Below are 72,089 nucleotides of genomic sequence, written 5' to 3'. Positions count from 1 at the left end.
CTGTAATACTTCTGTAACATTATTATAAGGGCTTATTGATGTAGGTTTACCTTTTTAAAGGGTTATTTAATCATTCCTAAATCCATTGTAGGGGTCCATATATTGTCGTCTTCATTTTAAGCAACTTTCAGAAGTGGGGAGATTTTAGATTCCAGTTTAACTGATATAAAAATGGTTAAATAAAATGTACATATATATGTTTTTAAATATATTTAACTGATGAGTATCTAAAACATGAACAAGCGTTTTCTCCTAGAAGTAGTATCTTCCACTAGGAGTAGTTGAAGCTGTCATACTGTCTGTTTTTGAGGAAAACCAGGTGAGATGTATTGAATATACACTAAAGAGATTGCCAGCGCAGAGGTTCTTAGCTCATCTTGGAGGTGTTTGTTTGTGTGTATGTGTGAGAGAAACAATTAGGTGGTATTAATGAGAAAATAACGCCAGAGCCAGTGGGACGTTTAATCCATCTAGGCTGATTCTGTTTCCATCACAGTTATTGATCACTAGTCAGGTGACAAATCAAACACGGGCCGCTCTGCTCTCTCTGTTGGGAGGGTATGTGCATGCGAGAGAGAGAGAGAGGGAGAGGGTGTGTGTGTGTTGGGCATGTGTGAAACAGTGTGTTAGCGTGTCTGCGTGCATTACAGCTTCAGCAGTAACAGGAAGAACTGCTGCAAGGAAAAGGATTTTTGATGCTTTGGGTCAATATGAGGTTAGATACAGGGCCTTGGCAAGTGAAGCCCGGTCAGTAACATCTACTTGGTCATACAAGTAGAACTGACCTAAGGTGAACGAGGGCTTTAATATTGTTTTCACAGTCTTTCTCCTTTCAATACCCCCCCTCTATAGTACGCTCTTTTCTCCTTTTTCCTCTCTCATTTACCCACCTCTCCCCTCCCTCACCCTGGCTCTCTACCTCTGTCTCTAAGTGCTATTGGCTTTAAAGGGGCAGCAGATCAGCTGCTGATTAATACTGTATTTTGGGGGCCATTTGTCTGCTCTGCTGCTCCTGTCTCTAACACCCACCCCCTCCAACCCTCGCCCCCCACCTGACCCCCCCCCCCCTTCCCCACCTTCTGTCTGCACCCCCTCCCCCACCCTCTCCACGGTGATGAATGACCCGCTCTGTTGCCGGGGGATTAGAGTCGTCACGGTTACCTGTGCCTTGACAAAGTGGTTGTGATTGGTGACCAGTGCACTTCAGGGCGGGGTCATCTCTCTTTCTCCACGTGTATTTAAAACAGAGCAGGTTATCAGTGTCAGCGTGGGCATCAGAGGTTGCATGTGTCAAAAGGTTCTGTGTGTGTGTGTGTGTGTGTGTGTGTTCGTTCTTCGGGCAGGGTTAGGTACGGCTGTGTGACAGTCATCCAGCCAGACAGAGATGAGCGAGGGCCACACAGTGAAGTGACTGCTGTGACACGGGAGAAACTTTTAAACGTCCACCACTGGACACTGATGAATGGACACAGGCCGTTATGGAACGCTGTCCTAATCAGCCCAAACGATCCCACAGCAACAACATTTTTCAGTTTTGTCCGAGCTCATAAGGGACGGGCCATCAGCCATGTCACGTCCCATTGGTCCAGCTCTCTGTCACTCGGAACAGACCATGATTAGGTGCATTACGAGATTATCAAACACAAGGGGCTCGTCTCGGGGGGTGAAAGAGTGTGTGTGTGGGATCAGGTGCGGAGCATGGGGTGTGTGGGCACAGTAAATGGAGTGAGGGAGGTGCAGGTGTTGTATATTAGTGAGCCTCCATTTCCCATCTCTACAGGGTTTTTGAAAGGTTAGAAATGTTCGAAATTTCTAACCTTTTACAACATCCATAAACATGTGTATCCCCCCCCCCACCCACACACCCATTTATTATTTTTTTCAAATTAAAGAAGAAAATAAGCTGTGGAATATCAACTGTGAAATGTCATAACTTACGTAGAAAGCCAGTCACCTGCCCAGAGTCTTGGATGTTGACTAATGTGACAGAAAATTTACAATTAAAAATAAATATCACACAAGCCTGGAGCGTCGGGCAACACTGCACAATGCGTTCACAATTCACTAGACACACTAATTGCTTTGTAGAACAATTGGGTTGGAGTTTTGTTTTGTGTTTTGGAGGTAAGCAGCGCATCGATGAACACTGGAAATTGAGTTATAAATTACTGCGCTAAAATAGACTCACCATGAATACTCAACTGAACTGTACCCACACACACACACAAACACACACACTCTTCCTCTTAGAATTGGCTGAAGGACCAAGAGGAATCCAAATATTTGTGTGAAGCATGCCTATTTCATATAATGCGTTGTGGCATTCCTGTGGCCTGTTGGGGTAACTGTGAGGTGTGTCTGTAGTTTTCCAGTGGCATGTTATAGCCTGTTTTGGTGTTCCTATGATTTGTGTGGTATTTGCTAATGTCCCAAGGTGATGAATTTGTCTGGGTTCTGGCAGTTATATACTGTATCACTGGAACGTTCAATATATTCATGAATCGTTTAATTAGTAACCATCACCTGTCAAGGGGACAAAAATGCTCTGTGTTCCAAGAAACAAATTCCAAGTTTTAGGATTATATTGAAATAAATCAAGTTGTGCATTTCATTTTCAATGAAAGACCAGATTTGCAACATTGCTGTGTGGTACTGTGGTTCTTTTGCACACGCACCACAGAAAACAATTGAAAACATTAACTCACTGACAATGTTCTCTCTTCAATAACTGCTGTTGCTGGTGATTGTTTCTGTGTCAATGCGGCATGTTTTTAGTCGCTTCCCGAACACTTTGATTCTGTTAATGGAGCTGGAAGCACTTTCAGAATCACACATTCGACCCCAGTACACATTGAGACGTCATCTTTAAGCCACTGTAACCACAGAGAGGTTGAGAAAATGGATCAGAATGCAAAGTTAGAATTTACGTTTTCACCCATGCAGCCCGTAAAATCCCAAAATTATCACTGGTGCAAATTTGGCAACAGGTCTCAGGTGCTTCAGCAGCTGTGAGTGTCAACACCACAAAGCCCAGTCAGCACTCTGCCAACACTCCCTAGGAGCTCACACTCAGGCACGGCATAAAGATGTCCTGCAAAAAGAAATGTAATTCAACCATATAGGTAACATACAGTAAATTACAGATAGGGACCAACATCCTTTGACAAGGGCATTCACGGTACTATACAGCCCACCCCAGCCCTTCCACAGTGGACCCAGTGTCAAACCCACATCACTACTCAGCCAAGAATCCGCAAACAGCAGAGCATTTGACCCACATCTAGGCACCATTTTGATAATGTAGACGAGGAAATTCACATTCCAATAACATTGAAGTAGTAATTTAAATAGCTTACTGAAGTGACTTGCTCTACATATTCATTGATGTTAAAACCCCCTCTACTGGGCTGATACCATAGTGCATCTGGAACAGCATGAAGAGCTTTGAGACCCATACACAACCTTAGAAATAAGTAGAGATTTCCAGCAACACATCAACCCATACAGAGGAATAACAAGCTGCCTAGTCAATAAATTTCTTTAAAAAAAACGATTTATTGATGCTTAGAATATTTTCAGTAGTTCTTTTACAATTATTTTTTTAAGTGAGTCTATACAATAGTCTTCGCATTCCTTGCTAACCATTGAACACAATTTAATAGTGCAAATAGAAATAATTTAAGAATCTCAGGGTCACTGAAGGTTTACAAACAGCTAAAAAGGCACAAAAAGCATTTAAGACAAAGAGCATTAAGACAATCATTTTGGACAACAGTTCAAGTGGCTTGTTCACTAGCAAGTGCTAGTTCGTAATACAGGGAGAAGCAGTATAACAAATCCTTTAAATCATAACTCAGATATTAAAAACAGAATGCCAACAAACAGTACCAAATAGAGGCCCTTCTCTTCAGAGGTTTGAGAAGCACACATGGGAACCGCAGCAAAATAAACTTGAAGGCTGTTTCCTAGACACAGCAAGCTTAGTCCTGGACAAAAGCCCTTAGAGAATCTCTGTTGATCAGGACTCTGGATGTTCCTGGTCACAGGCAGACTCAGAGAGACAGCTGCAGAGGGCCCGGTCGCAGTCCTCACAAGGGCCTCCAAAAAGTAGAGGACTGTCACTCTGGGGGACCCCAGAGTCGTGGCTGTGTCCCAGACCCGATGATGTAGTGCTGTGTGAGCAGAAGGAAGAGTACACAATGAGTCTGAGGTCAGGTTCCCATTCAGGCTTCACTAGAAATTGCGCATTTACATGATTAAAAACAAAGAAAACACCCAGCAGTGCTCAAGAGACTGAAATGTATAGACATAGCTTTGGTTTCTAAGACAGTGACCAGGTACCAACCTTTCACAGTCCGAATCGTAGTGGGCCTTGCATTCCTGTACTGGGTAGCATGTGCTTGGGCAGTCTTTGCATCTATGGATGGCCTGGGCTACAGTATAACGTGTCTGGCCTGAGGCACACCGGTCCATCTTGGCCACGCTGAGGTTAGACTGCAGGAACAGGTGCAATCTGCTGTCAGAAAGCACCAGAGGGTCCTGTAGGACACTGACAAAAAGCAGAAAGGTTAAGCCCAGGGGATTTAGAGGAAACATACAACCATGGAGTACCAAATTGGTGGTGTTCATGTTAAAAAGCAGCACAGCGATAAAGGGGTTATTCCAAGCCATTTTGTTCTCCGCACTGAAGCATGCAATGGCAACCTGAAGCCACTAGATGGCATTCGACTCAATAAAACCCTCAGTGCAACTGAAACAGGGATAGGAATTAGATGACAAATCACACATGTAGTTGCACATCCGTACAGCAACCACTCATGGTTAAGACTTTGGTTGCGTCAGAGCCAGAGCAAGGGTCTCCAACACATTATCTACAGGTAGCTGCCAACCCATTCATGAGTAGATTGGGTCAGACACCATAAAGGCTCCCAGCTGCTATCAACTCCCACTCCAGTTTTATCAATTATTGGTTTAAAGCCACACCTACAAATCCATTCAGTACATAGCACCAATATACACATTTCATCACACCATCAATATAACCACATTTTGGTGGATGACAACTATTAAAGCCTGAACTACACCCAAACACACCACAGAATGTGCGGAGGACACTTACATCTGCAAGAACTCCTGTAGGCCCTTCATCCGCTCATTGACTTGGCAGGAGTTGCGCAGACTGAAGAACGGGTTCCAGGGAGGCAGTTTAGGCAAGTCCCTGAAAACACAAGTTCAGCGATAAAAATACCATTTTAAGGTCTCATTCGGACAGCAGACGTTAGTTTGATTCAGTTGCAATTCTCCAAAATGAAACAGCTTTATCAAAACAGGAAATCAGAGCCCGCTGATTTATGCAGTTTCATGCCATATTGGTTCAGAGGAAACGGTTAGTATGCAACAGAAACCAACTAATGAACACTTCTGAAAAGGCACATTTTACAGCTGTAAACCCTGTGCACAAATCATTGTCGCTTTTTGGCAAAAGGCAAAGTATCCCAGCGTTACCCGTACATTAGCAAAGCGTTGTCCTGCAGACGCTGGCGGAGCCAAACAAATTCACTGTACTGCCTCCGCACACAAGAACGCTTCCTCCTAAAACACATGCTATTGGTCTACAAAGGAAGCAGGAAGAGACAGGGAGAAGGTAAAGACAGGGTTCTAGGGCCATCACTCAACTAATGAGTTAAAGGTCACCCGTAGGCATTTTAGAAGCAGAATATTCTGAAGAAACTGCTAAGCAGCGTGCTATGTAGTTGTACTCACATGCAAACCGATCTCATAGTCGATGTGTGTGTGCCAGAAGCCATCTTTATGGAATTGCGGATCCTGGACCCAGACACTAACAAACTCCTGCAGAAGAAAACAGTTCAGAGGACCCGTGCCCAAAGGAAAAACACTTTTACACCCTGTCTACTCAGCCCTAAAAAAGTATTAAGTTAAGACTTAATATTGGAGTATCGACATTCCTATGACTTGGTCAGAGGAAATTCATGACACAGGATCTCTGGAGGCAGAGAATATTCCAGGCTAGACTAGTTAATGTACACTGCCTTTATCATGGGAGGTAGCACACAAGTCACCACTAGTTGCTAACATTCAAAACATTAAGAGTAAATAGTATTGACCAATGCAGCTACAGTAAACAACCAAGTGATTGGCACTCAGTCACTCCCTAGATTAAATAAAGCTCATGTTAAGACAATTTGTACAGCTTCCACAGATTTTGATTAAGCCCAGCATTGGATTAAACAGCCAGTAGAACATTGGGCAATGCAGGGATGGTGTGAACAGAGACAGACCAAAGGAAAGAAAAGCTGATCTTTACAAACTATGTAGCCCAAAAGAAAGCTTCCAGTCCCACATAATTAGATTTAGACACTTGGCACAATCTAGAATTTTGGCTTGAACCCACAAGGCCTAATGTACCCAAGATGCCAATACATTTACCCATGGCAGACTAACAGGTCATTCACAAGGCTGCAGAGTGACACAAGACAATACATTTTTGGGTAATCACATGAAATATTGATTATATTATCAAGTGTATCTAGGTCAACTGAGAAACCGTTTCAACTATTGTAAATGGCAGCATGCAATGGGTGAATTTTATAAACTTGTTGGTACTGCCGTAAGGTTTGGCAAGTTCAAATTATTGAAATAACAGGTTACACCAAACAAACCCCAGCCATGTGAGAAAACCCAAAATGTATTACTGCAGACATCTGTCCAATCAATACATTAGCAAGAACACCTGGCGTTGGACACCATTTATCAGTTGAGACACCAGGACTAGGTAAAGAAGTGTCTCCACAGTGATTCGCCAAGACAAGGGTTACCTGTTTTAGTCGGCTGTCAGTCATATCCATAGTGGACTGGCCTGTTAAAAAATACAAATAAACAGAGCATCATTGAGTCACACAGTAAACATTGAGGCAAGAACATGCAGCATTTCTACAGCCATGTCATGAGCAGATGTTATGTCATAGCCCCAAACTAAATCTAAATGTTATGTCAGCCAAAGTCCATTATCCTCAAGCCAAGACACCCCACAGTAGACATGGCACATTAGAACAGCACACCTCAACTGCTTAGGGAAGAATAACCTAACAATATCATGAGTGCACGAAGGATCCAAGCCATTGTACACGAGGCCAAACTGCTGGGGAAGTGGATTTGCTCTAAAGGGGGGGGGGGAAATCTGCTTTGTCCATAAACACCTTACCCACTTAATCATATCACATTGTCCTGTAAACAATACAAAGCCGACTCGATGAAGTTAAGCCTTGTGGCACACCAGCATGTAGAGCTACTACAGGGTTTACAGGACTTCATTCCTAAAGCAATGTTTGTTGTACAGGCAAACAAACATCCTACTTAGACAAAAAGTAAAGGAGACATCTGAAAACAAAGGGGCCAATTCCTTTCTTCACATGTCTGTGGGTGTGAGGGTAATGGAACTTTGTTTTGGGATCCTTTTTTGACCAGGGGAGGTGGGTGCTACATGAGACCCATCCATCCCTGCACCAAATGAACCACTGGCATGAGACTCAAGTTTCTTCATTAGTGCCAATTACAGGGCTAATTTCTGATTAGGACTCAAAAAAAGACACAAGGGGGACTGTACATAGAATCCCATGTCAATTCCCCGCACTGGAAAAGGCCATCAACTTAGTCGGACCCCATCACACTAAACATCACATGACAGTCTTGCCACTATTGACAGAAAAACAGATCGTCCAACTTACCCACACACACACACACACAACAAATAAACGGAGCAAATATCGAACGAATCTGAAGTAATACGACGTATTATATAGCCTGAAGATTAAAACGAGTGCCATTCTGGATAGTATTTACAGTAATTATTCACAAGTTTTGGCAATACGAGTGTTTGGTTAAATCAGTCTGGAAAGCTGACAAACATTTAAAAAAGAAAATAATTCACCCTGATTTACTGAAAGAATACTCTCGTTTGACTGGCATTTGAACAGTGACCTATTGACACAAACATTTCAAAAGCAATAGTCTACTGAGCCTGACTGCAACATAGAGTACTTCACAACGTCGTCATAATAGTCATACTACCTTTTATTTCAATTTCTTCCTTCAGCTGGTAGTTCTTTCGATAGGACTTCGCTGTGCCACCCGAGCACTCCTTCGCTGCGTGCACAGTTAGCAGTTCTGTTGACTGTAGCTGTTATCAAGAAGCGCTCTCCCTGTTCGTTCCTTTGGCTCGTGCAAGCGCCTGTTTTGAAGTTGGGTGACAAATTAACCTGTTAAAACTTCCGCGCTAACCACGCATTTAAAAATCACCCGTAACAGCCTAGCCACCGTGTTGCTTTTAAGATCCTTAACCCGAGATTTTCTGCATCCGTCCAGCAGATTTGAGTTTTTATCCCCAGAATGCATCCTCCCCAGATTGCCACCAGCTTGCAAGCTAATTGACAATTGGGTGTTCATGTCAATAGTTTTCTTCCTTCTGCCTTATTTCCCATTACTCAGCTAGCCTGGTAATCATTTGGACAAATTACTATGTATTTCACAATAACAATCTTAATGACGAACGTGGCCATAAGTCTTGTCACCGCCGGTTCTGACTTTAGGGAAAGAAGTTACAGATTACTTACTATAATTAGTGCTGCAGACTAAAAATGCGTCAACAAAGGGAAGCCACTTGTGACTATTGAGACTGAAAGTTTTATCACAGAATTGGATGTATAGTAGACCAGACCATGTTCACTCTTTACTTCATCTATGACTGTCCTTAGAAACCTAAAATAATGTAATGCACAAGGTAGAGCTTAACCTAATGGTTGCACACAAAGCGTTGTTCTCAACGATTGTCACATTGATAAAACTCACATTATATGGGTCCTGAATTCAGTCAATATATCTATTATATCCTTTGAGCAACCAGTTGGTCAAAATAAACTGAACTTGCTAGAATACCCCAAATCAGTGCCAACATTGAACTAAGACCTAATCCTACTGAGCTTTCTCAATCATATTTGCAAATGGTTACCTAGGTCATCATTTCATAACATGCCAAATATTTTTTGTTAATCCTAAAGCCTAAAATGTAAGATATAATTTGGGGATTGACTGGCGACCAAACTTTTTCTGGATCTTTAGTTTGCCAGACACAAGGATCCCGAGATTCCAAAGCACATGGATCCCGTTCTGCGTGTGGGTTCAACCGTGTTCTGCTTGTAGTGAACAGGTTACTCTGGCAAGTGGTGATTGTTCAATAAAGTTCAAACAAGAACCAATTTCTGTAAGACTGCATAATAATCACAATATCAAACACAACATAAAACAAAACACTGCCTTTAATCGTACATGATAATGGTTTACCAGTGAAAGAATACGTCTGCATAGTAACCAATAGATCTCAACCATATCAATGTATTGAGAAATGCATTCAATCTTGTGTTAGATGTTTTTTGACAGATTTTATAGCAGATTGTTGGAACAAACTGTAGCATAGCAGATCTGTATATTTTACCCTTAAATATTTTTGTGGTACACAGTGCATTTTAGCCACAGCAATGTGTTATTTTATTGGGTTTTGTTATGTACTTGCAAAATACTGTGATGACAGTGCATAGAGCATTTCTTTCCCTTGTTTACATTTCAATTTCCAGTGCATTTATACTACTGCAATGTTCTGCTCTTGGCAAAAACACTATCTTTCAGTGAAGTGTAAAATGCCTAAAAATATATCTTAAAAAAATGATATATAAAAATGTTTGCACTCGTTGCACTTCTGGTTAGATGCTAACTGCATTCTGTTGTACTGTACTTGTACATGTTCAATAACAATAAAGTTGAATCTAATCTAAATCATCTATTTTAATATATATCTTTATCTTCATTAAATTCTTGGAGAAAGTGTTGAATAGTCCTGAAACCTTCCAAACGTGTGGTCCATGAGAGAAAAGGACACAGTCCCCAGTTCTTCAGAACTGGGTTCTTGATTCATGAAGCAACTTTGGCTTGACCGTAGGGTGTGAGGAGCTTCATAGGGGAACAGTAGATCAGACAGATGGGCAGGTCTGAATCCATTGAAGTCATGTTAGAATAGGAGGATAGTTTAAAAGTTAATTAGACAGGAAGCCAAAGGTCAGCAAGCTTAAGGGCTGATGTGGGAAGACTTTCAATACAGTTTTGAATGAGCTTTAATTCATTTACTGACTTTACAGGCAGACTCTCAAGTTTTGGAGGGTTGCTTTGGTTAAGAGTGTTTCTTAAATGACAACCGTACAGTATAATAGTATCATGTACTGCGCTGAAAGACGCATTCCAGAAGATCCAGTAGGGTGGGGCATCTGCAACCATGAAATGCACCATATTCCCCATTAGAGCACTCCTTTTTAATGAGCAAATACAGACAACTCTATAATAACTGTCAAGCTTCGTTAAGATTTTTTTTTTTCCAGCAAGACAATGACCCCAAGCACACAAAGCTATTCCACAAAGAAAATAAAAATCATGCATTGCCCATCACAGTTTCCTTAGGTTTGAATTGAAGAGGGCAGTCCATAAACACAGATCGAAAGATCTGGAGGGTCTTGTAAGATTTTGAATGAAGGAATGGGGTAAGATACCTTATTGTAATCTGGACTTATAAAAAAGTATGGGAAAGGACTCAATGTCATTATCCTTACACAGAAATAGTACACAATGTACTAAAACAAGTGGGCCAGTAGTGTTTTACCCTTAAATGTTTTTGTAATTACTTTATCATTAACATTTCGATTGAGTCCCTTGAAATGATTGAACAGGTACAGTAAATTCCACACGTTGGAAAATTACAATACATTTAATTAGCTGTGTTGTTTATTCTATACAGCCTTTATTTCATGTCATGAAGTGTGCCAAACATTTTGAAGTTGAATGTATAATTGTCTAACTCTCAGCTGCCTGGGAGGCTGGATGTCTGGATACCATTGTGACACAACAGAATGTCAACATTCCATTTCCAATCCAGAGGGAATGCACAGGGCTATCCTATCTAATCATCTGCTTACGGTGAAATGGCTAATATAGATGTACAGCTAAATTGTCTGTTTCCTTATGGAATGCCCTCACATACCTATGAAAAATATATAGGCTGTGCAATATGTCTCAAAGGAAAATGTTGCATTCAGTAAGTATCTCTCAGTAGAATTTCTGGTAGGATTTCAGAGTGAGTATAGATAATGTGGGGAATGTTTCGTAATAGGCTGCAGAAGTATATATTGAATTCAGTGTGAAAATGTGTTCTTGCACTTGTTTTCGCTGTCTATTGACTCATTGTTCACAGCTCTGTTTGTCTGCTTGTGTGGGTCAACTATGTTGTAGTTAGCAGTTCAGGAGTTACAGTGGGGAGAACAAGTATTTGATACACTGCCAATTTTGCAGGTTTTCCTACTTACAAAGCATGCAAAGGTCTGTCATTTTTATTATAGGCACACTTCAACTGTGTTGTTTTTAGGTACACTTCACATTGTATGATTTTTAAATAATTATTTAGCATTTATTGCATGTCATAAGTATTTGATCACCTACAACCATTAAGAATTCCGGCTCTCACAGACCTGTTAGTTTTTCTTTAAGAAGCCCCCCTGTTCTCCACTTATTACCTGTATTAACTGCACCTGTTTGAACTCGTTACCTGTATAAACGACACTTGTTGCAAGGTCCCCCTGCTCAAGCCAGCGCATGGCCAGGCCTGTCTGAAGTTTGCCAATGACCATCTGGATGATGCAGATGAGGAATGGGAGAAAGTCATGTGGTCTGATGAGACAAAAATAGAGCTTTTTGGTCTAAACTCCACTCGCCATGTTTGGAGGAAGAAGAAGGATGAGTACAACCCCAAGAACACCATCCCAACCGTGAAGCATGGAGGTGGAAAAAATATTCTGCAAATGGGACAGGACGACTGCACCGTATTGAGGGGAGGATGGATGGGGCCATGTATCGCAAGATCTTGGCCAACAACCTCCTTCCCTCAGTAATAGCATTGAAGATGGGTGGTGACTGGGTCTTCCAGCATGTCAATGATCTGAAACACACAACCAGGGCAACTAAGGAGTGGCTCCGTAAGAAGCATCTCAAGGTCCTGGAGTGACCTAGCCAGTCTCCAGACCTGAACCCAATAGAACATCTTTGGAGGGAGCTGAAAGTCCGTATTGCCCAGCGACAGCCCCAAAACCTGAAGGATCTGGAGAAGGTCTGTATGGAGGAGTGGGCCAAAATCCCTGCTGCAGTGTGAGCAAACCTGGTCAAGAACTACAGGAAATGTATGATCTCTGTAATTGCAAACAAAGGTTTCTGTACCAAATATTAAGTGCTTTTCTGATGAATCAAATACTTGTCATGCAATAAAATGCAAATTAATTACTTAAAAACCATACAATGTGATTTTCTGGATGTTTGTTTTAGATTCCGTCACTTACAGTTGAAGAGTACCTATGATAAAAATTATAGACTTCTACATGCTTTGTAAGTGGGAAAACCTGCAAAATCAGCAGTGTATCAAATACTTGTTCTCCCCACTATATATAGCAGACACAACGGCTCTCCTTATACATGCTTGACTTTCCCTGGTTGATTTACCTAAAGCTCTACATGAGAGAGGTCAATATGTTTCATGTAAATAGTAGGTACTATGCAATATATTTACCTGTCTTAAACTGTTAAAAGTGTGGGTTAAGGTGTGCCAAGATAGTGGGTTTAATTCCCAACAAGTTCACAAAAAACTATCAATTGTTTGCGTATCTCAAACAAGACTATGTTGTTTATTAATAAATTGTTCTTAACCTCTGTCATTTCGGTCCACTTACACAACCAGGGAACACGTACAACACCATGGTGGTGACACCCCCTCGAGGTAAGCTCTGCTTGTAAGCACATCGTACACATTTGCCACAAGGGAAGATTCAATTATTTGCTCTTCACTCTCAATAAAATGATCTTAATGTCCATGGACAGTTTTTAAATCATCCAAGATTAAAGTAATTGAAATTGGGTAAATATTAAAGAAGTTCACATTCCAGTCAACCACTTATCTGTTTATTTCATTCTAGTCCTATGCATTTAATCCTATCCAATGGAAAAAAGAAACACTGACTGTCGTCAGTGATTAGGTGAAAGGGCAGATCAATTATGCCTAAGTACAGTGATCTGAGACTTCAACACAATCTGTTCACAATGTGATCAACAATTTGTGTGCTGTGAAAGCTTGTCCTAACATGTACATTTCCCCATGAAATGTTCCTTTAATGCTGTGTAAGTGCATGTTGTTGTGTAACTGCAGGGGTCAGTATGTACGTTTTGAGAAAGGTTGTATGTTTTCACTTTAGGTTTGAAACTATATGGTTGTAAATTTACTACCATTTCCAAAAAAGTTGGGATGCTGTGTAAATTAAAACAGAATGCAAGGATATGCAAATCATTTGAATAACTTTTATTAAAAGTGCTGCTGGCATCAAATAAAAAATGGGAATGTCTTTTTCCAAAAACAATAACACTTCTCAGTTTCAACATTTGATATGTTGTCTTTGTACTATTTTCATTTAAAATAGGGATAAATGATTTGCACATCATTGCATTCTGTATTTATTTGCATTCTATACAGTGTCCCAACTTAAATGGAAACTGGGTTGTAAGTGAATTGTAATCTCTGGTATCTTTCTGGGAATCACTCAATGAAGACCCATGCGAAGGTCAGTCCAGAGGCTATCTTCCAGTATACAGTATATAAAACACAGGTAGACTACAGACACAGGTTTCAAACATTATATATATAATATTTCCAGTGAAGTACAGGTTTCTTGTAAGATACAGGACTGGATAACTTATGTCTCTGTAGGGTCAAGTAACAGCTTGGCAACCACGTCATTGGCTGCTGTGGCTTCAATCAAACACACCCAGGAATTTAGCTGTTACACACTAGGTTGGCATCGGGATAAGTCACTATCCCACGTAGCGTCCCAGCCCTTTCGGCATTCTGCACTGTTTTGAGAGAAAGACGTGCACGCTTCACACAGACACTTCATATTCCTTACAGTAAACACTCAGCTAATTAACGTTGTCCTATGGCAAAGCTGCTCAATCCTGTTCCTGGAGAGCTGTCATCCTGCACGTTCTCTCCAACCCTAATTTTGCACACCTGACTCTAATGAGCTGAATGGATAAGCTAAGTCAGGTTAGTCACAACTGTGGTTAGAGAGAAAAGCCTACTGGATGGTAGATTTCCAAAAGATCTGTCCTATAGCCAGACAGCATATATTGCTAAATTGTTTTCTGCATTTCAGTAAGGATTGTCAACTGCCATAATCAATTGACGCCCCTGGATTAGCTTTGAATAGTCTGAGCAAATCCATCCTAAACACTGGTGCATAGCTTTAGCCCCCAAAAGCCATCTATATGCAACTCTTTAAGGAATCAATGAATTAGTGCACCCAGGCAACTAGAAATCCATAATCTCTGTTACCCACAGCACTCAAATATGAGAATGTAGTATCTACTGAGGAATCTAGAGTTGTTGAGAGTTTAATGCTTGTCATGCATATTGATCTGCTCTACTGTCTGGCTGCCCCCACCCTGGGTAAAGTTGTCCCTCAGAGCCCACACCCACCCTAACCCTGGGTTAAGTTGTCCCTCAGAGCCCACACCCACCCTAACCCTGGGTTAAGTTGTCCCTCAGAGCCCACACCCACCCTAACCCTGGGTTAAGTTGTCCCTCAGAGCCCACACCCACCCTAACCCAGGGTAAAGTTGTCCTTCAGAGCCCACACCCACCCTAACCCTGGGTTAAGTTGTCCCTCAGAGCCCACACCCACCCTAACCCTGGGTTAAGTTGTCCCTCAGAGCCCACACCCACCCTAACCCTGGGTTAAGTTGTCCCTCAGAGCCCACACCCACCCTAACCCTGGGTTAAGTTGTCCCTCAGAGCCCACACCCACCCTAACCCTGGGTTAAGTTGTCCCTCAGAGCCCACACCCACCCTAACCCTGGGTTAAGTTGTCCCTCAGAGCCCACACCCACCCTAACCCAGGGTAAAGTTGTCCCTCAGAGCCCACACCCACCCTAACCCAGGGTAAAGTTGTCCTTCAGAGCCCACACCCACCCTAACCCTGGGTTAAGTTGTCCCTCAGAGCCCACACCCACCCTAACCCTGGGTTAAGTTGTCCCTCAGAGCCCACACCCACCCTAACCCTAGGCTCAATTATATAGACCCATTTTCCCAGAGGTCGTCTTCCTATATTATTTCTGTCCCCATCATCTTGCCTGTTAAATCTTTCATTACAAACTAAGTTAAAGGGCTTGAACAGGTTTGAGCTGGAATTTGTCAAAACCTATAAACGCCTTAGTGTATGGCTCGACTGTTCAGTCTCATTCAATACATCACTACGTTTAGGCTGGAGTTAAATCCAGAATTGGTTTGTTTTGCCACAAGGCCTCCTTCACTCAAACTACCAAGTGTATTCGTGTAAAAAAAAACACATCAACATCAGTGTCCATAGGTTTGCCATTAAAAAGCTATACAAGAATTCAGGTGAAACTTCTTACTTACGACAGCAGTGTGGCCTGAAGAAGACAGTGGGAGAACGTGACCAGCGTCGGCCTGACGAAAATCGTTTCACGCGATTGATGTGCAACACTGCCTCAAATAACATCTGCATTCAGTGCTGGGCCCCCAACAAACATCAGTGTGAGGTCTGTGCAACGTTCCCCCCTGGGATATGGGCTTTAGGAGCCAACGTCCAACTCGAGAACCCCCTGATGGATACTCGACACACAGCTACAAACCTCGCCTGGGCTCGTGAACACCGCCACTGGACACTTGATGACTGGAAACGAGTAGCCTGGTCTGACGAGTCGCGTTTCCAACTGTTTCGGGCAGATGGACGGATCCGTGTGTGGAGAAAACCCCATGAAGCCATGGATCCCGCATGTCAACAGGGCATTGTACAGGCTGGTGGTGGCTCCGTAATGGCATGGGGTTGGTTTAGCTGGCATTCAATGGGACCCCTGGTACGTCTACATACGTCTCTGACAGGTGAACGCTGTGTGCCGCCTTTCTGACGAGCTACACCCGTTCATGTCCTGCATTCATTCTGATGGGTTTGGCCTCTACCAACAGGACAAGTCTAGACACGCCAAATTATGGTTAGAGGAACACTCATCCGAGTTTGTGGTCTTGCCATTCCCACCTAAGTCACCGGATTTCAACATTATCGAACACATCTGGAATGCCATGCAATGCGCTGTGGAACACAGAAATCCTACAACCGAATTGTGTCCCGCTCTGCAGGAAGTATGGTGTTCATTGCCTACAGAATACTTCCGCAAGCTCGTGGAGTCCATGACCCATCGTATTTCTGCAGTTCTTCATTCCTGCGGGAGGCCTACCAAGTATTAGACTGGTGTACCAGTTTTTCTTACACTTCAGTGTACTCTTCACAGTATAACACCAAGTCAATTAAACTTCAGGGATATCAATCTGTCCAGTTAGGAAGCATAAGTGATTGTGAATCAATGTCACCTGCTTTGGAGCAAATGAAAGTGACAGCAGCAAGACAACCCCCAAAAAGGTAATGGTTTTGCAGGTAGTCGCCACAGACGATTCCGCTCTAGTTTTGCGTTTTGCTAGTCACTACTGGTAGCATGAGGCAGTACCAGCAGCCCATTCAGTTTGCATGGGCAATCCAGCTCCTCCAGGACGGCACATCCATATGTGCTTGCCAACGGTACCCTGATTGCTGTTAGGTACCAGGATGAAATCCTCAGACCCATTGTCAGACCTTATGCTGGCCATGGGTTCCTCCTGGTGCATGACAATGCCCGGCCTCATATGACCAGAGTATGTAGGCAGTTCCTGGATGACGAAGGCATTGATGCCATTGACTGGCCCTAACATTAATCCAATTGAGAACCTCTGGGACGTTATGTATCGGTGCATCTGACGCTGCCAAGTAGCACCACAAACTGTCCAGAAACTCACTAATGCCCTAATCCAGGTGTGGGAGGAGATCCCCCAGGACACCATCGCTGTCTCATCAGGAGCATGCCCAGACATTGTCGGGAGTGCATACAGGCACGTGGGGGCCATACACACTACAAATTATGAGTCACCGTGATGAAATTCACAAGTTGGAGCCGCCGGTGATTTCAATGGTTTACTGTTAGTTTAAATCCAGCCCTCAATGAGTTGATTTGTTTCCATTGACAGTTATGTCATTTGGTTCTTAAATGACACAATGTAAAGATTTCGAACTTTAATATATTTCGTTCATCAAGACCAAATAGCTGTTTTAAGTGTTCCCTTTTTTTGAGCAGTGTAGTTGAGATGTTTTTTTTTTTTTAATGCATTACGCACATTTTCCAGTCTTTTGTTGCCTATCCTGACTTTTTTTGGAACATGTTGCCGGCATCAAATTCAAAGTGGGCATATATTTTTTAAGAAACATTAAATGTCCCAGTTTGAACATTTGATATGTTGTCTTTGAACTATTTCCTTTCGAATATAGGGTTTAAATGATTTTCACACCATTGCTTTCCGTATTTATTTACATTTTATGCAACATTCCAACTTTTTTGGAAACAGGGTTGTAAATGAAGTCTGTGCATTGCAGTGCCCAATTAATCAAATGCATTATAATATGCAGAACAGAGTATACAACAGCACAAAGCAGTTATACCATTTAGTGAACCCGCTACACATGGCAGATTAACATTGTAGCGACCAGACTCATGACGTTCATATTTAAGTATACATAGTTCTAAGACTGAGAGGCAAAGACTAAATCACAGAATGGACAAAGTCTACATCGTTACTCATAAGGCTCTGCATGGTGTGTAACATCTCTGGAACCTGCCTCAGGGTCACTTTGTCAGACATTTAAAGCCTGGGGTACAGTCAAGTTCAGGAATGTAAAGCAGGTAAAGGCCAGGTGTTCCATTTCAGGTAACCGTTGACATTATTCCAGTAGGTGGCCATCTCAGAAAAATGCATATTTTCATTGCAATGCCCTTCAGAAACCATTTTCAAGAGTCAGTTTTAGGCTGGACTGTATATGTACAATAATCTATTTAGCAGAAAGTATGAATTGTTTTGCTTGGGGCTACTTCATTAGCATTATTTTAGCAGCAGGATATTATGCTGGCAGCACTCAAGATTCTTTATCAAAATAAAAGCCATAATTCACAATCTAGTTTGTAAAAAAAGACAAGAATAACATTGGAACAGACATTAAACATAAAACAGACTAGATTGGTAAATATGTTGCCTTTTATTTCAATGCTGGCTTTTATTTTGAAAAAGGAAAATCAGAGTTAGAGCTGCTAGCATAATATCTTGCTGCTAGAAGAATGGCAATGAAGCCGCAAAAGGCCTTCACTACCGGGGGCTACTCCTAAACAGTAAATGAGATTATTATTGGTTAAGAAATGCATCAATGATTTGCAATCTGTTTCTTTTAGGGTATACAAAAGTAACCTGGCAGAAAACTCTGCAGTCATTGTAGCTGGAGGCTAAGGACTGAGTTTTATGCTGCATGTGTTTTGAATGCAATAGCAGTCACTACTAGACTGTGAGCAAATTGTACCTCTTCACAGAATCTTAATCCATAATCCCCATTTGCATGTCTACACCCTCAGTCAGCCAACAGCATTTTGACACTTCATAATTTAAAAAATTCCAGAGGAATACAAAATAGGATCTTCTAGTCGGCCAGTTAACCTAGTCAACCATCAGTTGGTTTCTAGGGCGTACCAAAAAAACCATGTGATTATATTTTAGGTATTCATAACCTGCTTACATACATTGTGTTTTAAAACTTGAGTTGGCACAATTGCCTTTAAAGGCTTGTGAATTTCAGTTGACCAAAGTTCTATCCACATGTCAACAGTTTATCATTTCAGGTCTTCTACCATTTTCAAATTCAGACGTTTATTTTCATGGGAACACCATTCAACAGTAAACACCTGGTCACCAGTATCAATGTCAGCTTCCCTAGAGATAATGACTGACTGCTGTCACCTACTGGTAAAAGCTCCACTGCTTCCTTCCATGGGTCAGGATCAACGGGCCAAAAAAAATCTGGCAGCGTTGCAGACTGGTTACCAGTACCTGGAGTATTGAGGTCAGGGTCCATTACAGTTAGAAAATGTTTTGTGCCATGCAACAAATCTCAGGCCAGGCAGAAGGGAGGTAAAATGAAACATATAAACCTTTACTGAACAGCTTTTAGAAAAAAATATTTACAAAGTGACTTTCCTAATCTTCCTCTGTCCCTTTCCCAGTAAATAACATCATCCTATCACTAAAATATGTACAAAAGCACAGGGTTCCTCCTGAATGCTCTGCACTAACACTATGGCTAAACATACTGTAAATGTTAAAAAAAAAAAAAAAATAGTATGCGGGCAAGAGGAGACATGGAAAAAAAGTCCTGAGAGGCAGGATAGGGACGGGTTGGAGGTCGAGGAGGGGGTACAGGGATATCAGTTGGACAAGGAAGGTGGTGCTATTGTGCCTCATCCTCAGGACAGGAGTGCCAGGTGAGTCTCTCCTCGTAGAAGGAGATGACTACCTGGGGGCATCGGGTGTTTGCCTCGCGGGCTGGGACAAGGTCTGCCTCGTCCGAGTCTTTCCTGTAGAGCAGAGGGACAGGGTTTGTCAGTTACCAAATCACTTATTCAGGATAATCTCAAAACTAGGCCAGGGACATAATTTTACAAGGGGAACGTTACGAGTAAAGATACATCAAAGAATTGTCTTTTGTGCTGAAACACTAGAGAATAAAAGGTATGGCCTGGCAATTTTAGACTCACCACTTCATCAAGAACATAAGTTCTCCGCTGCTGTCTGTTGCACCAATGATCCTCTCTGGAGCCAGGTTCCTGGCAAAGCCCCGTGGCTTGTCACTCTGACACATACAGGGAATAGAAAAAACTATTAAAAACAGATTCTCAAACTGGTGTCCGTTGGGAACTCACAGGGTACTTTGGAGGAATGAAACTATAGCCAGCCCTCCTGGCATAACATGAAAATGAGGTCAATTGTGGAAATTGTGAGAAACAACAAGACCTGCATTGACATTAAAATGTTCAAAATCTGAGTAAAAACAGCTTCCACACAACACATTTGGCAAACCAAGACATCCTAAAACACATTTGAATAACTAACGCAAGAAAAGAAAAAAGACTCACCACATCCTTTTTCTTCTTGGCTTTATTTTCCTCTGTCTCTGGCTCATCTGTTGAAGACTTCCTTTTATTAGAGTCTGGTTTCTCCACTACGCTCTTCTGGGCTTCCAGGAAAGCAGAGATCAACTCTGGACAATCCAGGTTCTCCTCAGGCTCCCAAGTGTTATCCGCTCTGAATGAAAAGGATTTGTATGTGCCAAAAATATATAAAATTAGCATAAAACACATCAGAAACGCTGCATTAAAAATCACTCCTTTATTAGAACTAGCTCACTCAACACACAAATCACAACCCAATACCAAGAAAACACCTTCAGGGCAACAACAAGCCATCATCGGCTGCAAACGGCACTCACTCTGTAAAACCTTTCCACTTGAGGAAGAATTCCACCTTCCCGTTGACAATGCGCTGGTCCATCACCTTCTCCACAACATACTCCTCTGGTGGATCTGCTTCCAAAACCTCCTTCTTTCCTTTGCCATTCTGTTTTTTACCCATGTTAGGCTGCAAAAAATTAGGGGAGGAGGTTTTCATCTTTTAAAGAGACGAATTTTGGTTTTAATAACATGAGACCACTTGACACAATGCTTACATAGACCATCTTTCAAAAGTAGCAATACAGTATCATTAACGCCGTTTTTAAAGAGATGTTTTAGAAACACCTAACATTTGCACTATGCCCATGATTTAAAGTGAACATTGCTGATACCAATCTTAGTGTTTCCGGTAGTTTCGGTTTTATAACTATACCTCAATAACAAAATTCAATGAAACGGTTTGATCAAAATGGTTAAGATGAGGGTAATCGTATTGGACCAGGGACCAACAAAACAATGCTGAAAAAAAAATAAAAAAAATCAGCATCATTACTAATATAGGCTATGTTAATTGTCCCAGTTAAGATGTATAAAAGTCTGAAGATGAACAAAACTTTTTGGAAAAGGTCAGTGGAACTCACAGACTAGCTGTAATTCACAGCTGGAGATACACAATTCGTGTTTTACCAGAAAAGGTTGTCACAAACTAAAACCAAATGGTTGGAGCAACATATACCCCCTCTGAAACACATGGACAGTTTTGCTGTACCACATCCAAAAGTCTATGGATTGTTAAGGTGAGAACTAGCTGTTCAGCAAAGTTATCTTTAAAAGACTGCATGCTAGCCAAAGCAAAATGTGCATTTGCATTTCTCTTCATTCTTAAAATGATTCTCTTCATTGCTCAGGAACTCATTAACCAACAGTCCCCAATTGATCAGGTGAAATATGTTGCAGCAACGATTAAGCAGAATGCATTTAAGCACCCGTAGCATTTTAACAGATGTTAAAAATCATAGATCAGGATTTTGTCAAGCAAGCCATCCATTTACTTCCCCACAACCAGATTCACTTGTTGGTACAAATGAAAGGCTGGTAGATTTTGCTTTAAGCAAACACTTATGGAATCCTTATACACCATCCCAAAATGTATTTACAAAATGATTCATTTGTATGTGTGCAGTCTTTTAGTGACATTTTGTCACATGAAAGACCTGTTCTCCATTCTCCTGAACTATTTATGAGGCGACATTCAATCGGTTCAGCTCGCATTCATTTGTCACCCACACAAGCGTTATTCAAGTACTATACACTGTGTGCGACACAGACAGGCTGGCAGCTTAACAGTCGCTTATGAGATATATACACAATGGCATATTTCTCTAGTTCTTTGATTATTAAAAAGAGTTACGCCCAACAGTAATTCAGCCCACACACCCTTTATTCAAACAATATTCTATGATCCTTAATCCAGAGAGTTATGATATAAATTAACCAGCACATCACTACTATGCAGGTAGACCTGCTGGCGCGAGCTCTTGTTTTCTGGCATTGCGCTCCTGTACCTGGAGTTCACGGGCATTTCTGTGTGGGATGAGCCTCAGCACACACCGCAACACTGTCATAAATGTAAAACTCTGCAATTAATGTAGATTTAGTAGATCAACATTTTCACAACGGTATCATTTCTGTTGCGATGGGTGAATTTCCACACAAACACTGAGCAATAAGAACTTCTTCTAGATCCATGGCACTGCATAAACAAAATGCATGGGTAATTAATAGTATTAGAATTTTTTTTATAAAATTAAGACTTTCACTTTGTTGAACTTCAGGTTTGTCTTAATTCCATCCACAATCCCTGCACAGATTTTCAAGAAGCTAGGTTTTAGTTTAGCATTTTCGTGTAATTTTAGCACCACTGAAACAGTTTTCCAGTGGAGTTTTAGAGTCTAACAGAATGTTTTGTCGACAATTGATCATGCCATATCAAATTTGGCCAATTCTTTATTTCGCCATAATATAAAGTTAAGCAAACTACACCTCAGTCAACTTCGGCCCAGCAAAATGAAGTGATCTAGTGTAGACCTTGTATTAACTTTTTTTGTTTTGATTTTTAAACTTGCCCAGTAAAAGACTTTACACCATATTTAACCATTCCCTATTATGGTCAGAAAATTGCATGGTAAAATGCCTAGCTGAATAGAAATGACTATTTTAGATCTTAAGGAAACAAGACGGCAAACTAATTTGAGAACAGTGTTTTCTTGCTTATTGTTAATCAAAACAAACCTTTCAAACTGAGAAGCACATGTATGGAGATGTAGCAGTAGCTATATGCGCTTTAAAAAACACTTTGCAGATACATTTTCTATTTATTTTATAACTACCATCAAGTCATCGTTCTTTTATGAAAACACTTGCCTTTTAATTGCTTGAGACTTGATACCCATTTTCTTATGCAGATACATGGATTTCTTAGACAAGGCGCACAACCTCCATAAGATACCAAAGAAATTGTAAAGGAAGGAGTTCCCCAATAATAAATCTTGCACGCAGACTGATTTTGCCCCCATGGGCCATAGGTTATCAACAGCTGAAAGCCATTAAATAAATACCTTATGGTGTTTAAGGAACCAAAAGATGCTGCCTCATGATGATAGTTTAAATTACTCAAACAATTGCCAGCATCAAATGACTGTTAACATTCCTAAATGCTACAATCTACAAAATGTGTGAAACGTTTCGGTCCCTCTTTCTGGGTCACGGAATGCTTTATTGATGGGAGGCGCCAGAACTATGCAGGTCGTGCGCCTCGTACCTTAAGGATAATAATTCCTCTAGCTTCACCCGCAATGTAAGTTCAACTAAGTGTTTTCTAGTTATGCAAAGACCACACGAATTATTCGATTACGTTAACACTTGCACTTTATCGATCCATTTCAACACAATGCGGTATGGGTTGGTTATAGAAACTGTTTGGCCCCTCTAAACCGGCTCATCCCTCTAACGTTAGCCATTTTACCAGGCCTATGCTACGAGGTAGCTTACTGTAATCCAAGCTAGCTACGTAAATACGGTTAACAAAGATGTTTAACATATTGCATTATTTTATAATTAGTATAAACTACAGACGGAAGCGACCTAAAGCAAACGTAATTTAGTTGTTTGTGCTAACGTTAGGGGGGAGATAATTTTGTGAGCAAACGTTCGATTCTTATCAGAAGTCTTAGAACAACGCCAACAAAGGCCGGTCGTATAGAATGATTGTAGTGGGCAAATGCTGCAAACTGAACATACCTAGCAAGTTAACTGATTGGGCAGTGATAATCAGAACGTACTTGGCTAAAATGGCAAGTAATTAGTAAACTACTAAACGAAGTTCCATACAGTGGCTAACGTTTATTAAGTAGCGAACACAATGGATTTACTTGTCAGCGTTACTAGCCAGCTAGCTTTGGTAGCGAACGTTAGCTAAACGAGATGTGGCAAGCTGGTTACCGGTGGTGGTTAGCATGGTCGTGTGGTAAGCCAAAAATAAAAACAACATAAATACGCAGAACATATGTTACCAGTTTACAGAAGATTATTTGCTAAATTGTTCAACTCCACACCTCGGGAGACTCACCTTCTATATCAAGTAAAAAGCTGTAGAATGGACGACTGAAAAGGAACAAGCGTCTTCGTTCTCAACTCCGCGTGTGATGCAGAGAATATCGCTGCGCGCGCGCCAAAAAATCTCTTGATTCTTGGTCGTCACCAGCTCATAAACCCCGCCCCTTTTTTCAATGTTTTCCAAAATAATTTTTTCCAAAATAAAATGTTGTCCTCCTGTTACCCGCAAAATAATATTAAAATGTAATATACAATGTTTTACTTTGTGGCAATAGAATATCAGTTTGTGACAACAGAAACTAGTCGTCACTACGACACGGCTTCGTTCTGTCCACTCTCTACGGGTGCCGCTAGGCCAATACACGCACATACAAAAGCATTGTGAATGCACTTTGACGTAATTGTTATGAATACATGCGTTTTTTTAATCAATACTAATATGTAGGTTTTATCTAGATATCATTTTTTATAGTTGGCGGTTCGTTCCATAACGTTTCACTGAGTAAAATGAGAGGTTCGTTACGTAAACAGAGATGCTAGATGATGCAGGTTACATAACGTGATCAGTTAAAAATACCTGCTATAGAGCTTTCCATTCTTTGAATTCTCATTTTAGGTTTATATTATCTTTTGGCATGTCAGCCATTTTTGGTTGTATCATGTGTAATCAGTAACCTGCCCTCTGTTGCTTGGCTACAGCCATACAGTAGTAGATGGGCTACAACACATTGGAAATTGTGAGATAGGGAAGGATCTACTCTAGACCAGTACTTGACTTGGGCTCAAGTAAGTGCAGGAACTGCCAAATGTTCATCAAAATGTATGTTAATAAGGCTTGTTCTTTTGCCACTAGTCTAGTTCATGTGTGCACAGTGATTGCAGACTTCAACTTTATGCACATTTGCATAATGTGAGTAATCCAACAATGTAGAGAATCTCACAGCTGTATAATGTACATCTTAAAAGGAAATTGTACATTGATGTTTCAGTGACAATCAGTACAGTAGCAAATGAGGAAAATCACATTTCTGACTGTAGTGGTTGTTGCACTGACTGTACTGACCCTTTAATGGAAACCCAGCTGTGTAATTTTAGAAAATTAAATAGGTTTAGCCTTAAAAGATGTGACTTAAAAGCAATGTGGGAATAGTTAGGGCAAACCTGGTCCAGGGTTACAACACCTCTGAAAATCTTAATCAAAGGTCAAAAGATAAATTCAAGTTACAATATTTTTCCACAAGGTGCAGCCCCACCAAATGATATTAATGCAAAGCTTCCCTTGTAGATTATACCAAGGTTTCGTGATTCTTCTGTTCATTTTACCATGTTATATGGATCCTCAACCTTGAAGAAGTCTATGGACTAAGAAACATGGCTGTTCAAAAAAACTGAAGCATATAAACTTCAGCTAACTTTAACCTTTAATACATTTGAATGTTCTCCAGGCATTTAGAAATATCACAAAATAATTTGGTTTGTACCCAGAATTAGTTTGTACCATGGATAACAGTTTCTCTGGCCTCATAGACAATTTTCAATTTGAGGACGTGTCAAACATAAAAATAACAAATTCTTCAAGTTGATCTGGAAAACAGCATCTGCTAGATTACTACAATTAAAAACCAATTGTTCAACAGACTCAGAACTTCTTCACATCGGTGATTTAGTCTGGACCTGGTGATGCAAAAGGCTCAACTGAATCCAACACAAATTCTGGAGAGTATAAACATGCAGTAAGAAAGAATTCCACATTTAAGTGCTAGCACATAGACAAAGACAACCCAGTTTTGTATTTTTAATTTTTCTTAGGAAAGAACCATGTCAACAAGAGCATCATCAGTGGACTTAGGAGATTTAGGAATCACTCAGTTCAACATCCTTCCCAATGCAGCTTTAACACAACCATTCCCAGCTAAACAACAAAACCATTTGAAAAGCTAAAAGTAATTTAAAAAGAAAAAGGTATACATTTTATGGTAAAAAAAATTTAAATTAAGGATTTGTTAGATCATTCAGTCTCTCATTTATACTAACACACACAGCAATCAGAAATTCACAGGCAAAGAAACAAACCAAACAAAAAGTGCCTAAAAAGAAAAAAGTCTATAGAAATACAGTTCAGTGTTTCTGATAATGCAATTGGTTTTGGGAAAGGCAGAACTGATTTCTGGGAAACAGAATTTATGTAATACAATGGCATAGGCTATTTCACTTGCTTGAATTAGTTAGTCTATAGCCCTCCATTCACATCTGAGAGAAACAGAAAGGGTACAGTTACCTCCCAATACATATTTTCTTCAATCTGTCTGTACGATTATACATAGCAACAAAACACATACTATTCTTCTGAATACAAAAGTGGGAGAATGTATAATTTCAATAAGTTTAGGGGAGTGAGGCACCATTGACCTATTGTGAAGAGGCAGCGAGTCAAAGATTATTTACATCTATGGTTCTGAAATCTATTGTCTTTGTCCCCCAGCCATTCCACATATTTGAACTTTTTCAGAATGAGCACACCTAATTCAACTTGTCTACTCATAATCAAGGCCACACTTAGGTAATCATGCATGCCAACTCAGGGCTACAACTAAATTGTGGGATGTCTGGGGTCCCCGGAACAGTTTGAGAACCATTGATGTATATACTGAAGATGCTGGACTGATCGCTTTATACGTGGGAGAAGACCGTAACAAAGGCAGATGGCATGTGGATGTAGGCTGGCATATTCTAACCAATGAGGGCAGATATGCATGTTAACAACATACACGTACAACATTAAAGAATTGACAGAATACCGTGTTCACTCACAGCTGCAACCCAAACATTTCAAAACTTCTATTTAATCAAACATACCTCAAGTAGCAAAAAATCTATTTCATTTTTAGGGAAATTTCACACCCATCAAACTAAAATAAATGGTCCAATTCATACGGTCATTTCAGATGGAAACACTCAATGCCTCTTCTGTGCTTGAGTGCCCCTGGTGTTCCCAAACCACCCCGTAGCCATTTAATAGAAATGGTATGTCCCGAAATCCATCCACATTGTCCATATAAATCCGTTGTCATTAGAGGTAGAATGTAAACAACTTAAATCAAAGCCTTGTTAAAAACACAAAACAAAAAAGACAGGAAAGGATACAGTGCTTGAAAAAAAACAATATATTTTATAAAATTAATCTAAAAAAGGATCACACAAAAAGAAATATGTACATATGCGTATCACTGATACACAACTAAACATTTTTTTTTATTTATTAAATTAAGGCCTTTCAGATGACACGTCACACAAGTCACCCGATATGTAGATTTGAAATAGTTTAGCTATAGAATTAGAGTTCAATTTCCTTTAAGCTAACCTACAATTTTTTGGGCTTTCACAAAATACTGTAGCCTGACATCTCCAGGACATTGTATTGTATTGTATTGTATTGTATTTGTGAATGCTTTAATGATAATACAACTTTTACTTATATAAGGAGCAAAAAAACATTACAGTCCAGTGTTTTAGCTATGTTTCTTATTCCCCAAAAATCTCCATCATACACACATACTGATTTCTGTAATATTTGTATTTACATTTGAGGTGTGCATTTACACATACACACATTTATGCCCTTTTAGGCTCTCAAGGACAGAGAGTCCAGACAAGTAGGAAGATCCAGAAACATAACCAGGATATGGAGCCTAACTTCCAGGATACTGACACCTAAAATCATCAAGTCCCAGCAGCCTGTGCTGCATCAAGGCTTCTTCTCCTTCTTCCTCTTGTCTGTTTTACCTACAGCTGTCGTCGTGGCAACAACAGGCCGCCTGATCTGCTGCACCACAACCCTCCCATTGGCCCCGCACTGCAGGCTGTACCTGCCTGGGTTCAGGGGTCGTCCTGAGTCATCCCTCAGTCTGGAGAGGACATCCCTGGAGAGCTGCTCCATGCGCTGGCCTGCCGCGCCCAGAGCCTTGGCTGTGTGCTGTCTCTCCCTGAGCAGCCTGTCCCGCTGGGCCTGCAGCCTTTCCACTTCCTCCTGGAGCCCCGTGATGGCATCCAGCTTGCGCTTGCGGCAGTTCTGTGCCGCCAGCTTGTTCTTCCCACGCCTCCGGATGTCCCTCAGGAGGGTGACCTGGGCTGGGGATAGGTCATGGCCCTCCAGCAGCTCCAGGAACACCTCAACAGGCATGCTAACGATCTCTGTCGCCGAAAACGGGACGTGCAATGCCCGGGCGCGGAGTTCATCACGGCTAAGCTCTCGGTCGCCGTACTCTTCCTGGTCGTCGTCTTCGTCGCTGAGAGGCTCCTGTTTGATGGCTTTGCGGGGGAATGTGGTGGTTGACATGTGGGACAAGGCTGGGGAGGAATAGCTGTGGTCGTGCCACACGCTCTCGCTGAGGTCCACGGGCGACCATGTGTCGTAGTCAGCGATGCCCTTGGAGGGGAGGGAGTCTGCCTCACTGCTGTAGCCTGTAGCCCCGCCCTCGTCCTCACAGAACGAACTGGAAGACGATGATGACACTTCAGAAACACCTGGGGAGTCAAGTGTATAATATTTATAGTATGCTAGCTACTTCGTTATTCGGAAGAGGGCAAAAATAAGAATGGGGGAGGATCGTGTTCTCTCTACACAGCAATTGAGAATCATTAGTGCAAGGGGTCTTACAACTCACCTGGGGAGACTGGGCCTCGAGAGCTGCTCTCCAGAGAAAGGCCAGAGTCAGAGTCCAGGTCTTCCAGGACCCGAGGGTCGATGCCCTGTAGACCCGCCAGCAGCTGGCCGTCGATGTTGTCCAGACAGCCCTCCAGCCCTAGCAGGTTGATCTGATCAAACACTGCCTCATCAAGACAGCCTCCCAGAGCACCATGGGATGACGTTCCATTAAGTGTTCCATTAACTGTCGTGGCAAAAGGTACTGTGGCCAGCTCGGTAGTCGTCCCTGGCGACGAGTCAGAAAGGGAGGAGTTTGTGGACTCTAGTCGGAAAAGGGGTCCACGTGGTTGCCGGGCGACCAGGGTCCGCACTCCACTCCTCTGTGGAATCATGTCGTAGATAGAACCTGTCACCATGGCGTCACGGAGACTTACATCCTGGCTGATGGCACTGGAGATGTCAGCATCAAGGTCAGAGAGTTGCTGAGGAACCAGTGGGTCTAAATCCTTGAGGACAAACAAACACACACACGTGTGTCATAGACACAAGGACGCACATAGCACACAGGCCTGAGATATAAAGAGCAGAACACTAACCCACTAGCCCTTGGGGTATAGAACAATATCACCGAATCAAGATTAATAAACTCCTCTATTGCCAAATATTCCCATGACATCACCAACATGGGTAACTGCTTACATCAAATTCTGAGACAGGTAGAGACAGGAAGTGGCTCCAGTGCGGGTCGATGTCGATGGTAGGTAGAGGAGGGTCCTCTGGGCCAGAAAGAGGAGCACCACTACTGAACAAACCCTGGAATCGACAACAGTGTCAACAACCCTTCACTATGTAAAATCTGTGATTTGAACCATTTTCAAAAATAATTACATTATTTTACCATTACTCTAAACACAATACCCTGTAATGAGAAACTGAAAACAAGTACGAATTTGTGTTAATTTATTGACAGGACCTGCCCAGATCCAGGTGTGAAAAACTGGAAACATACCTAACAAAACCTAATGCTGTGATCATTCACTGCAAAGTGAAAAGGGTCTGAATACTTAGGTATACCAGATATTAACTTAAAAAATAAATAAATAATACTTTCAATCAATTGGCACACATTTTTGGCACTGGCTAATTCAAGCATAGTTATAGAACAAAAGTGTGTAAATATATGCATTCACGTTGTCATTATACAATATTGAATAAAAATATGGAATATAAAGAACAACTCCATCAATTTCCACAATGATACACAACTGCATACTAAACAAACAATATTTTTTTGGCCTAGATTCTAAAACATTCTGACAGTGTTTGCGTACCTCATGTTCTAGTGCAGAACTGAGAACCAACTGGTTTAAGGAAACTGCTTCCTCCCTGTCGCCACTATTATCACTGTCCTCGTTGATTTGACACTTCAGTGCCTCAACGTCCTGGTAAAGAATGGACAATCAGAATGAATTGAGGATGTAAGGTAGAGAGAGAAGGCAAAGTAGACAGGGAATAATGAGTCCAGAGAACATAAGGTGACAGAAGATGAGTGTGGGCCAGAAGACAAAGGGGCAGTGAGAGATGTTAGCGATAGTAGTCATTAAAATGTAATCAACTTGCAGAGCCAATTAAAGGTTAAGTGGGAGAATGATTTGTGCATTTGGTTTCAGCTACAACCCTGTTTCCCAAAAAAGTTGGCAACAGGTCAGTAAAAGGATTGGGTGTAAAGAGAGCATCACAGAGAGGATGAGTCTTTCAGATGTAAAGATGGTCCCCGTCTTCCAGACTAGAGGAGAGGGATCATCTGGATAATCAGCGCACAGTGCAAAAGCCAGCATCCGTGATGGTGTGGGGGTGCATTAGTGCACATGGCATGGGTGACTTGCACATCTGTGAAATTAATGTTGAAAAATATGTACAGGTTTTAGAGCAATATACGCTGCCATCCAGACAATGTCTGTTTCAGGGAAGACCTTGCTAATTTCAGGAAGACAATGTCAAACCACATTCTGCATGTATTACAACAGCCCAGCTCCGTAGTATGAGTCCTGGTGCTAAACTGGCCTACCTGCAGTCCAGACCTGTCAGCCACTGAAAACAATTGGCACTTTATGAAATGAAAAATACAACAAAGGCGACCCTGAATTGTTGAGCATCTGAAATCCTGTATCAAGCAAGATTTTATGCCCAAAGATTTTTTGCAGCTAGATTATTGTGCCGGGGGAGTAGGGTCAGTTCTCTTTCTCCGTTGTAGACCTTGGTTAATGTAAGGAATGCAATCTCAAAATGTTTCTTGTATCCTAATAATTCCAAAATTAAGAGAACATGAGGTCTTGGACCCCACCTCAGGAGTACCAGGGTTGAAAGACTCATAGCCTTCCCTGTCCAAAGTCCTCCTGGTTGTGTTGCAGATCAAGATGATACCCGATGATTCCAGCTGCCATTCCGCTGACCATTTCTCCCTCCCAGATTGTCCCTGTCCATGTGGTCATGAGCTTCTGACCTAGATTGTTTAATAGACTCTAGACACCACATGCATTTATTATTTGCAACAATTTGTATTCTTAAAATGTTCACCCGGCACAACCAGAAGAGGACTGGTCACCCCTCTGAGCCTGGTTCCTCTCTAGGTTTCTTCCTTAGTTGTGGCTCCTTATAGGGAGTTTTTCCAAGCCACTGTGCATCAACACTGTTGTTGCTTGCTCCTTGGGGTTTCAGTATGGGTGTTTTGTAAAAGCACTTGGTGACAACTGCTGAAGTAAAGGATTTTATAAATAAATTTGATTTATGATGATTATTGAATGGGAAAACATTTAACTTTCAAAACTACAGCAATTGATCTCAGTTCCCAAATGCTTACAGAGTATTGTTAGAGAAAGAAGTGATGCAACACAGTGGTAAACACAACCCTGTCCTTTTTTTTTTTAAACGGGTTGCTAGCATCAAATTCAAAATGGGCGTATGTTTTTCCAAAAACAATAACATTTCTCAGTTTCAACATTTGATATGTTGTCTTTGTACTATTTTGAATTAAATATAGGGATAAATGATTTGCACATCCCTGCATTCTTTTTCTGTTTGCATTTTACACAGCATCTCAACTCAGTTGTGACATAAATAGCTAAAGCTATAACTGTTCCTGGCCTGCTCTGTTATCAAATGAATTTGTGACTGTTCACAAGGTTGATTCAGCAACTTGAGTTTAATCTGTCTACCTGCCAGTGTGTGAGTCTGTCTGTAGCAACAAGATGTTTTAGTCCAGGAAATGTGCGTGAAAAAGGGGTGTGCACGCACATATTTGTATCCTATAATATAGAGATTCCACCAGATACTCCCCAATGGCTTTACGTTAAATGGTGAAAGATGTCTAGCCTGGACCCTCCCATGCTACAAGGAGCCGCTAGCTCAGAATGATCCTCTTCAATGTAGTGCCTGTGGGCTGTTGTCCCACAATGACGTTTCACCATTCGGGCAGTCCATCCATCTTCTTCCGCTTATCCGGGGCCGGGTCGCGGGGGCAGCAGTCTAAGCAGAGATGCCCAGACTTCCCTCTCCCTAAACACTTCCTCTAACTCTTCCGGGGGGACACCAAGGCGTTCCCAGGCCAGCCAGGAGACATAGTCCCTCCAGCGTGTCCTAGGTCTTCCCCGGGATCTTCTCTGGAAGGCGTCCAGGAGGCATCCGAAACAGATGCCCAAGCCACCTCAGCTGACCCCTCTCGATGTGGAGGAGCAGCGGCTCTACTCTGAGCTCCTCCCGGGTGACCAAGCTTCTCACCCTAAGGGATTGCCCAGCCACCCTGCGGAGAAAGCTCATTTTGGCCGCCTGTATCCGGGACCTTGTCCTTTCGGTCATGACCCAAAGCTCATGACCATAGGTGAGATTAGGGATGTAGATTGACCGGTAAATTGAGAGCTTCGCCTTGCGGCTCAGCTCTTTCTTCACCACGACAGACCGATACATCGACCGCATTACTGCAGAAGCTGCACCGATCCGTCTGTCAATCTTCCGTTCCATCCTTCCCCCGCTCGTGAACAAGACCCCTAGATACTTAAACTCCTCCACTTGAGGCAGGAACTCTCCACCAACCTGAAGTGGGCAAGCCACCCTTTTCCGACTGAGGACCACGCCCTCGGATTTGGAGGTACTGATTTTCATCCCAACCGCTTCACACTCGGCTGCAAACCGTCCCAGTGCATGCTGAAGGTCCTGGTTTGAAGGTGCCAACACAACAACATCATCCGCAAAGAGGAGAGACGAAATCGTGTGGTCCCCAAACCTGACACCCTCCGGCCCCTGGCTGCGCCTAAAAATTCTGTCCATAAAATTTACGAACAGAACCGGCGACAAAGAGCAGCCCTGCCGGAGTCCAACACGCACTGGAAACAAGTCTGACTTACTGCCGGCAATGTGAAAACGAAAACCACACTGTTCCCCCTGAATCCGAGGTTCTACTATCGGCCATATTCTCCTCTCCAGTACCCTGGCATAGACTTTCCTGGGGAGGCTGAGAAGTGTGATCCCCCTGTAGTTGGAACACACCCTCCAGTCCCCCTTCTTAAAGAGGGACCACCACCCCGGTCTGCCATCCCAGAGGCACTGTCCCCGACCACCACGCGATGCTGCAGAGGCGTGTCAACCAAGACAGCCCCACAACATCCAGAGACTTGAGGTACTCAGGGCGGATCTCATCCACCCCCGGTGCCTTGCCAACGAGGAGTTTCTTGACTACCTCAGTGACTTCAGCCCGGGTGATGGACGAGTCCACCTCTGAGCCCTCAGCCTCTGCTTCCTCAATGGAAGACGTGACGGTGGGATTGGGGAGATCCTTGAAGTACTCCTTCCACCGCCCGACGACATCCCCAGTTGAGGTCAACAGCTGCCCACCTCCAATGAAACGACAACAAATTCGATCATCCACCTACGGCCTAGGTTGTCCTGGTGCCACGTGCACTGATGGACACCCTTATGCTTGAACATGGTGTTCGTTATGGACAAACTGTGACTAGCACAGAAGTCCAATAACTGAACACCGCTCCGGTTCAGATCAGGGGGGCCGTTCCTCCCAATCACGGCCCTCCAGGTGTCACTGTCGTTGCCCACTTGGGCGTTGAAGTCCCCCAGTAGAATGATGGAGTCCCCAGTTGGAGCACTTTCCAGCACCCCTCCCAGAGACTCCAAGAAGGTCGGGTACTCTGCACTGCCGTTCGGCCCGTAGGCACAAACAACAGTGAGAGACCTATCCCCGACCCGTAGGCGCAGGGAAACGACCCCCCTGGCTGCGCCATACCGGGCGACGTCACGGTCCTCAAAATGTTTTCCATCATTAAAGGGTTTTTGAACCGCTCTTAGTCTGACACGTCGTCCAGGACCTGTTTGCCTTGGGAGACAACATAGCTCTTAGGGTCACTCGGGTACTCAAACCCCTCCACCACGTTAAGGTGGCAGTTAATGGAGAGGCATATGGGTAGTGGAGACGGCAAAACATTCTAACCCCTGATTTAGCCATGTAACCAGAGTTTGGTTGTGCTTACTTCTGGGGTTAAAACATGATGAGAGGGTAAAGCATTTGCATATACGTTTGCCTCATACTAGAGGCCAAAGGGGATTACTAATATTTAAATAAATCCCAGTGTTCTGTCTGACTACCTTTGTCTGGACTTGTATATTTTTCCTTACAGTGGATGTTTCAGCACCACATAGTCGCTTAAATCCAACTGTCATTGCTGTAAGATTGTGGAATTTCCTAATGAGTGATCTTCTGAAAAAAAAAAATCTGAAAAATAAGGCTAATGGTAAGAAGCATGAATAAACCTCTGGACATGACAAATAAAGCGTGCTGTAAATTGGATTAAATGAATCAATCCAAATCCACCTAGAGTACACTTGCCTAGGTACTGCTGCGTTTCAGCAAGTCAGCAAAGACAAGGAAGGAAGTGGCACAAGGATCTACTTTTCCTGGTCAACTATGTACTATTAGTCCATACAAGATGCCAGTGAATTGTCTGCTTCAACTCTGAGCCATTTAGAATGTGAACCGAATGAGAACAGGTTGAATTCTGGTCTAGGGGAGTGCTGCTCTTCTATAATTGGCCTTCAACAGTCTGTTCAAAGTTACACCAATTGTTACTTTCAATATGTGAGAACAAAAATAATTTTTTGGATTATGATGCATCGACACCATTGGCCAACAAGATACAGCTCCCACTGAATAAACAGAGTTATGTGTTAAAATCAATTCCTGGCAGTGGCCATACTCACAACTAAAACTTAGGATGTAGTGGCTGGAGCAGAGGGCAGCTGCAGTACCCAATGAGCAGTTAAGAGGTAAGGAGTAAGGTTACAGATTCAGCAACAGAATCACATCCATCTATAGAGCAGCTGCTATTTCACAAAGACAAACTGTATGCCTTGGAGATCCATTACTGCCTTGGTTTAAGACAATGATAGCCATAACCATGAATTTTTAATATGTCACATTGGGGACCATCAGCCAAAACCTCTGAAGAAAGCACCAAGAAGGACCCAGAAACCTGATCAATATGGTAGGTAACAGTTCTGATTGGGTCAGGGTTGTAATGCAATGTGTTTGTATCACTGACAATAATTGTACCATGTTTGATTTTTGGCATCTAAATGATAAACCTCATGCAGTTTTAAAAAAATGCTGTATTGTGTACTTAAGTGACACTTTTCCAAAACAATGTTAATAATTGTTTTCACATGATAAAACACTGAAGCCAGTGACTAATTATAACAGGGCTTTTTGAGAGACATGTTGCCAAGGATACAACAGGTTAGGCAACAGTTCCTGATCTGATTACAGGTGAACTGGTGACTTGTTTGGTAAGCGTGACAACTTTAACTGTCCATCACAACCAAAACATTGAACCAATTATTTGAGTAGGGGGAAAGAGCCCATGTTATAACCCATACATGCCATGGTTGTGGTGGAATGTTGGAGGCCAAACACCTGTAATCCAACCTAGTAAACCGATAAATTACTTCGGTAAGAACTACTAATCAATTCAAATGTTGTCAACCAGCTTAATCCCAGATTGAAAGTGAAAGTAAATGCAGAATCAAGCGCAGCATGCGTGTACAACTGCTATGGAACTTAATCAGTTTGTTTCATAATTAGAAGTTTAAGAGATCAGTTATTGTACGAGCCAACCAACTACCTAACAAACAGCCAGCGAACATAACATAGCCAGCGACCTAGTATTATAATGTCATGGGCCTAATACACTTGTCATTCCCACTGTCAGCTATACTTGTAGAATATCTGGCTAATGGCCCAGCGTTAGCTACTGTAGCTATTAAACATTCCATAGGACTACTGGCGCCAGCAGCTTAAGTTGAAAACAGATAAAAAGTAAGTCAGCTAGCTAATGAAGCTGGTTAGCTACAATACTCACCTCTTTGGGTATCTCGCAGGCCCCATTGCTGAGATAAGGCCCCGATTCACTGCTTAACTGGACTACAGTCTGGTACTCCTCGTGCCGACCTCGCAACCTAGGGCCCCCGGTAGAACTGTCGTCGCAGACGAGAAGTTCAGTATCGTTGGCCTCTTCCCCTGTACTCTCTGACGACAGCACAGCGCTAACATTACTGTTGCTCGTGCTGTTGGGTGGCTCTCCGAACTCTGAGCCGTCAGGTACCTGGTGCACGAGCCACGCGCTCAACTGCGTAGGAAACCGTGCAGGCGACCCAAGTGCCCTCACCTCATCCAGGAGCCGACGGCTGGCAAAGAAGTAGTCCAACTCAGGACATTTGGGGTGCACGCTGTACCCGTCCCAAGTGTCCCGTAAACTGTGAAACGGTGTCTGGATGTAGGCTGAGCTAGGGCCGTCGTTAATTTCAAGCGGTGAGTAGTAGCCGTTTAAGTAGCTGTCGACATCCACGCGAACTCCGATCAAACTGAGTAAGATCGTAAACTGTATCAGCCCTTCTGTAAAGTATTTCTTCACGTTTTGCATCTTTTAAACACTTATGGAAGGACGTGAATTGAGAAACGTTGGTTCCAGAGTTCCGTTTGTCCCACTTAACAAAGAAAATGCCAAACAAAAGAGCACGCGTTCCCCTTCTCTGCCCTGTCAGACAAAGAGGTCCGCCCGTCCCCGGTGAAAACAGCTAATAGCTAATGTTAGCTAACATTACTGCACTACCGGCTTCTGACTAAGAACTTCCTGACAGAAACATGCCATCAATCAAATAACTGTACCATAATTACATAGAGTGAACAACTTAATCATGGATACAACGGGAATATCTTGTTTATGCCGGGTTTACAAGAGAATTACCACATAAAGTAAATATACCGTATAGGTTTTCTGAGCTCCCTATACGCTGCGAGGAGGAGACTTGATGGAATTTGCATTATTCACGCAAAACTAGGTCTAAAGCTTCCTTCACTACAGGTTCCGATTGGCTGAAAACACATTATTTTATCTAGTGAGCCAATCGTAGCATCCCATTGGTGGTGAATGGACGCAGCATATCGTTCCATTCACTGTACTGATGGGAATTCCGAGTCTTTTTGGTGAACCGACTCTTCTGGTTCAGCTCAACTGAAAGAGTAGGCTCATATGTCGCCAGACCGGCTTATAGTTTAAACTGCTTAAAATAACCATGAACATTTTTATATGTTAAAAAGTAAGCTGGAATTATGTTATGTGAAATGAACGGTCAAACAGGTTATCTTTCCTCTTCCATCTTACTTGTCTAAATGATAAGATTGCCTTTTTTCACTTACTTTACTTTGAATAAAATACATGTGAAATACAGAGTCTGACCAGTATTTATTGATTTTGGTGTGCAGATATACAATTGTAAGTTACTACTTTTTCACCATTTCAAATAATGGTTGTTTGAATTTTAATATTAAGGATAAAAGGAGTCAAATGAACGACTCCTTTTTCCAATTCAATTCGGTTTGCATTGTTCACCAAAAAGAGCTGTTCATTTGTGAATGACCCGTCACCAATTCACTGTTTTTATTTTCAACCCCTAACATTGACTCACATCGTATTTGACATATGTTCACATTTAGGAATGGTGTTTGAAATGTAAGAAATGTATCCGAAGAAGATACTGTAACCTTTTTACACCTTTTTTGGTGCAAGAGTTCACTTGCATGTTGAGAAATAAATAACAATTGTGATGTTGAAAAGATCGACCGTCACATTCTAATGGTACACCCGAAAGTAACCATCTTGTATAGTGAATGCAGGGAGTCTTGTCATGAAAGTGCTTCTGTGAGAGCTGAACTGTTGTAGATTTTTACATTAAGGCTCAGGTGAACATGCCAGTGTTTCTATAGTTAATAAACATTTTTCTTTGTAATTTTGAAATTAACATCTGTCTCAATCCCATATTAGACATTAAACCATGACTATGTGTGAAATCAGTGGCGCAAGAGAGGCCTCAGATATCACTGTTAACATGAATCACTGAAGTTGGTTCCTATTTCAGTCACATCTTTGACCGCATTCCAATGAGTCAACTAAAAACTCATGCTCAGGGATAGATTGATAGGGTTTATCACTACATAGGCATGGATTAGAACCAGTAACCATTCTTGAGTGCTAGGCTACCCTGTGGCCCCAAATGTGGGAGATTCCTTTGTGTGGTTATTTACATATAATCTGTTTGATTCTACTGAAGAAATTATTGGCAACTAAAAAAATTATTTAGTGGCATGAATATACTCCAGTAGTGCTAGCTATAGAATAGTTCAAATACACCTATCAGCCATAACATTATGACCACTGACAAGTGAAATGAATGACACTGATAATGTTGTTATCATGTCATCTGTCAATGGGTGGGATATATTAGGCAACAAGTGAACATTCTGTCCTCAAAGTTGATTTGTTAGAAGCAGGATATATGGGCAAGCATACGGATCTAAGCAACTTTGACAAGGGCTAAATTGTGATGGCTAGACAAATGGGTCAGAGAATTTCCAAAACTGCAAAGCATTTGTGGGGTGTTCCTCGCCTGCAGTGGTCAGTACCTATCAAAAGTGGTGCAAGGAAGGAAAAGCGGAGAACCGGCTACAGGGCCATGGGCGGCCAAAGCTCATTGATGGACGTGAGGAGCGAAGGCTGGCCTGTGTGGTCCGATCCAACAGACCCAGATCTACTGTTGCTCAAATTGATGAAAAAGTTAATGCTGGTACTGATAGAAAGTTGTCAGAACACAAACTGCATTGCAATTTGTTGTGTATGAGGCTGCATAGCTGAAGATAAGTCTGGGTGCCCATGCTGACCCCTGTCCACTGCAAAAAGCACCTACAATGCTTTTGTGAGCATCAGAACTGAACCACGGAGCAAAGAAGGTGGCCTGGTCTGATGAATCACGTTTTCTTTTACATCACGTGGATGGCTGGGTCCGATCCATAGAGGCCCCACCTGGCAACTTACAGGACTTGAAGGATCTGCTGCTAACATCTTGGTGCTAGATACCACAGCACACCTTCAGAGGTCTAGGCTGTTTTGGCGGCAAAAGGGGGACCTATACAATATTAGGCAGGTGGTCATGATGTTATGGCTGATCAGTGTATTACATTGAAGGGCTGCAAGTCCCAGAGGAAACATTTTTGAGAACACCTTCCTTAGCCTTAAGTCTGGCCTACACTAGCTACTACACTCTTCTTGTTACAGTATCATTCCACCCAAAAAAACATTTAAGTTGCAATATTGTTTAGTCAGTTTTATCCAGCAAATGTAGGTAGGTCCCTCTCTGTTTTTCTCTGTTTGGCAAAACAAGTAGGGAGGGACATACCTGAATTTGTCCAAAAAAAATTTTTAACCAAATGTTTTGCAACTAAAATGTTCTGTTTAGCGGATACAAATTATAGCTCATGCTGGTGTGGGTGTAGTATTATTATGTCAACATGTGAAAATCGGAATGATTTCTGGTTACCTTTTGAGCTCATGTGCAACCTACATGCAAGAGATGCCCCAGCCTCAGTGACTGCCATGGAATACATTGCAGCACTCTTATATTTACGTGAATTTAAGAAATACTGCTTATTGGAGCACAAAATACCATAGCTAGATAGAAATGATGCCCTTTCTCCAGCACCGTTTTGCAAAGTTGCCCTGGAGTGTATTCAGTAAGCCCAAGATCATGCATTGGGCCAAACTTATCATCCACGAAGCACCATACGATTGAGGGCTCACAGGAGGGTGATGCTGCCTGAAAGTATTCTATTGATGGTACATCAGTAATTTGTGAGGGTCTTCTGAAATGACAAATTTCATTAGCAGCCTGATATTGAAAAGCTTCTGTTGCTGTTAATATGTACACAGAGGAATTTGAAGCTTTCCAACATCTCTACAGGGCTGCATGCTCTACCGTCTACTGAAATATCCCTCAAGGGGTCTTTAAACGTTGCCTGGACCCTCTTTCGCCTGGTCATGGACCTTATCCCTGTAGACCATATAACCCTCTGTGGAAATACGACCTACTGCTGTTGTTGTCAAAATACATAATGTGTTAAAGTGATATGTGGCCATACAGTCATATCACTTGAACAGGGAGTACATGGGAGGACTATGAATCCACCTTTGAAAGCCATCATGTTGAAAATCAGCCTGATGGGGATCTATCAGTAAGTCAAGGGGCCAGTTCTGCAGGGCTTGTTTCAGCCCCAGATCTTCCAACTTCCTGACAGGCTTTATGCTTTGTTTGGATAGTATGGAATGTGATTAAGTGCTGATGCCTGCTTAGGATTAGGTGTTGAGTGCTGATGCATTCTTATGGTTTAATGACTGACTTTTTGATAGAACTGTATGAAATGTTTACATTCATTTTGATGCTTAAGAAACAGTACTGTATTCTGCTGCACCTTCCATGAACCAAACGTTTACCTGATTACACAGTTTGATCTCTCAGTATTACAGAATAGTTCTTAAATTAGCATTATATGCAACAATAAAACAAATAAGAAATACTTTATATTTTCATAGGTCAATTTCAGAAAAAACATATATGGCTAGTCCTGGACTAAAAAAATCTAACTTAATGAAAATGTATATTGAGCTTGATTTTTATAGTTTAGGACTAGGCAAAACAGATCGCTTACTAAGTTTAGCCTAGCAGCTACCTAAACAACGGGTAGCTTGCTTGACTTCTAGCTAAAGTTATGCAGTGTGTGGTTTGGAAATCATATTTTAGTAGCCTATCCAGTCTATTATTTTACTATAACAATGCAAACAAACACTTTCGGTTGATCTACTAAACTAGTGGTGCCAGACAGAGAGATGGCTTACTCGGTTTAGCGACCAGCTTGCTACTTAGATGGTTGTACAGCATACCTGTCAAGGAGACACTCCATTGTTGGAATGCAATGCATATTCATTAGAATTTTGTCCTGAACTTTATCACAGGTAATTTGGGAATGGTAATGCCGCATAAAACCAGGACCAAAATAAACAAGAGAAAATCATTGGGGACTCACAGAATCTACTGAGTAAGAATACACAGACAATAACAAACTCTTTGTGAAATACTACATTTTTCCCCCAATAACACCTTTCCCCAATACCTTTTGAAATATAATTAAATATCATTTTTGTCCTATAGTGGGAATCTTACAAAAGGCTCCTTCAAACCATTAGATGTTGACTTTCAATGTGCCCTTCGATTTATATCTGATGAAGGTTTAGGACTTATTATTTTATTTTGTATGAAAAGGTGAGATTGCCATGGGGAGAGTTTTAGGACTTATTGCATTTGATATGAAAAAGTGGGATTGGCCTTTCTAATGTAAGACAAGAGCAGTATTTTACTTCATTTATTTACAGGGGAACATTTCAGAAACGTCCAGCATATCTCACATAGCTCACATTAAAATTAAAACAATTTATTATAGCATAAAAACACATTATTGTTTAGTACTTGTTATGCAATGGATTCTGTCTGAAACAGGTTAAATAGGTATGAATCAGAGAACGGGAGCCTCTTGTTCAGCAGGATCTCTCACAGGAGGCAGTTATTATTTTTTAAACATGCAAATAAACGTGCAAATAATTTTTTTTAAACGTGTGTCAGCTTGTCTGAGAGTGAGGTGTATTTGTCTCTAATGCAGCTGGTTTTTCCTTTATAATCACTTGTTGTCTGAAGCACCTGACACACTCTTCCCATTCACACCAATACAACCCTAAAACACTTTTAATTAACATAACACTGCATCTTGCCATTCGCAAATTGGCATGTCATGGATGGTAACATGGAAACTACTACCCAATCAGCTCTCCCTGTGCAACGTGTCTCATCAATTTGTTGGCAAGGCATGTCCGTATTACCTCATCCTTTGTTCAAGTGCATTTGAAGTCAGAACAATTGTTCAACCAATTTGGTTTAAGCTAGCTTGATACATTTTATAACATTGCTAATAAAAAAATGTAGCTAGCTTGCTTAAACTTACAATGGTAAGGCTATCTACGATATTCCTTTTGATAGCTTACAATTGCAATTGTCAAACAGATAGAACAGACAATGTCAGAAGTTGTAATTTTGAAAGATGCAGTTATTTTGGTTAAAAGGTGAGATAATTTGGCACTGTGCTGTGCACTGGCATAGCATGGCGACGCCGGGCCAAGGTTCAAGGTGTCCTTATGCCCCTCCCCCCGGAACAAAACTTATGGAGTGATGTATGTGCATGTCAAGCCGATCCTGCCGTAGATTATGTTACCATCTGCCATCTGATTGTGATAACAGAAAAGAAACACACAATGTAAAATACAAATACAAAATATTCTCATTACCGGGGCCAAGCACGGCCCCCCACCCACTGCGGGCCCTGGTGTAACCACGCCTCCTAACACCCCCGATAGTTATGCCACTGGCACTGTGTTTGTGTTTGGTGTGTTTATCACTGTTTTATGTGCTTGTTTAAGCTTGATGTCTTATCAACTTCAGATGATAAGTATCTCTTCATGGCAACAAAGTTGTTGGAGCTATGGAGTGATCGCAATATTTCTTAGCATTTGTACGAATCCAGTTAGCTTTTCTAGTTTAACAGAGAATTCATGCTGCAATTTGACACCATGCTCTGAAAAGCCCATTGGTGGATTTAATTCTGGAATTTTTCCAACTTTAAAATGCAAGTGTGGAAAATGAAGAGGGATTTGTCAGTTCTTAGAGACCAGTGACACACAAAAACCCACTGAGAGGCCACAAGACAGCCGCAATAATTACAAGATATAACCAACGCAACAAAAACCCTAAATATTGTCTACCACTAGCACCACCATTGCAAGTTAACTTCAGTGTAGGTGTACATTTGCTTGCTGATTAAATGTGATTCTTACTGAACCCAGGAGATTGTGATCCATTTAATTCCACCTGATACATATTGATACATAAACTTATGTAGTAGCTTTTGTGATAATCGAAATCATGCGTAAGACTACTTCTGTTCTTAAATAGCTCATACACACCACCTGCTGGTGACAAATAAACATGTGGCGATTTGATTGTGGAATAATCTTGCACTGGGTTTTCCCATCACATTCAATGAGGACCACCTTACCATGCAGACAAAGGTCACGTCCTAGCTGCTGTTGTTCCTGACCCAGAGTGGAAATAACAGATAAATTGCAATACATTATTATACAGCATTATTTCCTAATTACGACACCAGTTTTCCATTCCGAACAACAAATGTGATTACAGGCATACTCAGTCTATCTTACTGTTTTCTTTACTGATTTAATGGCGTGTTGATTAATGTTGCTATTTACTAATTGTTCCAATGTATTAAAATTATTTCAACCATAGTAATAATTTTTTCTATGTAGACATCTGTTTCTCCCTTTAGCCATTTAGCTTTAGCTCCCCAGTTTGGGCCCTCTTAAACTACTCTACTTTTTTACCTATATTACGGGCTAAATCCTTTTTTCTTTAAAGATTTCATAATATATTTCCAATCATGTGGTTAATGTTATTATTATGTTTTATATATATATATATATATATATATATATATATATATATATAATACATATAAATACCATTATTTATATCTCTAAAACATGCATAGAATTCTACACGCATAACATAACATCATACTAACGTAACATAATTTAAAAAAAATTTATAATAGAATTTTTACAATATCGCTTATGTGGAAAGATGAGTCCTGTTGTTATGAAGGCCAGTTGCCCCTAGGATTGCTTCTTCGATTTTTCATAGGCTCAATTTAGTTCTGACCTCACCCAGCGGTTGGAATATATTAGAAAAACCACTCCCACATCAAGTTCTGATTGGTTTAACTATGTGCTTGGAACGCCAACCTCTTGAATATTATGTGACCTACTTAACCACTTCGATGCTGGCGTCATCCAAGGAATTCATAAAGCATTTTCTAACTTGTCTTTTCGTTTTCTTAACAAAAATGTATGTATTGCAAAATGTCTAACCTCATGTTTTAATAACCTGCATAGGCAAATATTAAGGCCTATGTTGTTAAAACATTTGGGGTGCAGAACAATTTAGCAACAGTATTCACGTAAAATACTAAATGCATAAAACACTTTTAAACTCAGCAATACCTTAATATGAAATACTAAACATTATTGGAATTACTTAATATACAATAACAATACATTAAACACAATATAACATAAAAAATTATAGTAACATGGTATACGTAATTCCATAATTTCTACATAAATACGTTCTTGACATTACTCATAATTGATGCAATAATTAGGAACATAGGATGTAGAAAGATAAGCCTACTACCATTTTTAAATAGATTGACCTGGAATTAAATTACACTTAGGATATTAAATAAATCGAATAAAAAACTGTTAAACCTTTTTTATTAACAGTTTAATTTCATTAGTCCGCCTAGTCCACTATATTATAATTGAATAATCAACAAACAAGCATTATGGACTAGAAGTGTGATCATAAAAAAAACGAATACTTTTTTTTTTTAATAAAAAAAAACTCAACCAACTTCAGTGAGTTCCCTTGTGCAAAAAAATTAAATAAAAATGATTCCAGCAGTTTGGCAAATCAGAATTACATTTAAGAACAGTCAATAGAGTTCATGCCAGTTATACAAATCGACCGGATGATGCGGGCGCGACAAATCCCAAAAGGCACGATCAAGTTTGAAGTCCTCAAGTTTTAGCCTTTCGCTTTGATATCCACTGAAGAATGATCCGAGCTAGTTGATCTAACGCCAACGCCCGCAGCCCACAAGTATTTTAATAACGAGGCGAAACACATTTAAATCATTTTTGAGACAGTGGACAGATTTATTGGTGAAAGCTCTTAAATCACAGCGGGAGCTGCTAGTTGAGAAGCGGATTGGTCCGCAACGCGAGTGACGTCTGAAGGACCGACCCAATACTAGAGAGCATGCGCATAACATGTACATTACCGCAAGGAATCATGGGATCTCAAGAGTAACAAATTGTAAAGAGGAAGTAGAATTCAGTGTGCCATTGGACTTCTCTTCGAGTATTCAATCGTTTTCTAATGTCTACATAGAAAGCTGTAAGAACATGTGATCTAAAACAAACAAGCAAAAAAAAAATAATCCTGAATGATAAACCTATGAAAAATAAAAGTCGGGTGTTTTGATATACATATTGTGTGCCATATATAATTCGGTAATATAAAATTGTTTGTCTAATGTCAGTTGAACACATTCCCATAGAACTGACTCAGAAACAGTAAAATTAAAGACTATAAACAATTCGAAGTGTATAGAAAGTCAAAGAAAAAGTAAGAAACAAAAAAGCAAATGTAAGTTATTTTACCATATTTTCACTTAGGATAATACCTAGGTCTATGGATTATTTAAACTAATTGCCCAAATAAAATGCAACCTGTATGTAACCTATGAGGAATTTAGGACGTTTATTTGATGATAATGTAATAATGTAATTATAACATCAAAATAGCTATGCCATTTCATATATTTGCCTTAATTTAAATAAATATGAATTCATAACCTAACTAATTAATTTGTTTCATTGGATTTCAAAATCTATTTTAGGGAGCATCCTAATAGGTGTATAGCCCAATTACTACTAACCATAGGTAGGATTTTATTAATTTGGATAAATGTAGTTTTCATTAACCAGTGGGTATGATTTTACTTATTTGGATAAATGTAGTTTGAATAATCCAGTGGAAAATATTCATAATATAAAAACGTTCTTGACATTTATTAAATAAAATTAGATGTTTTCAAACCATAATAATTGGCAACAATTGCAAGGAAATATAAGTAGCATGTCTATGCAGGTTAAAATTTAGTGCATTAACAAAACTGAAACATTTATTTATTATAGACTTGGTTGTATTCCATGCAAGAGCGGTTCTGCCACAGTTTTCAAGGGCTCGGAGCTCCTTCATCCAAAGCTTCAAACATCAAACTGGCAGCTCTCTCCCTCGAGAACCACAACTGCAGCTTGATTGACAGCTGGCACCATCCAATAAAACGACTGTGATTTAAATACAGTTTTTCAATTGGACAAGTATTGCTTACGTCAGAAGTAAAAAAGCCAATCAAAGAGCGGTTATTACCATAGTTCAAGGCAAAATATCTGGCAAGCTCCGTGGCGCCGCGCCGTGGACACATGGAGACAATTTAAAAACGGTGTTCGTTTTTTAGGACTGAGTAATAACAATGAAGAATGTGTAACACTTTTTGTTAAAACTCAGTTTATTAAAACGTGTCTTTGTTTTATATTGATTGAATAAGCTTTAGATTACTTTGGCTAGGATTCAAAGGAGAACTAGAGTGATTTTGCAAAGAAAGCTAATATTTTTTTATCATTGCGGCAAACATATTTTTTGTAATTAGCATATCTTAATGTTGTAAAAATAGAAAATAGAAAATTGTATTAACCAAACATTTATATTGTTTTATACAGGTAGCTAATATGAAGCACCTAAAAAAAATTCAACATCATATGTTTTTCTACCACAAGATGCCGCTCTCTGGCTCTTGTTCTCTCTCTCCCTGTACCTCACTCTCCCCTCCTCTTTTCTGTTTGCACTCGGGCAAGGCGTTGACAGAAGGTTTCTCAGCCTGGGCAGCAACTGTAGATTTGAAGTGGGACCCTGAGATGGCTGCCTTGATAAAGTTTGTCTGGCTCACAGAGATTGGCAGCTTTCTCCCTGGAAAAGAAAACAAAAATGTCTTATGTAAACAGCAGAAAAAGGCCCCAGCCGTGCAGGAAAACGGCCTTATTTGATATGACCTGCGGTCCTGTGGAATTATATCAACTATATATATATATACAACGTGCGTACACACACACACACACACACTGTTCATGGAGTGTAATCTGATTTCAGTGCTGTCTAAATTTAGGGGAAGGGTCAGCAAAACAGATGCCAGCTGTATCACTATAGTTTGCTTCTATAACATCTGAAATGAACATCCTTCACATCTGAGTGTTCTAGGAGCTCAAGGAGCCTTTCTTCACCAGAGCTGGAATGGTGTGTGATGTATTTCTGTAATAAAATGTGTGTTTATTTACACTGCCTATGTGTAATCAATGTATATGTCTGTGTGTGTGTGTGTGTCTGTTCCACTAATGGACACTCCTAACCCTGTCTCCTCCAGCCCTCCTTCTTCCTCCTTCACCCCATATCATATCCATGTACTCCCATGGGATCTGATTAAAAGGGTTTCCAGCCAGAGAGAGGGGAGGGGCCGTATGAGACAGTGGGAGAGTGGTCCTCATTATCCCCAGGCTGCATAACAAATGGCACCCTATTTACTTCATAGGGCACTACCTTTAACTAGAGCCCTATGGCCCCAGTTCAATAGTAGTGCACTACATAGGGAATATGTTGCAGTTTGGGCAGTGCTCCCTATGTCAGGGATGAAGGTAGCAGGAGAGGAGTGGGTACTCTCCTTCTTCCTAATCAATACAGATACCCCACCTCCTAGGTCTGCTCTGTGTCTCCCCTCCTCACCAGACTAATGTGTCTGGTATTGACAGAGCAGTACAGTATTACACAGTCAATCCATATCAATACAAACACAATGGTCCCATTTCCCAGATACAGATGAACTCCTTTCCTGGACTAAAGCCGGTTTGAATAGAGAACCTCTGGGTTAAAACTGTTAAGAGAATGGCTTGCCACATGAATATTGCCACCGCAGTTTGACAGCATGCAATCCTCTGAAGAGCTCCCTAGGAAATGACTAATTCCTAATTCTACGATCGCTGACCTGTAGGAACGTTGCCACCAACTTCCCTGCCCAAGGGGCTGCCCAAGCGAAATCACCCAAGAGGTGAAATCTTTGGAGGGATGACTGGAGTGTCTGTGGAGGATGACCTTTAACCTCTGTGACCTCCTGATCTCATGACCCGGAGAGAGTGGGAGTGGCGTCAGGGATGGGAAGCGCGGGGGGGGGGGGGGGGGGGGGTGATGCTTGGGGTAATTGATAGGTTGATGTAGTGAGGCCTCGGGGTATGGAGAGTGTGTGTGTGTGTGTGTGTGTGTGTCTGTATCTGTGTGTCTGTGTGTGTGATACTAATATAACCTGCACAACATCCGTTGTAACCTATGTTGTTGCTGCAGGAAAGGTCTGATTATGTTTTGCTTTCAGATTGCAGGCATAGAGAAGATGAAGGCCAAACAGTTTGCAAGGTACTGCTCTATGTCAGCAGTCAAAATGTATACAATGCGCTTGACTCACCATTTTGTTTTGTTTGCATGTGAACTTAATGAATCAGTAGGACGAGCAGCGATAGGACAGTGCTACGGTCATGTTTCTGTTGCTGCGGTCGATGGTATTGAAAAGAGCCTGTCCTGAAATGTTTTTCAATGTTTGTGTGTGTGTTGAAGTGTCTCAATCCGAAGAAGGTCCAGTTTGACGGCCTGTGTAGACATGTGACATAAGGATGCGTCTACCTGGATAAAATGTATACAATATTTGTGTTTACTTTTACAAATCAAGGAATGTTCCACTTCTTGATTAACCTGTTCGAATTATGAGAGTCACTCAGTGTAGCTCTTACAAATATTCAGAGTTACTTTTCTTTCTGTTTGAGGTTAAAGGGCAGACTGAATTACTGGAGTCATGGAGGAGAAAGGGGAGAGGAGGGTGGGGGGGCATGGGCAGTCTGTAATAGCTGACAGATGGTTACAGGGGCCTGACTGCACCTCTGTGATTAGGGGAAGGGGTGAGGTAGGATGTGTGTTTGTGTGTATGAGAAGTAATCACTAACCCCTCAGCCCACGAAAATAACGCCACCCCCGCCCACTCCTGTCAGCCATTGGGACGCGCCGTGAATGCCCTTCTGTTCTTAAGCCTAAACATTAAAAAAAAAATCAAACACTAGCCTCCCTGTCAGTTTCTCTTGCCCAACTTTGTCCAGATGGCCCTGGTCCCGGGGTCCAGGGCCCTATGGTACTGTGTGGGGCCTCCTGTCCCCCACGCTCCGGTCAGAACCGTCCCTTACTGGCCTCCTTTCAGACAGACAGGATTTCAGGATTCCTCTGCGCTCCATTTTCTCCCCGGCGTTCTCAGGTTACCAGCAACCCAGTGTGAATCGTGCCAAACCTGTTATTTTAGACAGTTGGACCCAGAGAGACTGGCCTGACTGTGTGTGTGTGTGCATGTGTGTGCGTGTGTGTTTGTGAGAGAGTGTGTTTGACCATAAAGTGCCTCATTCTCGTCTGTCCACATCATGATAAACCACAAGGTTCTGACAGCCACATAAAGGGTTTGTCACATTTTAGTACATATGTACATAATAAGGAAAATAAGAACATAGAACATTTATATTCCATGTTTTTAAGTGAAAAATCTGTGTGTCACTGTTCGTTGTAGTGTGCAATTCTGTCTGTAATGGAAAGTATCTATGTGTGAATAAAAAAAGAAAACCAAAGTTGAGCAGTAATGATGAAGAATGATAAACAAGTTAACAACAAAATTATTTAGAAACTATTGAGTCAAAATTATCAATACAATACAATAATTGTGTATTTAATGGCCGGTAAAACAAATGTTGCAATCATCTTAAAAATAGGATATTTCAGTACTTTGATAGATACAATAATCACCACAAAAGGGTTATCTTAAACATGCATTGCTATTTTAATAAATGTTTCTCCAAGCATTTCCCCCCTTTTTAATTTCTTGGATTCTCTAGGTGAGATCCTAAAATGCACCTACTGTACCTAGGTAGATTGGTTTTGCTCACCAATTAAAATATTTTCTCATTGAATTCTCTTTCCAGTGCAAATTATTTCACTGTGCATCATTCCTCACATTAAGTTGACATCCTTATCTTACAAGTGTTTTCACATTTGGCATATAGCCTATAGCAACGTAACATATTTAAACTTTGTAAAAACCCCTGTAGTGAAGCAGAAAGGGATTACATTTTAAAGAGCCATTGGAAGCTTACAAAAATGTTGTACAGCGAGGAGCCATGCGTGTAGTGACCATTTCTGTCCTGACAGTTTTGTACACTTCCACCAGGTAGCCATTGGATTAGCCAGATTCACCGAGGTGTTTGAGCTGTAGAGCGTCTCTGTCTGACTACCTTAGCGACAAGATCCACTGATCTGCAGAGTAGTCATGAGTCATGAATCATCTCAAAGCTAGTTCAGTAAATGTATCTGTCTTTTTGTTTAACTGACTAGTTAGTAACATGAACTGAAGCTGATAAGCGCTAGCTAGTTGAAGTTAATGCTATTACCCAATACATCAGAAGTTGGTGAAATGCTAGTTTGCATTAGTTACAAATGTAGCTACATTTACAATTGTGTACAACATTGGTTGAAAATAAGCTACAATCTGGGGGAAATGCTACTTAACTTCTCATCTAATTTTTGCACTGTGCTTGCAGTTTTTATGTGTGAAATCGAAGTTTTACACTAATTAATGAGGATAAAGTGCACACCCGTGGCATCCATGGAACTGTCTGAAGAGGTATTAAAACCTTTATTGGGGTTATTGGCCTATATTGGGTTTCATATTTTGATGGGTGATTAGGATGTTGTTTGACAAACATATCATGTGAGCATTACTGGGTGTGTGTGAGAGAGAGATCTCAGTTGGTTCATCTGTTCTCCCTGAAGACGCCAGTGTGTACTCAATTATTGGTCACATCCATTAACATTGGGAGCATATGTGGACTTTCACAATAAAAAGCAATACATTCCACATCCCTCAATGTTTGTCTTTGGTGGTGTTTGACGTTACCAGTCAACGCTATGTGTTTCACCCAAATCAACCAGTGGATTGACATATACGTGACTGGTTTCATCAAGGGGTTAGGCACCAATACCCCTTTAAATGAAGTTCAACCTGATGAAATATCATCACAACGACAAGCTGAGACTTCTGCATAGTTCTGTGTCACTGATGGAGAACTGGATTTCGCAAATAGGTGCAGTATATTAATACGGTTCATGCTAGATTTGCCACGCTTGGCTTATGGAACACAGACAGTGTCATGAGAGAAACAGCCTGGCAACAGATCTGTTCCTGCCTCCAGAATGGGAATTTAAGTTTACACGCCTTCTGATCTCTGAACTTCTGTGTCAGTCATAAACACAAACAAACAGGGTCTGAATCATAAATAGCACCCTATTCCATTTGTAGTGTAGTGTGCTACTTTTGATAAGAGCACATAGGAGTACTACAAAAATGAATGGTTTGCCATTTGGGACACAATGTTCCCTGACCAGCATTTTCCATTTACAGAATTAATGCAGTATTGAGTAACTTTGCCTACAAAAACTGTTTCTAATTTGTCTGCAAGAAGGGTGGAGAGACATAAGCAAGCCATAACCCGAATATTAGTCTGTTAGACCAATCATTTATAACAGAGTAATTTCTGCCCCCAGCATATTTTAATAAAAAACTAATAAAAACGGTAATATTCAGTCTATTTCTATCACACTTCTAAGTTAGAAGTGTGTGTCAGTATGGATGCTTTCCATACTGTCAAAGGGATTCAACAAATGAAGATACACTGAACATTTCTATAATATTGACATGGAATTTAGCCGATGCCCTCATCCAGAACAACACACAGTAATGAGTGCTACCTGGTGGAATGTGACCAGGAGAATGGTGTCTGAGTAGAAAAATACTTATATTTTATTTTGTATTTAATTTATTTGCATATTAATAGTGGAAAAATACTTAAGTATCACCATGTATGTAATGAAATACACTTTTACATCGTTTATTTGCCTTTTTTTATTCAGTCACAGTACTCATATGGAGCTATTTAGCCGATTTTGTAATCAAACCAATGAGCAACATTTTTATAAAGAATATGAGCAATATGACATTTTGTCCATTAAAATGTAATTATTATATATTTTTTTTATATGATTGTTACATTTACTGTCAATACGTTGTACTTCTCCACCTTCTAGGTAGCATTTGGGCAACAAAAAGAAGTTTAAATATTGGAATACAACTGACACATCCTTGTTCAATTCGGTTCCAGGAATAAAAACTCCAACACCTGTGTTTTTGAAGGCGACCAATGAGGGGGACCCACGCCACTTACGTCTCTATTTTGCCGCCAAATATTTGACTGTCTAAAAAAGTAATTTCCAAACACATTTTCTGTTTGTGTCACTTGGTCTGCTTGAATTTGAGCAGTGTGAAACCTTATCAGACTAAACAGGAATGGACACAGACTCAAAATAAGCAAACAGCCTAATAGGTGAGAACCCACCCTTAATCATGCCATTTGATGAGACGGGCTGGAAAAGACGGACCCCATCCTTTGTCAACCATGTGTATCTCAAATTTTCTCTTTCCATTGCTTTAATTCTTTCTTTCTCTGCTTGCCAGTTATACGCACACGAACACACACCAGAGTAAAATGCTTTGTTTCTGAGTGACGGTGCAGTTTTCCTAAAGTGAGCGAATAGACTTCTGGCCTTGTTAACCTTAAACGGTGCTTTAGGAATGGTTTGTGACTGGGAGTTGGGGCAATAAAAGCTAACAGCAAGGCTGCACTCATGTTTTAGTTCCTTGACTCAGAGGCAAACAACACAGCCTAGTGTGTGTGTGTGTGTGTTAAGGACATGATCTACAGTGTTTGTTCAACCTTAGGCCCCTTCAGGACAATGAATAAGGTGATTTAGACAGAGGTGTATACACACTCATCGACACCTCTTTGTATTTCTTCGCTCACTAAAACAATAGAAAACAGTATAATGGATTGATCTCCATACATCAGAGCATAGAAATTGAATGGCTAGATTTCTATAGATCAGACCATAAAAATAACATGCACGGATTAGTGTAGTTGCTGTCATCGGAGATCAGTTTGTGATTTGCTGAATTGTTCTATTTGAGAACTTAGGTGAGATTATGTGAGATTTCTCATGTGCATAACGCATTGCAGAACATTGTACATGTACTCAGTTTTCAGTTTAGATCAGGACTCAACTCTTGCCACCCAAAACAACCTCCTCCATGCTTGACGGTGGGGAAACAGTTTTTGGCTTTGTTTTGTTTTCTGTAAGCAAAGAGTGGGTGTGCTTCGCTAAAAAGCTCAAATTTGGTCATCTGTCCATGGAACATTCTCCCAGAAGGATTGTGGCATGTTCAGTTGGTTTCTGCAGTCGATCTTTCTCATATATCTCTCAGCTGTACGTTTAATATCAAAAGCTCAAATCTGGTCATCTGTCCATCTGACATTCTCCCAGAAGGATTGTTCAGTTGGTTTTGCAATTGCAGTCGATCATTCTCATATCTCTCAGCTGTGAGTTTTATATCATACAACCCCCTTTCATTGAGTTGGCAACTGTCCTATCCTTTGTTTGAAGGTCAGCTTGAATCTGTGCGGCGGTTGATTGAAGTGCTTTCTCCACCATTCAAGATTGTCTATGTTTGGCTACGTTCTTGTATCTGTCAGCTTCAGAGAATTCTCTGGTTGTCTTTTCTCCATGTCATTGCTGTACAAACTATGACACAAAAATGTAGAATTAATTCTTGTCTGCATTCAAACTGGTTAAATAAAGTTTTGTTTTTATATTGCAGGCACATGCTTCTCACCACAAGTGAGTTCAATTTCACAGTAAAGCAGAATAACCTGGTGGAAATTAAATTATTTTTAACTGCTAGAAAGGGCCATTCATAATTTCTGTCCATTTTAGGATTCCTTTGTGAGATAAGTAGAGACTTAGAAAAAAAAAAGATGTACATATGTTGATACCAAAAGATTTGTGTATTTCAACAGTTTTCCAGGAACAAATGGTGCATTATTGACCTAAAGTACCATACTTTGGGCCACCATTTCATATATGGATGGAGCTTGACCCCAACCAAAACAGCAGGTCAGTGAGCCGGGGGCCAATCTGGAGAGATGGAGGGTGAGAGGTGAGGAGAAAAGAGGGTGGTTGGTCGTGGGGGGGGGGGGGGTGGAGTGGAATGGAGGGATCAGACGAAGTGAGAGGGACCTCTCTCTCTGTCTCCGAGCTGATACAGTCACATGTCATCGCAGTTATCAAATCAGAGTCGATCAATGGTCCCCATTTCCTCTGCTCTGTTGGCGTGTATGTTTGCGCACGGTTGTGTGGGCATGTGAGATAAGTCTTATGGGAGATAACATACACACCCCCAGAGCAGAGTATATGTGTTTGTGTCTCATTTCAAGTATGTACATGTCACTGAACCAAGACATTTACACCACAACTAGTCTGCCGAACTAAATTGAGATTTGCCATGACCAAACAAACAAACAGACTTATTTTCCCTTTTCATATCAGTTGTCTGATATATAGTGAAGCCACATGATGATTTATAAACACACAGGGCATGTACATTTCCTCCAGCGGAGAGTGGCTAGCTTCATCATTATTATTCACTCTGGGATTTTGTCCTCTTTGTTTTACAGACTGGGCTGAATCAGCCAACCAGATGGAAGCTGTCCTCCATCCAACCACGCTGAAGAAGACGGGTGACTTCTCCCATTCCTTCATGTGTGTGTGTGTGTGCGTGTGTGTGTAGGGGGCATGCATGCAGTGTGCGCTGTTAGTAAAGGTGTTTGTGGATGTTACATTGAAGTGCTTATGTGTTCTGCTGCTTTGTACAGTACATAATGCAATATATTAGTCTTCAATATATGAAGCTGACTTCACTCTTTGGCTTGCTTATTATCCAGCTGCTGTGTCGTGGTTTGATTTCCCTGCTGCCCAGATGTCCTGCATGTCCTGCCAGTAACCAAGGCTTTTGTGTGTGTGTGTGTGTGTGTGTGCGAGCGCATCTGTCTATGAGCAGTACCAGGCGAGGTGCTGACAGGATCTATAGGGAAGCCCTGAGGTTCTGTGGCTCAGCCAAATTTCAAACTCAGTGATCCGATGCGTGTGTTACTTTGTGTGTGTGTCTGTGTGTTCCTACCCCTATCACTAGGTGATGTCATCACAGCTGCCAGCCGCTGACAGAGAGTTTCCGCACCGCAACATGGGGCCCTTTGGTTTGCCTGTCAGCCTGATTGACCGTTGAATGACACCAATGAGGGCCGGCTGTCCCTCCCCCTGAGAGACTGGGGCTGAGTGACAGCCAGTGAGCGGCCAGAAGAAGCTTTCCTGAACCTTAAAGTCATCTCTTCAACTTTCTCTTTGTTTGTGTCTGCTTTGCACCTTTTTTTTCAAGCATCTCTCCCTTCTTTCTCTCCTGGACTTTTCTGTCTTTTTCAATAATTTCTTCTCCACCACACTGGCATCATTTCTTTTCCCCGTCTCTCGCTCCCTGCAGTGGGCCTGTCACTGCCCTGTGTTCTGGGGTCCGATGATGCAGCTTGACTTGACGAAACACACTCCGCTGTGTGTTATTAGGCATGGGGATGGCTTAGTTACTGGGGTAGCATCCCCTACTCAGACCTACCACAGAGGTGAGTGTGTGGGAAGGAGGTTGTGATTCTATATGTGAGTGTGTGGGATGGAGGTTGTGACTGTGTGTGTGTGTGTGTGTGTATGGGGGGGAGGGGGGGTGGTGGTCGTGAGAGCGTGGGAGTGGAAGGGGTGGGGGACGGGTGGTAGGATTTCTGTCGCTGTGAAAATCAAAACATTCTATTTACATGACATTCTCCTGGTTTTCCTCTCTCTTCTTCTCTTTCTCTCTCTCTCTCTCTTTCTGACAATTTCTCCTCCCCCTGAACCATATCTCTCCTCCACTCCTCTAAAATCAGTTATACTGTCTGCTTTGTCCATCCGTATCTTTCAGCCTCTTCAGCCTGAGCTCACTCTGTGTTCATCATGGAAACACAGTGCCTGTAGAAAGTCTATACCCCCTTATACATTTTCTTCTATCTGCATGTCAGAGTTTCGTACATTTTCATCAGGTTTCCTACTTACCTATTATTGTAAAATGAAATTATACATGTACTACAAATACTTCACTTAAATATCTTAACTGCATACGTCTTTGGGCTGCTGACATGCAGTGAAGTAAACTTCCATTCTGGTTTCTTCTTCCCTGCAGTGTGCAGCACGTGTTCCTCAAGAACCTTTCAGTACATTTCTTCATTCACTTTCCCTTCTATCCTGACAAGTGGTGCCCTTTGGGTGAAGTGCCGCTCCGGGTTTGTGCCAAACATAACGCTTTACATAGAGACCAAAAGTGACCAGTCTTGGCACTCAAACCCTGTAACTCTGTAAATGTCAAAGTTCCCATTAGCCTCTTGGTAGCCTCTCTGGTCTCTCTGTTTCTCGGTCATCCAGTTTGGAGGCAAGGTCTTGGTGGTTTCATACACCTTCCACTTGTTAACAATCATCTTGACCATGCGGCAAGGGATATTCAAGGCCTTTGAAACCTCAAATTTTTAAAACACTTTTTTGCCTAATTTTTCGGCCCCTGCTTCGTCACAGCAACTCTCACGGTAGGGTCGGACATATGTGACTTCCCAAGCACATCTGAACGCCGTTCCTGTTCTTATCACACTGCTTGGTCAACATGGAAGTTTAGAGAGGAATCCTCATGTACTCACTCTCTGACCCACAACCTCATTTAAGGTCATAGGCCCTCGAGACTTACGCGATTATGATATCTCAGGTTTGTATTTCTTTATGTACCGTATTGTCACAATAACAAAAACAATCCTAAATGTAAAGCAAAAACCTGTTGACGACAAAATCTGAAACAACGTTTTAGGGGGTGTAGACTTTCTAAAGCTTCCTGACTTTATAAGGACCTCCTAATGATGTTTCACAGAACTACAATCACTTCCATGGAAACCTTGTGATTGAGCCTCCATGTGTGTTCATGTGCATGTCTTTGCTCATGTCTGCAGGTGTGCCTTTCTGTGTGTGTGTGTGGGTGTGTATGCGTGCATAATACACATGCAAAGGACTACTTGTGTATGTGCATGCGCGCGCACGTGTGTTCTCCAGTGGATTAATTTCCCTTGTGCGAATGTGTGTGTGGTGGGGGGGCATAGATAAATAAACCACAGCAGGCCCAATCTAAACGGAGCAATCAGGGCCCAGCCTTTTACGGTCCTGTGGGACTGCTTGTTTACGCTGGTCTTTCCTTTGAATCTCTCCATGTTTTTTAAAAGAGAAAGAGGTGGAGAAGAAACAGAGAGATAAAGAATTGGTGGTGTGGGAAATAAAGGGAGGTGGAGACAGAGTGGTGGGGAGTGGAAGAAAGAGTAGGAGGGAAGAGGGAGAAAAAGAGCGGTGAGCTGTCTGCAGACAATGATCCGCTAAGGGGAAATCTGATTTTTAACAATTTCAAGTAATATTTCTTATAATTTATATAATCAAGGAGACAGGTCAACGGTTAAGCCGTGTTACTCCGAACTGTCCTTAACAATATACGCTATCTAGTGGAGCTATTTGAGTTCCTTGTATGAAGTCTTCACAGTACTTTCCCGCGCAAAGACATACCTAGCCTGTCTGCTTAGCTGGTGTGATCATGCTTGTAGATTAGCGTTGAAGTAGAATGATTTTAGATCTGGTAAACAATCATATGAAACAGTTATGTATTCAAAGTTGCTAAATGATGTAAAACTGAGAAGGAAATCTATGAAATAAATAGATAAAATTCACAAAGCACTCCCTTATGCCAAAAAAAGAACGTTTGACAACAGTCCACCACTTTGGACTAGCCCAATGCATTTTGAACGGCACCTAAGTAGTGGTCAGACCCGTCATTCTCCTGCCAAAACAGAGAAATCTGCATCTGAGTTCTAGGAAAATTTGAAACAGAAGGAAACTTTTATGCAAGTATTTTGTTGCAATTATTTCAATCTTGTATCTAAAAAAAAACTCCAAAAGACTGCACCGCTCTTTATTTTGGCCTAACTTCTTGAACATATATCATATTTTTTTTCTGTCATCCATAAAATAGCTGACTTTTTGAGCACAGATTTCAATCGAAACAATAACAAGTTTATATCTCACAATGGAATGGAAAATATAATTGCTACAATAAGCGGCTACGCTAACAACCCATCATGGAGGGTTGCATGGCGACGGGGGTGGGTGGGGTTTAAATGGTTTGCTCAGAGTGTGACCTTTTGATTGACAGGAGTCATGCGTTTTGTTGGACAACCAGACCAACTAGCAAGGCACTATGGAACTCAAGAATGTCAGTTTGAATTTGAAACTGTTCGGTTTTCAAAAGCCCCCTTTTTCTCTCAGTCTTAGTGAGTCTGTATAGCCTCCACGATGGAAATATGTGTCAGTAAACTCCAAATCCACCCAACTCAAACATCCACTCACTTGCAAGCCAAAACACTAGCCCATAAAATAACACTAGTACATAAAATAACACTAGTCCTTAAAATAGCACTAGCCAAAGGCTCAATCCCACAGCATGAAAGGGCCTGGACTGCTGCATAAACCTGAATCATGCAGACAATGGTTAAATTGGGCACCTGGATGTTACATAATGCAATTTAGGTTGATGATTGATTTAAATTCAGTAACAGGTCTTGAACATGGAATTGAACATGGAATTACTGACTGTTACAGCAATCAATCAATCAAAATTTATTTTGTTAAGGCAATGTTAAGGCAGAAACACACCTGACCTGATGAAAGGAAAGAATAGAGAGAAAGCTGATGATTTCTACACCAAGTGGCCTTTCTTTATACCATTAACCCAAAAGGAATGACATTTGTACAGCCAGCTGGGCAAGTGTATTTGCATTGTATGTAAACGTATTTCCTGTCCACATGAAGTCAATACCACAGAAAAACTAACAGCCATTCAAGTCGAAGGGAATAAATGAATAAATAAATAAAGAAGTAAGTAAACCAGTGTCACTGTTTCCGGAGTGTGAAGGCCTACACTGATATTTCTCTGAGCTCCCAATTACCTACTTGACTAACGTTCTACTTGACTGTAATTGGTGGTAATTGGCTTTAATTTGGTTTAATTGGCTGTAATTGGTACAACGTAAGCCTACTTCAGAGGCTGTGTCGTGAGGGTAACTGAGTATCCCCTTGGCCTATCACTCACCCAAGACAGATGGACCAAACACTTTTGATTCACTGTTGATTGCTACCATGATTTGTTTTTTTGTTTTGCTTGTTTGTTAGTGTGTGAATGGGCATCAATACTTAGTGATGTGTTCTTGCACCTCAACATCTGAAAGCAGAATGTTACGAAGGTCTAGTTAGATCTGCCGTTTTTAGGCAGGAACCCATATTGATAGATTTATAATGGTGCTCTTATGTCTGTCAGAAGTCATGCCGACTTAAAATATCCCCTGACAGACACAGAAGTCACTCTGCACCACTTCTAATTTGATCTGACGAAAAGAGGGAGGAGCCTTGTGGATGGGGGAAGAGAGAGGGTCTGTGTGTTTGGATTGGAGATTAGAACCACACACACACACACACACACTAATACACCGACACACATTTCTTTCTGTCTCCTTCTCCCTTTCTCCAGGTCTGTCACTGGCTGGACACGCAGATGGGAGTGATTATCTTGTAAAAACAAACCGTGGGGGAATGAGAAGATTGGGAAGTGTGGGAGAAAAAAGGGAAGAATAGAAGGACAGAGGACAGAGAGAGAGAAAGAACGATGGAGAGGGTCTCCTCCGAGTGGTCAGGGGGCCAGCGCGTGCCACTTCGACCCTGAGGATCATTGCCGAGGCTCATTCCTGTCATCCTGACATCTCTCTACACGGTTCTGCTCCGGCTGTTTGATCCCATGTCTTTGATCACATATTTATTCGTTTCTGATTTGCCAATTAGTTTTGCTGTTTGCGGTTCTCAGGTACCGTTTAATTAAATGTGAACTAACGTGTCCCCTTGTCTTTTCCTCATTTAGTCTCTCTTTCATTGTTCATCTTGACTTCAGCACATCATTATTACACACATTCAAGACATGCCTGAGTTCAGGCAACTGCCGAGAGCAAAACATGTGACGCACTCTCCTTCCTCTTCTCTCCACTTTCTCTCCTTCCTCCCAATTTCCCTCCCTCCCTCCTTGCTCCTCTCTCACTTCCTCCTCTCTCCCTCAGCCAGCCAGGTGATATGCCTCAAATTGTTGTGGTCATGGTCTGACAGTGTTGCCGTCTCTCGCTCTGTCTCCTCTCACTCATACAGTGTGTTTAACATCTGCCCTGTAGGCCGGCACCTCTCAGCACCCAATGCAGCCTGTCAACCATTACGGCTCAACACCACCGCACACTTGCACACAAAGCACTCCTCCAGCCACTTACCTCCTGCAACTGCTCTGCGATTCCAGAGATGGGGCAGTGGAGAAGGTACAGTCAAACCGTGACCATGACACAGCACTGAACGGAACACATAGCACCTGGGCAAAGAGGTGGGGAGGGACTAGTGAAGCAATCATTAAAAAAAAACAGATTAGAGGAATCAGCTCAATGAGGGCCAGACTGAAAGAACATATTATGGTATGTGGGAAAGGTATTGGATGTCAGACAGAGATTAGGTTTTATTCCTTTCAACCCCCTTGTTGATCCCTTATTTCACCAGCAGGAATGGGGGGGGGGGGGGGTGGATGAGAATGGAATGGCGTGTCATAGCTAGGTTTTCTGATGGCGTTGGAATTTTCTCAGTCTCCTTTTCAATGCTTTCTGAAAAACACTGAAAACGAAATGGTCTTGACCGTTGTTTTGTGCTCCGTTCCCACCGGAGCTCAACAATGCTGTTCCTCCAGGAACCCACTGAGAAAAGTGGAGTGTGTCTTACTCTAGCAGAACAGTATGCGCCCATGCTCATGTAGTGCGAAACTGTGTGATACTATTGCAAAAGGGTTCAGTTTTCTCTCCAAAAATAAGTATAGCATTAGACTTTTATGCTTTTGGTATTAGCTGTAATTTTCTGTTCTTCAGCTCTCTTAAACCAGTCATTTAAAGCCACCACAAGTCATCACAGTAGAACTAGCATGATTTCACCCAATATTTCTGTCATGTTTCAACAGACCCTTTATTAAAATTCCCCAGCCTACTAGAAACCACTGCACGCTTTGCCAACAGGCGTCCAGAAACCCTTCCCCACGTCAGGCTAGTCGCCTTCAATCTCCCTCCCTCTTTTTGTATCGCAGCCTTTTTTCTTCCTCTGCTGAAGTGGAAGTTCCCTCAGACGGTGACATCATTCATCTAACTGTTAAGAGTTCTGTGGTTCTGTCAACTGGAAAGGACAGTCTCTTGTTGCATATCCAGTGAGGGATCAAGTTGGAGATACATCGGAGAGAAAAAGCTTTTCTCTCCGATGTATCTCCGATGTAGGAATGTGTTGACTTAGAAGAGTATCAGGGAAGCCTTGGGATAGGAGTTGTTGTTTCCCCAAATGGACCAAACTCCATTTACAAAGCACAATCACACATTGCATGAAAACAAAGCATGCATGGCCGTTGGTGTTGGTTTGGGCCAGGCCTTGTTCCTGAGAAAGGAGGTTTCCTTCCGCCACGGCTCACAGCAGGGGCCTGAGCTCTGATTAAAGAGAAGAAAGATGAGGGACACCTACATAAACAGGAGCTAATCAGTACACACACACACAAACAAAGACACAACCACACACACACACGCACGCAAACAAACACACAACCACACATGAACACACATGCACATGTTCTACATTTCTCTTTTCCCCTTGGTCATTCTCTCTTTTTAACCCTAAAATTATTTATTTCATGGTCAACTTCATGTACAAGAACTGACAAAGATTCAAAAGGATATGACCTGCCCAAAATCCACTAGAACACTTTATCACTGAGACACATGGACCTTGAAGAACAATGAAATTCAAGGTCCAGGTTAGCCCTGTCTATGTACATGTGTTTACAGAAAGACCAGGCTTTATCTCTAAGTACTGTAAATCAAAAGATTAAGTTGACAGTGTCCTGTAAAGAAGTGTACAACGTGTCTGATAATGTTGTAATGAATCCTCCGGCAGGTCTATTCCACATGTTTTCAATGACTAGTGAAATTACCTTCGCACAGAAATGAGCTCAAGTGACCCATCTGTATAAAGAAAGAAATGCCTTAGGCCCGAACAACGAGATCCGAAGTCAGTCATCTGTTCTGCAGCGAATATTATGGAGAAAGGAATTCATTCCCAAATACTTCTGTACTTTGATTTATTTAATTGAATTTCACCGTTTCATTCTGGCGTTAGACCCAACCATTCCATCGTTATCATTTGTATTCAGTAGTAATAGTTTTTATTGATCGTTGATATTATTATTTATTCAGAGTGCCGTACTATTCTTGTTAGAAAATGCTATTCATTTTGATTGTCTTTGCTTGGACACAGGCAAAACAAGTCGCTGCCTCTTAAAATATTTCATACTGCAAATAAATTAGTGAAATGCATTTTTATTTTAATTGTATGCTTTTTTTATGCTTTTGTTTATGCTTTTTGTGTGAATTTATAGCATATGTTGAAAATGTTTAATGTAACAAAGGTGTTATAATATGAAAAAAGTGTTAGATTCAAAGCATCCATTACAGTTCCTTTTCAGTTAAATATGCATTTTTAAGTCACTGTACAGGAAAGGGGTTAAAGACGTCTATGCGGTAAACATTAAGGGAGATAAAAAAAGTACACATCCCGATCGTGGTTCCGGCCTGAATAGTCCGAATTGATGAATGATCTTGGCCACGTTCCAGACAGACATCAGGCCAAGCTGGACTAACAAGGGCGTGGTTGCTGGGAGTCGTGATGACTGAGTTTTCAGGAAGACAGCCTTTCCCTCAGGGACATGAGCTGCATGAGACCACTGTACTGTGACAGTGATATAGTAAATATGATGCCATAGATGCAGACCAGTCAATATACGGCCCCTGGCACACCCAGAAAAACAAGCTGATGCACACGCACTCTCCGCGCACCCACAAATCAGCTGTCTCGGTTGGGTTCTCTCACCCGGCCACTTTGCATCTTTATTTGGGGCAGAAAGCAAGCTTGTCTTTGACTCAACGGGGAAACCATTGCAAGAGTGGCGGATGGAAAACATGCCCGTTGTAAGCCTTTCTGTCTTGTTTGCTCTCTCTCTCCTCCTGCACTCTCTCCCCTTCTTTGTCTCTCTTCCAAACTGCTCTCGTAGCTTCCCATCTCAAGGACTGTGACCTGTTTCATTTTCCGTCCATTTTCTGAGAGTGTCAGGGGTTTGGTTGCCAATGTCCTCCACTGTGCCTCCACTATATTCTGTTGCTTTTCGCACCTGATCCTTTCTTTCTTCATCCCTCCATCATTCCATCCCTCTATCCCACCATTCTTCCTACCCGAAAACCATCTGGTGCCCCTACCCTACTGAGCTGAGTTCACCTTTAATACCAAACCCGCAGCTGGGCTTTTTTTGGTCAGGCTTGGGAAATATGCACCATAATTCCAGACACATTGTTTCCCCTAACCTGCTTTCCACAAAGGAAGTAGTCATGTCCTTCCTGTAGATGAGAGACTGGTCCTGGTAGATCAGTGGAAAGAGAACAGAACCCTCTGAGGATCAAATGGAATAAGTGCCCTCTGAGATTCAGTTTACTCTGACGTAGCAGCTCTGAGTCATGTGGACGTTGCTAAAGAGCTGGACGTTGGACGTTGCTAAAGAAGTGTTAGTTGAGCAGCATTGTCACATGGTTAGTACCTAGAGGTTGTCAAGGGACTGTTGTGGCTTAAAAACAAAATTGTCACAGGGTCAGTGTGTAGAGGTTGTCAGGGGGTGGTGTGGCCTAAAGACAATGTTATCACAGGGTTAGTATCTAGAGGTTTCATGGGGTGGTGTGGCCTAAAGACAACATTGTCACAGGGTTAGTATCTAGAGGTTTCAGGGGGTTGGTGTGGCATAGAGACAAAGCTGTCACAGGGTTAGTATCTAGAGGTTTCAGGGGGTTGGTGTGGCCTAAAGACAATGTTGCCACAGGGTTAGTATCTAGAGGTTTCAGGGGGTTGGTGTGTCTTAAAGACAATGTTGCCACAGGGTTAGTATCTAGAGGTTTCAGGGGGTTGGTGTGGCCTAAAGACAATGTTGCCACAGGGTTAGTATCTAGAGGTTTCAGGGGGCTGTATCGGTGGCAGATGCTGGTAATGTAATCACAGTGGATCAAATAGGGATAATCAGAGATAAAGAGCCATGGATCACAAAACTGCCCTCCAAATCCAGAACCAAGGAACAGACATAGCCAAATCCAGAATTATGGAACATAGAACAGACTTCTCTGGTCGTGATCTGAGATCTGAACTCCAGTTCCTTTATCTGTCAAAACCCAAGATCTGGAGTGTGTCAAGGTAACACAAGTGCACACACACACACACACACACAGAAACAAATATTGGAATGGAGCTGCCCAAATCACGTTTTAGAGTCCTAACAAATGTCCTAGAGACGTCTTCTCAGATCCAAATCTAAGGTGTCATGAACCAGGAGGATTAATTGTTAATCTTAATAACCATCATTATCTGGAATTATTTTAATTTCTCCTCAATTCTTGTCTTTCCAGCACACACGGCCAGAGAGTTTGACTGCTGAGGAGATCCAGAACACTTTCTTTCTTTTAAACTTCACTCCTTTTCCCCTCTCTTTATTCCCCCCCGTTCTTTTTTTTCTCCGCCCCTCTTCCTGGAGCTAATTTTCAAAATGATTTCATGGCTGCAGAATGTCCTAATTGCAGAGAGCTGGTCTCTCAAGCTGCGGGGCTACTTTTGGCTGCGGGGTGGGGGGTAGAGGGGAGTGCGAGAGAGAGAGAGTGTGTGTGTGTGTGTGTGTGTAGGGGTTTGGGGTGGGTCAGAGACCTGTCAGTTTGATAGACGTCTACAGGACCCCTGTGCACCTAACCCCCTCTACACTTGCTCCCTGCTCTCCACTCTCTCTGGCAGACAGTTAGACCCAGGTGGGGGACGTAGGTGGCGTGTCTACATGTATGTGTGTCAGTGTTCTTAAGTCGGGGCATAGTATAGAACAGGGGTCCACAATAAAAGAGAGAGGGACTAAATAACACACGTTAACTCTACCGGTGCTGTTTCACTCAAATACTATACTGTCGTCTGTAGCGAACAAGGCGCACAATGAACACTCTGACAGACGTACGGAAATACTCCTATGGATACATAAACAGACAGAAATAAACACTGACTCTTGCGAGTACTTTAATAATAGTCCGATTATGTTTTCAACAGTTATACAGGGCCCAAGTTTATCATTTATTGCACATGGGGGAGTCCAGTATACTTGGGACAATTCATTCTTTCTTAAAGTTCATAGCTTTTTTTTTTACATGAAGTGTTAATATTCATTCGTGTTTTTTCCCCTATACTAGGCCCTGGAGTGTGTCGCTGCATGCTCTGTTAGTGAGTGTTTTGTGCGTTGTGCGTGTATTTGTGTGTTTTTGTGTGTTGCTTGTGTTTTTGTACGTGTTTTTAATTTCACACTTCACACATTTTCTGTCATCCCCTGAAAACAGAGAAATAAAAAACACAGGGGAGAGGTTGATGAAAATGAAATTGAAAAATGAAAAGAAGCGAGAAAACGAGAGAAAACAAAAGAACAAGAGAATGAAAGAATGCTGCCAACGCTTTAACCTCAGACGCATGATGGAAACCAATTGCTGTGGAAACGACAGGGCCAAAGTCAGTGCTCTGCATCATCAGTCAGTTCAGTCCAGGTCCATGTCTATATCAGACTTGTCTAAATTAGCACAATTAAACTAGAATAGGCTGGCATTTACTATGGTGGCGTTTTGGTGGGGGAAGTAGGATGGGCCGCTAAACCGTTCAAGGGCTGTGAAATCCCGACCTGCCCAAAATACCCAGACACTTCACAGTTTTTTTTTTTTTTTTTTTTTGGGGGGGGGGGGGTTCAGCCCTTTCCCAAACCTTAACACTTAACTTAACCATTTAAAACTAATTACGTTTTTTACCTTTATTTTACCCAGGTAAGTTTGTTAAGAACATAATCTTATTTACATCAATGACCTAGGAGAAAGTTTGGGTGAACTGCCATTCCCCGGGACAGAATGGCAGGGTTTTTCGAGCTCGTGGAAATTACAACCTTAACCCTTACTTTAAAAAACCCTAACCCTGTCCATAACCCTAACCCTAATCCTGTCCATAACCCTAACCTTAATCCTGTCCATAACCCTAACCTTAATCCTGTCCATAACCCTAACCCTAATCCTGTCCATAACCCTAAACCTAATCCTGTCCATAACCCTAACCTTAACCCTGTCCATAACCCTAACCTTAATCCGGTCCATAACCCTAACCTTAATCCTGTCCATAACCCTAACCTTAATCCTGTCCATAACCCTAAACCTAATCCTGTCCATAACCCTAACCTTAACCCTGTCCATAACCCTAACCTTAATCCTGTCCATAACCCTAACCTTAATCCTGTCCATAACCCTAACCTTAATCCTGTCCATAACCCTAACCCTAATCCTGTCCATAACCCTAACCTTAATCCTGTCCATAACCCTAACCTTAATCCTGTCCATAACCCTAACCTTAATCCTGTCCATAACCCTAACCCATTCAAAATAAATACCCTGGCCGTTGCTGTGGTGGTGCCATTCGACCTTGGTCGTTATACAGGGGTAATGTCAGAAAACGGATGATATCTTGTTGGCATCATAACCTTCACACACACACCCTTGTGCATGTACAGTTTCTTTCTTTCTCTCTCTTCTGTCTTTCCTTGCTAGCCTTTTCCCAATCATTCCTAGCACTTTATGGTGAAATCACTGTGTGGCTGGGCTAGCTGCTGTCATTGTGCTGGTACGGGCCGTCTGCGAGGGTCTTTCAGTGTGGGGCTGTCTGTCCATGTGTCTGCCTGACAGGACCAGGGGCGGCCTTACACTGTCCTGAACGCTCAGACGTCGCTCCTAATTACTGTCCCGACGTGGAGCCTTGGTAGTGCTGGGGAACTGGAGGGTCCCAGAGGTCTGGAAGTCATTACTCAGTGAGTTGACTGAGTACTCCGTCCCGATGTTCTCCCCCCGTACCCCCTCTCTCACTGCCCTAGCTCACCCCTCTCTAGATTTAATCACTCACAGCTGAGGAGGGCTAGGGGGTGGAGGGACGGAGGGACGGAGGGAGGAGTCGGGAGGGCGGGGGAGTTTCAATGGATGCCGAATCAGCAGCAAGCGCGATTGATTGTACACAGCTCCTTCTCTCTCTTATTTTGAGGAGTCCAAATAATCATGCAAGGAAGCAAACACACAAACAAACGAATGAACAAACACACACATACACAAACATACTAGTGATGAGTTTATGGTGAGCAAAAGTCTCATTTTGAACGGCTCTTCTTGAGGAACGCTGGAAAGTATAGAAGCTGTTTCTGCACTTTTTCAGCATCAACAACAATTATTTTTACATACATTACAAAATGATTCAATGAAGATTACATGTCAGCACAGCAGAAACAATAAAGAGTGGGGAGAGTGCATTGTTGTGTTCCAGCCCTTTTTTTTGTAAGGAACCTTCTGGAAAACCATATCAGGCAACAAAATAATTAGGACTGGTAAACCATTAAAACTATTACAGCTATTACAATCTCTATCTGGTGAATGGATCCACGAGAGCTGGCTGACCGAAACGACGCAGAATGGCCATCACCTATACATGCATGTCTATACCCCCCACCCCACATTGTCAGCTGTCATGTTTCTGGAGAGAAAACCCTCTTTCACAGGAACAGGAAATTAAAAGGCAGATACACAGCAAGCCTAACATACAGGCATACAGGCACACACACAGACACACACGCACACATACACACACACACACTTTGGCCCTCAGCTGGTCCTTGTTAAAGTGGAGACTGCTGGGCCTGCTTGTTGTTGCCAGTCCCCTGTTGTCCCTCAGTCCCTGACGGTTCTGTATTTTCCCAGAAGCCCTCTCTTCACTTTAGCAGCTATACACGATGCCTACCGGGTGGGCGAGGACTGACGAAGTAAAATAAAGGCACCAAGAAACACGACCCTTCATCAAAAGGCCTCTAATCAGCAAAGCCCTTGCGTGCTCACACACACACACACACACACAGACACACAGACACACAGACACCCACACTCACACACACACACACACAGACAGACACAAAACCACACACACACTGACACAAACACACGCACACACACACACACACACACACACACACATTTATATATATATATATATATATATATATGTGTATATATATATATATATATATATATATACACACACACAGAGAATGAATACCCACTTTATATACAGTAGATGTGTGTGTGTGTGTATGTTGCGGTAGGTGAGTTAAACCAGCCTCGACCTGTAAGCAGCTGTTGCTGGTTAATCTGACTTTGTATAATCTGTATCCAGGGATATATCTTATTCTCTTGGGGCTCACAGATCATACTGACGCCTCACACAGAAAAAACAGAGCAGGAATGACAACAGAGAGAAGAACAGGTAGTGCTCCGAGAAAAAAAGCTAGTGAGGACAAGAAGTGAGATACACAGAGGATTTTCTTTTGTAAGTAATGCAATGCACAGTACCATCACAGATTGTTTTCTAATACATTTAGGTGCAGTTCATTTCAGTTTTTGCGGGTCAAAACCTGGTTACCAAATAAAGAGTGGTACTGTCAAAATCAGGCTGAACACATTTAAGATGAAAAAACTGTGAGTTATTTTACTGAAGTTACACCATTTTACATCTAGCTCACAACTCTTAACAGTGTTTCTGAAGATGGACAATGTGCTTCTTCAATATTAATAGTACTTATGTTGCTAGCTACTGTAGCTACTTTACGTTTCTAGCTGAATCAGCCTGTCACACTTCATATATATGAAAAGATGGGGTTTTGCTAACTAGTGCCGCTAACCTAACGCTGAATTTGTCCATCACAACAAACAGTTGTAGCTATTAGGTAAAAGAGCTATTGCTGCAAGTCACTTGTGCACAGTTAATCCAGAGCTGATCACTCAGTTATAGCTCCATACCAGAGGGAGGATAAACTATACACATTAGAATTCTTAACCTGTTTTATAACAAGGCTAGGTAGCTGTTATCTAGTTGGCTGCTAAGGCTATTTAGACTTTCAATTATCTCCTTTAAACCTACATGTGTTCATTTGAAAAAATCTGGACTAAACCCAAAAAAACTGAACCTGCTTGGTATCTTCATAATGTTCAGAAACTCTCTTTTTCACCCCTTTTCTCTTCGGTTTCTCTGGGGGTTACAAGTCAGACTGTACCTCCTCTCTGACATGTGACTCAATGTTGGGGACCAACTGGCCAATTAGTGGAGAATTTCAGTATACTAACGGGCCTATGGGGACATATGGCATACGATAACGACACCAACTACCTGCTTATTCCACCCGCCTTTTCTTCAAAATACACCCCCGAAAGTCTCACTGACAGTCACAGCTGGGACCCAGAAACGGGAGTGCAAAGGATTGTGGGTGAACATGCAGACCCACTCAGCCTTCTGGTGCTGACAAGGATTGAAAGGATCAAAGTTAGCTGTTATTGAAAGCAAGCGACAGAGACAGAGAGAGAAAGAGATTGAGGGAGAGGTAACCGGAGATTCTAAATATTAGCGAGCAACCGAGACAGAGAAAGAGGGTGAGAGAGAGGTAACCGGAGATGCTAAATATTAGGGGTTTTCCCAGGTTCTGTGCGTGCTCGTGGCTTGGTCAGGCATGGTTGGCCTGAGTGCCATAATAAACTGTGAGATTGAATCCTTCGACGGCCCTGATTTGTTTAGCCAAACGCGGTACTTCAGTTTATTTGGCTCTGTAGCGTTCAATCACCCTGTGTGAGAGGACTGGTTACAGGGTAGTCAAACATATAAGACGAAGAACTCAAACCTACTCAGCCTTCCATTGTATGAAGAGATTTGTAAACACACTCTGCCCGTGACGTCGCGACGTGGCGGGGAGTCGTGATGGAAGTTAGCTGAGCGGGAGACTGGATGTGTGAGGTGGCTGACAGAGAGACGTGAATGTTCGACGCCTGATGTACATCCACTGATTCTGCGCTGCCTCATCACAACATTGTTCGCGTCCCCAGTGGGCTGTGTGTGCCCTATGAACACGGGTCAAAAGCAGCACACTACATGACTAGCTGCCAGGAATTGGATGCCATTCAGGCATTATAACAACCCTAGTTGTCTCTGAACACTTCAGTGCAACAATGGCAACCGTTCTGTTTCCAAATAACATGGCTCGCTGGCTGATGACTCCCCTGTATATCAAGCAGAGAGAGAGAGAGAGAGAGTGAGAGAGAGACAGAGAGAGAGAGAAAACCATGTACAATTGCCCACCTGCACCTCCAAATGGCTCAGTCACACCAACCTCACATTTCGCTGTGTTTTAGCACAATCCCAATGCGATATGGAGCCCAAAAGATCCTATTCATGGCGATGTTATTCTCAGTGTCATTGTGGAGCTCCAGTCATTCCTCTGGTAATAACCTTAGACAGCCCTCCAGCTGTGAGGCCCCTAAGACCTGTCGGGATATTTCTGATTGGTCGGCCAGATAGACAGTGTTGCAATGGGGGATTCCTACACAAGTGTCAGCAATCAGATCTGTGGGGTTAGCGGTTACTGTGTGTATGTGTGTGTGTGTGTGTGTTTGACAGCTCTCTTCTAGATGACTGCTGAAAGCATATGCGCTGATGGCCCGGAGAGAGAGATGAAATGATGAATGAATAGGGGTTCTGAATGTGGGCGTGTGTGCGGTGTGTGGGAATGTGTGTGGGTGTGTTGTGTGAGTGACTGGTCCAATCCGAGGTTTCAGCACCCCTAGTCCCACAGCTGTGAGCTGTGGAGTGATACAGAAACCAACTCACACTACCTGGGCTGCTGTGAATACAGAGCTTAACAAGACACCGCTGGCTCACTTTACCCCTCATGGGATGGTGTGTGTGTGTGTCTGTGTGTGTGTGTGTGTGTGTTGCTGTTTGTGTGGTCGTTTGTGTATATCTGGGGAAGATGTAAAGAGACAGCAGGAGAAATGATGACATATTTAGAAATCTGCTGCGCATTGAATAAGTACAATAGTTTGTGAACGTTCGCCAACCTGTTTTTATTTGCTTTGTATTAGCCTCAGCTAGTCACTAACTGATTCGGTATAAGGCGAAACGTATGTGTCAGATGGGGGAAAAGGATCCGTTTGAAGTTTCACAGGAACATCTGGAATGTTCTTTCGTTCAACTTCAGTTGTGACTAAGTGAGATGTTCGCCACCAACCAGGCCTGGTTGAACACTGATTTTCAAAGTTTTTCAAACTACATGCTGTCTTGCTACATAGTTACCACAAACACATACCATTGTTAACACATCAGACCCAATGTTTTTTCGGTGGGTGTGTTTCTGAACTTTTTTTTTTGTCAGTGACAGAAATGTCCTCCAACTATGGTTAAATCAGAAACATTTAATTATAGGGGACATTTGTCCTGTATCCATTTTTGGACTCAAGTATAACTGATGTATTAGGTTTAGGGCAAAAAAACATATTTTGGGTCAGAATTAGGGTTTGGGTTAGGGTTAGGCATTAAGAATTAAGTTTAGGGTTAAAATGAGGGTTAAGGTTAGGCATTAAGGATTAAAGTTAGGGTTAGAGTTAGTGAGTTTTAAGCTTTAGGCAAATCAGCTTTGGTGTCCCCATGTAGATGTATAGAGCTATGTAACCATGCGTGTGAGAGTTTGCGTTTGGGGGGGGTGACATGTGGTCATGCAATTTTTAGCAATCATGCATCCGCAGTATGTGTAAAGCAATTACTCACAATCAGACTTCTAGAAATTCCACGATCACAATCTTTACAGGGAATTGGTTTGAAGAATTCTGTGAAGATAGCGCTGTCTCCCTATGATCACAAACCCCTCAAGGTCAGGTCTGGAGCAACCATGTAAATC

General features: G+C 41.8%; 3 protein-coding genes across 4 annotated transcripts; all 3 read right to left on the bottom strand.

Moving 5' to 3' along the window:
- Positions 1 to 3,535: 3,535 nt before the first annotated feature.
- Positions 3,536 to 8,390, bottom strand: snx10a (sorting nexin 10a). Its single transcript, XM_010893047.5, has 7 exons — positions 8,089 to 8,390; positions 6,837 to 6,877; positions 5,764 to 5,850; positions 5,512 to 5,612; positions 5,120 to 5,218; positions 4,346 to 4,549; positions 3,536 to 4,172 (listed from the first exon to the last, which is right to left on the bottom strand). The coding sequence occupies exons 2-7, from the start codon at positions 6,864 to 6,866 to the stop codon at positions 4,019 to 4,021; spliced, it is 675 nt and encodes a 224-aa protein (XP_010891349.2). The 5' UTR covers positions 6,867 to 6,877; positions 8,089 to 8,390; the 3' UTR covers positions 3,536 to 4,018.
- Positions 8,391 to 19,200: 10,810 nt separating this feature from the next.
- cbx3a (chromobox homolog 3a (HP1 gamma homolog, Drosophila)) lies at positions 19,201 to 24,258 on the bottom strand. 2 transcript variants are annotated; one of them, XM_010893049.4, is made up of 5 exons: positions 24,149 to 24,258; positions 20,559 to 20,707; positions 20,206 to 20,374; positions 19,828 to 19,922; positions 19,201 to 19,647 (listed from the first exon to the last, which is right to left on the bottom strand). In XM_010893049.4, exons 2-5 carry the CDS (start codon positions 20,699 to 20,701, stop codon positions 19,521 to 19,523), a joined length of 534 nt encoding a protein of 177 aa, XP_010891351.1. In that variant the 5' UTR covers positions 20,702 to 20,707; positions 24,149 to 24,258; the 3' UTR covers positions 19,201 to 19,520. The 2 variants fall into 2 exon arrangements, with proteins under 2 accessions (XP_010891351.1, XP_010891350.2); XM_010893048.4 differs by having other exon boundaries at positions 20,559 to 20,737; positions 24,149 to 24,257.
- A 1,658-nt stretch (positions 24,259 to 25,916) lies between these two features.
- Positions 25,917 to 37,165, bottom strand: nfe2l3 (nuclear factor, erythroid 2-like 3). The gene is made up of 5 exons (XM_010893050.5): positions 36,199 to 37,165; positions 30,112 to 30,222; positions 29,480 to 29,593; positions 28,800 to 29,286; positions 25,917 to 28,659 (listed from the first exon to the last, which is right to left on the bottom strand). The coding sequence occupies exons 1-5, from the start codon at positions 36,757 to 36,759 to the stop codon at positions 27,881 to 27,883; spliced, it is 2,052 nt and encodes a 683-aa protein (XP_010891352.2). The 5' UTR covers positions 36,760 to 37,165; the 3' UTR covers positions 25,917 to 27,880.
- Positions 37,166 to 72,089: the final 34,924 nt, after the last annotated feature.

Source organism: Esox lucius, chromosome 10 (assembly GCF_011004845.1).
Source record: "Esox lucius isolate fEsoLuc1 chromosome 10, fEsoLuc1.pri, whole genome shotgun sequence".
Lineage (NCBI taxonomy): Eukaryota > Metazoa > Chordata > Actinopteri > Esociformes > Esocidae > Esox > Esox lucius.
This window is presented reverse-complemented; position numbering and strand designations above follow the sequence as displayed.

Excerpts from the sequence above, each read along its gene's own strand:
- nfe2l3 (XM_010893050.5), bottom strand. The coding sequence starts at position 36,759 with ATGCAAAACGTGAAGAAATACTTTACAGAAGGGCTGATACAGTTTACG. Across the intron at positions 30,223-36,198 it reads CCTGCGAGATACCCAAAGAG|GACGTTGAGGCACTGAAGTG; the intron begins GTGAGTATTGTA and ends ATTCTTTACCAG. Across the intron at positions 29,287-29,479 it reads TACCTGTCTCAGAATTTGAT|GATTTAGACCCACTGGTTCC; the intron begins GTAAGCAGTTAC and ends TTTGTCCTCAAG.
- snx10a (XM_010893047.5), bottom strand. The coding sequence starts at position 6,866 with ATGGATATGACTGACAGCCGACTAAAACAG. Across the intron at positions 5,851-6,836 it reads CTGACAGCCGACTAAAACAG|GAGTTTGTTAGTGTCTGGGT; the intron begins GTAACCCTTGTC and ends TTTCTTCTGCAG. Across the intron at positions 4,173-4,345 it reads TACGATTCGGACTGTGAAAG|CACTACATCATCGGGTCTGG; the intron begins GTTGGTACCTGG and ends CTGCTCACACAG.
- cbx3a (XM_010893048.4), bottom strand. The coding sequence starts at position 20,737 with ATGAAAACCTCCTCCCCTAATTTTTTGCAGCCTAACATGGGTAAAAAA. Across the intron at positions 19,923-20,205 it reads CCAAGAAGAAAAAGGATGTG|AGTGACAAGCCACGGGGCTT; the intron begins GTGAGTCTTTTT and ends TGTATGTGTCAG. Across the intron at positions 19,648-19,827 it reads CTTATGTTCTTGATGAAGTG|GAAAGACTCGGACGAGGCAG; the intron begins GTGAGTCTAAAA and ends TCTGCTCTACAG.